This window comes from Dasypus novemcinctus, chromosome 12 (genome assembly GCF_030445035.2).
Source record: "Dasypus novemcinctus isolate mDasNov1 chromosome 12, mDasNov1.1.hap2, whole genome shotgun sequence".
In the NCBI taxonomy this organism is placed as follows: domain Eukaryota; kingdom Metazoa; phylum Chordata; class Mammalia; order Cingulata; family Dasypodidae; genus Dasypus; species Dasypus novemcinctus.
Genome location: NC_080684.1, coordinates 77,448,464 through 77,520,552, shown reverse-complemented (window position 1 = coordinate 77,520,552; position 72,089 = coordinate 77,448,464). Strand labels below are relative to the sequence as shown.

Genomic DNA, 72,089 nt, shown 5'->3' with positions numbered 1-72,089 from the left:
ATCACCCTAACTCCAAAGCTAGATAAAGCTACTACAAGAAAAGAAAATTACAGACCAGTTTCTCTAATGAACACAGATGCAAAAATTCTCAACAAAATGCTTGCATACAGAATCCAACAGGATATCAAAAGAACTATACATAACGATTAAGTGGGATTTATTCCTGGTATGCAAGGATGGTTCCACATAGGAAAGTCAATAAATGTAATACACCACATTAGCAAATTGAAGGAAGAAAACCACATGGCCAGCCATCATAATTGATGCAGAAAAGGCATTTGACAAAATCTAACATCCTTTCTTGATAAAAACACTTCAGAAGATAGGAATGGAATGAAAATTCCTCAATATGATAAAGGGCATATATGAAGAAACCACAGCCAATATTGTACTCAATGAGTAAAGGTTGAAAAGTTTCCCTCTAACATCAGGAACAAGACAAGGAGGCCCACTGTCACCATTGTTATTTAACATTGTGCTAGAAGTTTTCGCTAGAGCAATTAGGCAAGAAAAATAAATAAATAAAAGCCATCTAAATAGGAAAAAAAAAAGGAAGTAAAGGCTCACTATTCATGGATGACATGATTCTATATTTAGAAAGTTCTGAAATGTCTATGACAAAGGTACTTGAGCTAATAAATGAATTCAGCAAAGTGGCAGGATACAAGATCAATGTGGAAAAATCAGTAATGTTTCTGTCCACTAGTATTGAACAATCTAAGGGAGAAATCAAGGGGGAAATTCCATTTACAATAGCAACAAAAAGACTCGAGTACCTATGAATCAATTTAACCAAAGAAGTACAGGACTTATATTTAGAAAACTACAAAAAAAAAAAAAAAATGCTAAAAGAAATCAAAGAAGACCCTCGCAAATGGAAAGATATTCCATGTTCATGGATTGAAAGACCAATTATCATCAAGATGTCAATGTTACCAAACTGATTTATAGTTTTGATGCATTATCAATCAAAATTCCAACAGCCTGCTTTACAGAAATGGAAAAGGCAATTTATTTGGAAAGGAAAGTGCATCTGAATACCCAAAAACAGTCTAAAAGTGGAGCAATGTGGGAGGCTTTCACTGCCTGACTTTGAAAAATACAACAAAGCTACAGTGGTAAGAGTTTGGTATTGGCATAAAGATAGACACATTGATCAGTAGAATAGACTTGAGAGTCCAGAAATAGACCCTCACCTCTATGGCCAACTTGTACTGATGAACCTATCAAATCCACATTAACAGGACAAATAGTGTCTTCAACAAATGGTGCTTGGAGAACTGGATATCCACAACTAAAAAAATGAAAGAAGACCTCTATCTCACTCCCTGTACAAGAATCGATTTAAAATGGATCAAAGACTTAAATATAAGGTCTAGGGCCATAAAATTCCTAGAAGAAAATATAGGGAAACATCTTCAAGATCTCATGATAGGTAGTGGTTTCTTGGCTCTTACACCCAAAGCATGAACAAAAAAAGGAAAAATAGATAACTGGGACCTCCTCAAAATTAAAAACTTTTGCAACTCAAAGGACTTTGTCAAAAAGGTGAAAAGCAACTGACTCAATAGGAAGAAATATTTGGAAATCACATTTCAGATAAGGGTTTAAGATCTATGATATATAAAGAGATGCTACAACTCAACAATAAAAAGACAAACAACCCAATTAAAAAATGGGCAAAAGACTTGAATAGATATTTGTCTGAAGAAGAAATACAAATGGCAAAAAAACACATGAAAAATGTTCAACATCACTAGCAATTAGGGAAATGCAAATCAAAGCTACAATCAGATATCATTTCACACCTATTAGAATGGCCACTATTAAAAAGATAGAAAAATACAAGTGTTGGAAAGGATGAGAAGAAATGGGAACGATTCACTGTTAGTGAGAATGAAAAATGGTACAACTACTGTGGAGGATTGCTAGCAGATCCTAAAGAAGTTGAACATAGATTTGCTATCATGAACTGGCAATACCACTACTAAGTATATATCCAGAAGTACTGAAAACAGTGACATGAATAGATATCTGCACACTGATGCTCATAGTGGCATTTCACAATTGCTAAAAGATGAAAACAACCCAGATATTCATCAACTGATTAATGGATAAACAAAATTGTGGTGTATACACATGATGAAATATTATGCAGCTTTAAGAAGAAATGAAGTTGCATATGACAGCATTAACAAAAATGGAGGATGTTATGTTGAGTGAAGCAAGCCAGATACAAAGAGATAAATACTGTTTGATTGCTCTATTATAAACTAAATCTATTGTGTAAACTCATAGACTAAATAACTTAGAATATGGGTCACCAGAAAAGAGTATGAGGTTAGAGAATGGAAAACTGAGGGTTATCCAGTGGAGAATTGGTAAAAATTTGTTTGTTAGTCTTTAGAAATGAATATAAAAGGTGAAAACACATTATAGTGTTTGTAACTAGCAGTGCTATTATATGGGTATGACAATGATTGAAAGGGAAAATCTAAGGTCATGTTTGCTACTAGAAGGAAAGGTAAAAAGTTTAACAGGGAAGTGTATAGCACAGTAAAACGTTATGTGAAATGTGAATATGGATAATATTGCATTTATAAGACCATCTTTCTTTGAAACTGAAGAAATATATGTTAATGTTATAATATTTTAATATCAGGCAAAAATATTTATATATGAGAAATTAAAACCAGACTTATTTGAGATCATTCTATAAGTAAGGTCTTTCTCTTTTGGCAAAAGGCAGGGCAAACTAGCTTTGGAAAAAGGACTCTGTCTTGGAAGGCATATATAATTGAGAGATGGTAGGAACACATCTGAACCTCAGAGACAAGAAATCAGAGATTCAAAGGCCACCTGGAGTCCTCTCTTTTCTTCTCCAATCTCTGCTTCTCTTGCACTGGCTTTCTTTCTAGGAATTATGAAACAAACAGATCTAATGTCCCACCTCTCTCAGGTTTGTCTTAGAGAGGAAATGAGCCTTTCCCCCAGCTCTAGTTCTTCAAATCCTGAGGATGAACTTTGGCCTGCCTTAGATTATGTGCTCACTAGAGACCAAAAGACTTATACCTTCACTCATCCCTACCTCATGTGATTCCTCATCCCTATTTGAATCAATTACGGCCAGTAGGTGGGAGTCCCCATAAGATGTGTTTGTGGTAGGAAAATGAGCATTTTCAGAAGAAAGGGGGTTGGAATACTGAGTCAATAAAACTAGATGTGTCTACACTACTCATCCAATTATTTTTTAATAACAAAGAATATTGTCAATAATATTTTAATAAGTAGAGACTTATAATTGCAATGCTAAAGCTCACACCCTAGGATAAAATGCTTAGCACGGACAACCCAAACACTTGACTGGTGATCTCAGTCTTAGTGTGGTGCCCAGCCTCTCTAGGCCACCTCTCTCCCCTGCTAAGATCACTTAATGCCTATTGAGAGGCAGAGTTCCACATCAATTCCTCAAATGAATACTAACTTTAGGGAGACTTGCAGAACTCTATGTGATTCTGACTTTATGCCTTAGTTTTGGTAAACAGAGCTCTGCTCTGCTCATCTTTATCTAAACCAAGCTCTCCTCCCTGTCTTTCTATTTCCCTATGTGACCACCAGAGAGCCAAATATCTTTACAAAGCTTCTGAAAAGGATTAGTACACCCAGATCGTAGTTTCTAAATACCATTTTCCAATAAAAGGGAACAAGACTCCTTGGAGAAATGGCTGACTTCAAGGGCTAGGGCAGGGAAGTATAAGAGGAACCTAAAACATCTTATAGTGTCAGAAAGTAAAGAAGAGCTCAAAAAATAATGGGGACATGTTAAATAGCTTGAAGTGTTCCTTATCTTAGCTGCCTTATTAGCAGCATATAAAACTACTGATCAACCAGCCCATGGGGACATCAACAGACAAATCCCTCAGAAGAGCTCACAATTAAAGTTTTATGACCATTGTATTAATTAGGGTTCTCTAGGGAAACAGAATCAACAAGAGATATCTGTCAATAGTAAGAGATTTTATCAGAGTCTCTCACACAGCCATGGGGATGCACAAGTCCAGGTTCCACAGGCAGGCCACAACCAGGGGCTGCTATGATAGTCCAATGAAGGTTCTTGATGATTTCTGGGGGATGTTGGCTATTCAAGGTCAAGCTGGGAAATTCTCAATGCTGAAATCACTTCCCCTTTTAAGGCATTCAACTGATTGGGTTAAGTGTCACTCATTGCTGATGGCAATCTCCCGGATTGATGTAATTATAACCAATTATCTATGATTTACCACTGCAGTAAAGTCAATTGTGACTAAAGTCCATAAATGCCCTTGTATTACAGTTAGCCCAGTGCTTGCTTGACCAAACACTGGACACAGTTACCTGACTGAGTTCCCAAATAGCCTAATCATCACAGTCCACCCCTTGTTAACTTGGCAACCACACACATTACCTTCAACCATACTTAGTCTTTTAAGTAAAAACAATAACAGACATGCATAAATATATATATTTCCGCCTAACAATGTTCAACTCTCCTGTGTACAACTGGAAATGCATTAATTCCACACAGAATAAGGTGTAAGTTCTTGGATAATATTCAGTCTCAAATTTGACATCCTCAGTATTATGACATGAAATGGATACAACTTGTTATATGATAAGGGAAAAGCTTGGGGAAGAAGATGAAGAAATTCATTTTGTGTACATATACAATCATCATCATAATGAAACAAGGAAGAAAGATTCACGACTATTATAGTCTTTGTTTCTGTAACTGGTCATTCGGTCGAAGTTCATATTTATCACTACTTTCTTTCACTACCCATTCCATGTTTCCATTACCCTCAGCAAGTACTTCAGCTGGCCATGATTCTTTGCCTGGTGGGGTGACTCAAACTTTCATTCTTGAAGATAACGGGCTATTGTCAGTCCTGCTTGGATTGGGTTGTTGCAACTTTCCATTGACTTTAATCATAGGACATGGTAGTACTAAGAGATGCCCTTAGAGGATCTCCTGTATTCCAGGCAAACTCTTCTTTATCCCCATTATGTAGATGCAGTCCTATTTCCCCTTGATAGTTAGGATCAATCACCCCAGCCAGTACAGTAATTCCCTTCTTTGACTATTGATTCAGAGATAAGAGAAGCCCAAAGTGGCCAGGTGGCTGTTTTAACTTCCAGGTCAATGGAATCATTGCTGTGTTCCCTGGTGTCAGCACTCCTCCTTTTGGTACTAACACCTATAGACCAGCAGAGTTTGAGGTCGCAGGGATGGGAAGCAAAATTTTTCCTAGTTGGTCACTAGGGGTAACAGTGAGTGATGCCACTCCCATTTCCACCCCTTGATTCCTGGACCCATGGATCCTGGTTATGGGAGAAAGAGCACCATAGAGTGGATGCTGATTTAGAGCATACACAGCCTCTCGAAGAACATTGCCCAGCTCTGAAAGGTATTGCTACCTAGTTGGCAGCATAATTGAGTCTTCAAAAGGCCATTCCACTGTTCTATCAATCCAGCTGCTTCAGGGTGATGGGGAACATGATAAGACCAGTGAATTCCATGGGCATATGCCCATTCCCGCACATCATTTGCTGTGAAGTGGGTTCCTTGATCGGAGTCAATGTTGTGTCGAATGCCATGGCAGTAGATAAGACATTCAGTAAGTCCACGGATGGCGGTTTTGGAAGAAGCATTGCATGCAGGAAATGCAAACTCATATCCAGAGTATGTGTCTATTCCATTTAAAACAAATTGCTACCCCTTCCATGGTGGAAGTGGTCCAATGTAGTCAGCCTGCCCCAGGTAGCAGGCTGGTCACCTCGAGGAATGGTGTCATATCGGGGGCTGAGTGTGGGTCTTTGCTGCTGGCAAATTGAGCACTCAGCAGTGGCTGTAACCAAGTCAGCCTTGGTAAGGGGAAGTTCGTGTTGCTGAGCCCATGCATAATTTCCATCCCTACCTCCATGGCCACTTTGTTCATGATCCTACTGAGCAATGACAGGAGTGGCTGGGGAAAGAGGCTGAGCATTAGCCACAGAGTGGGTCATCTTACCCACTTGATTACTAAACTCTTCCTCTGCTGAAGTTACCCTCTGGTGAGCATTCATGTGGGACAGAAAAATTTTCATGTTTTTTGCCCACTCAGAAAGGTCAATCCACATACCTCTTCCCTAGACCTCTTCATCACCAATTTTCCAATCATGTTCTTTCCAAGTCCCTGACTAGCCAGCCAAGCCATTGGTAATAGCCCATGAATCAAGGTAGAAGTGCACCTCTGGCCACTTCTTCTTCCAAACAAAATGAACAACCAGGGGAAGCAGATGTGGCTCAATTGATTGGGCTACTGTCTACCATAAGGGAGGCCCTAGGTTCACTTCCCAGGGCCTTCTTGTGAAGAAAAGCTGGCCCATTCCTGTGAAGAGCTGACAGCCCACACCTGCAGAGAGCTGGTGCAGCAAGATGACACAACAAAGGGAGACAAGCAGACACAAAAGAACATGCAGAGAGTGGACACAGAAAGTAGACAGTAAGCAAAGTGGCAAGGGGGGGATAAATAAATACAAAATAAAAAAGATATATTAAAAAAATGAACAACCAGGTGCATCACTCAAAGTTATGCCCATGGGAGGATTTGCCCTCACCACTGTCCTTCAGGGATGTCCCAGAAAGGGGCTGCAGTGCTGCAGTTGTCCACTTTTGGGTGGTACCTGCATATCATGCAGAACCGTCTCTAAATCAGGCCCAAGTTTTCTCTTCCTCAGTAAACTGATTGTAAGGGACTCCCCAAGAGGTCAAAGCTGTGGTCTGGGAAAGGGAAGGTAACATGGCATGGGTGGTGACCATGGGCAATTTGGGCTACTTCTCCATGTAACTTACTTCAGGACCCGCTTGAGCCCTATCTCGTATATACCACTTCCACTCTGTTATGGAGTACTTCTGTGTATGCCCAGCTTTATGGTTTGGTGGGTCAGACAATACCCAGTTCATGATAGACAACTTAGGTCTCATGGTAACTTGATGGCCATGGTTAGGCGTTCAGTCTCCACTAAGTCCCAGTAGCAGGTCAAAAGCTGTTTCTCAGAAGGGGAGTAGTTATCTGCAGAGGATGACAAGGCTTTGCTCCAAAACCCTAAGGGTCTGCGTTGTGATTCTCCTATAGGAGCCTGCCAAAGGCTCCAGACAGCATCTCTATTTGCCACTGAAACTCCCAGCACTATTGGATCTGCTGGATCATATGGCCCCAGTGGTAGAGCAGCTTGCACAGCAGCCTGGACCTGATGCAGAGCCTCTTCTTGTTCCGGTCCCCAAACAAAACTAGCAGCTTTTCTGGTCACCTGGTAAATGGGCTAGAGTAGCACACCCACGTGAGGAATGTCTTGTCTCCAAAATCCAAAGAGACCAACTAATTGTTGTGCCTCTTTCTTGGTCGTAGGAGGAGTCAGATGCAACAGCTTATCCTTCACTTTAGAAGGGGTATCTTGACATGTCCCACACCACTGGACACCTAGAAATTTCACTGAGGTGGAAAGACCTTGTATTTTAGTTGGATTTATCTTCCATCCTCTTTCACACAAATACCTTACTAACAAGTCTAGAGTCTTTGTTACTTCTTGTTCACTAGGTCCTATCAACATATATCATCAATATCATGGACCAGTGTGATGTACTGTGGGAGGGAGAGATGATCAAGATCCCTGCAGACAATATTATGGCAGAAGGCTGGAGAGTTGATATACCCCTGAGGCAGGATGGTGAAGGTAAACTGCTGGCCTTGCCAGCTGAAAGCAAACTGTTTCTTGTGGTCTTTACTAATAGCAATTGAGAAAAAAGCATTTGCCAAATCAACAGCTGCATACCAGGTACCAGGGGATGTGTTGATTTGCTCAAGCAATGATACCACATCTGGGACAGCAGCTACAATTGGAGTCACCACTTGGTTAAATTTATGATAATCTACTGTCATCCTCCAAGATCCATCTGTTTTCTGTACCAGCCAAATAGGAGAGTTGAATGGGGACATGGTGGGAATTACCACCCCTGCATCCTTCAAATCCTTGATGACGGCACTAATTTCTGCAATCCCTTCAGGGATCCAATATTGCTTTTGGTTTACTATTTACTAAGTAGGGGCAGTTCTAGTGTCTTCCACTTGGCCTTTCCAACCATTATAGCCCTCACTTCACAAGTCAGGGATCCAGTGTGGGGATTCTGCCAGTTACTGAGTATGTCTATTCCAATTATGCATTCTGGAACTGGTGAAATAACCACAGAATGGGTCTGGGGACCCACTGGACCAACTGTGGGACAGAACTAAAACTCCATTAATCACCTGACCTCCATAAGCCCTACTCTGACTGGTGGACCATAGTGACATTTTGGATCTCCTGGAATTAATGTCACTTCTGAGGCAGTGTCTAATAATCCCTGAAATGTCTGATCATTTCTTTTTCACCAATGCACAGTTACTCTGGTAAAAGACCATAGGTCTCCTTGGGGAAAGGTGGAAGGAAGATTAACAGTATAGACTTTGGGCAGTTTAACAGGATCCTTCCCCAAGGAGACCTGGCCTCCTCCTCATTCGAGGGGCTCTGGATCTGTAAACTATCTCAAGTCTGGGAATTAATTAAGGGGCCATGATTCTCTGCATCTGTAATTTGAATTAGGGTTTCATTCACTCGACCTAGAACTCTTCTGTTTATACAGATCCAGAAGAAATTTAGTAGACTGCCCATCTAGTTCACTGCTAGGTACCCCATGATGGATTAGCCAATGCCATAACTACATGACTCAGACTATTTTGAGTGCTTTTCTGAATCTGCCTTTCATTGTGGTACCCACGCCCACATTGACTTTGGTGATTAACTGCCAGATACTTGACTTTTACCAGACCGACATCCAATCATCCCCATAATGTTTAAGGATCCTAATTCCATCACAGCCCTCCCTACAGTAATACCTGGACCACGGAGAAGAGCAACCACAGAGTTCTTCAGGGAAGATGGAGTTAGTCTTATAAATTTATTCCTCACAGTCCTGGCTAAAGGTGTGTCCTCTGGACATTCCTGGGGTGGGTGGGCAGCTCTCAAATGATAAATCCATTCTAGCATTCCAATCTCCCTAAGTCTTTGAATTCTCTCTTCTACTGTGTACCAGGGCAAATCAGGCATCTCAACCTCAGACTTGCTAGGCCATCTTTTGGTCCATGTTTCAGTCAGCCACCTGAACAAACTGTTAGAGCCCTTTCTAACTCCTTGAGCTACAGCACAGAATCCAGAATTTCTGCTTAGTGGGCCCATATCAATAAATTCAAGCTGATCCAACTTTATATTCCTACCATTATCCCATATCCTTATTATCCATTCTCACACATATTCCCCTGATTTCTGTCTATATAAGCTGGAAAACTCATTCAGTTCTTTCTGAGTATACCTTGCTTCCTCATGGGTTACACTTTGTATTTCACCTTTGGGGGCTTGTTATGATTTTAGTCTATTAATAGGTCTCAAAGACAAGAGAGGTGGTGGGGGCAGTAAGGAGGATTAGAAATGCCTTGCAAGCTACTGACCTCAGGGCATTCCCTTGCATTTTCTTCTGGTGAGACAGGCTTGGCAGTGCATGTTGGAGTTTGGCTGATACATGCCTCAGGGCTGGGAGGAGGTCCAGACTCCCTGGGGCAGGCTGGAGGCTGGGCAAGGCAGGCTTCAGCTTGGCTCCTACCCACCTCAGGACTGGAAGTTGTTTTAGACTCCCTGGGGAAGGCTGGAGGCTGGATGATACAAGGTTGACAAGGCCATGGCAGGCTTATCTGGGAAAGTCTCAGCAGAATTCAGGGTTCCAATGTCTCCATCAATATCCTCATCATCCCATATATCTCCATCTCAGTTCTCTGGATTCCACTCTTTTCCAATCAGTGCTTTCACTTTAACAGCAGAAACCCTGCAGGGTTGAGATTTTAGTTTCCTTTGTAACTCCACTACTAGGACCATGAGAGTCTGAGTTTGGTTCTCAGATATTTTGGGCCTGAGGCTACAGGAGACAAGATTTTCTTTCAGAGCACACATAGAAACTTTCACATCCTTTCAGTGTTTAATTTTCTAGTTTGAAGATTTTAAGTCATCTCTTTCTTTTGTAACAGTATCCAGAGTATCTAGGAGGAGTCAGTCAACATCATTTTACCATTTGACTCCACAAAACTGTTAAGGTGTTGATCACACTCTCACCCAGATCCTTCCTTCTTATAAGTATGGAAGTAGGGGAATCCAGTGATGCTATTTTGTGTATCTCAATTGCCAACTCATGCTATGGGACTGTTAGCAGCCTCTTCGTTATTGGAAAGGGAGTTGAATCCAATTAGAGTAGAGAGACAATTGCAAAACTCCCAGAACCACCTCAGACACCCCATGTTTAAGACTCTGTTCTTCAAGAACCACTCCTGGTACCAAGCTGTATTAGTCAGGGTTCTCTAGGAAAACAGAATAAACAAGAGGTGTCTGTCAATAGTATGCAATTCTATAAGAGTCTCTCATGCACCAATGTGGATGCACAAGTCCAGGTTCTGCAGGCAGGCTGCAACCAGGGGCTACAATGAAAGTCCAGTGAAGGTTCTTGATGAGTTCTAGGAGATGTTGGTTGTCCAAAGATGAGCTGGAAAATTCTCTCTTAATGCTGGAATCACTTCCACTCTGAAGGCATTCAATTAATTGTGTTAAGCATCACTCATTGCTGATGACAACCTCTCTGATTGATGTAATTATAACCAGCTATCTATGATTTACCACTGTGGTAAAGTCAATTGAGACTCAAGTCCACAAATGCCCTTGTATTACAGTTAACCCAATGCTTGCTTGACCAAACAACTGGGCACAATTACCTGGATGAATTGACACAATAACCTAACCATCACAACCATCAAAGTATAAATCAGGAAAGATAGTCAGCAAAAACAAAAATAGCAGGATTGGATTGCCAAGAATTTGATATAAAACTCTTGTATAATAACTGTAAAACTGTGTTTTTTAATAAAGGCAGAAAAGAATACTTGAAACATTTTTTAAAAACTACTACTCTCACCTCCTTCTTGAAATGCTCTCCTCTTCTGACTTTAAGTCTTTTCCTGTTTGATTCTCTTCTTTCATAAATGACAGCTTCTCTAAGAATCTTTTCTGGGTACCTCATTTTCCACCTCTTAACTATAGCTATTTCTCAGGGTTTTGCCCTCAGCTCTTTCTCTTCTTATTCTGCTCCCTTCTTGGGCTTCTCATTGGGTTAGCCAATTGTGATGGTGTCAGTTTGGCTGTGTTATGGTGTTTACTTGTTTAGTCAAGCAAGTACTGACCTGAATGCTATTGTGAGAGTATTTCATAGATAGATCTAAATTATTATTCAGTTTATGGTTATTATTCAGTTGAATGTATCGAAGGCTGATTACATCTACAATCAACAAAGGAGATTGTCATCAGCAATGAGAGGAGTCTCCTTTTCCAATCAGTTGGAGCCTTTAAAGCAAGAACTGAGGAGTTCAGCAGTCAGAAAGAATTTCTGTTTCAGTCAGCCACCTTTCTTAAGGAATTCATCATCACCTTCAGAATTCCCAAGTTGTGATTTCTGAGAAATTCAAGATCACCTTCATCTAGTTTCCAATTGTGGCCTGCCCTCTGGAATTAGAGCTTGCCAATCCCCACAGTTGTTTGAGCCAATTTCTATAATAAATCTCTTAATATTTACATACATTTACACACACACACACACACACACACACACATATATATATAAATTCTGTTTCTCTGTAGTTCCCTAACCAGTACACCAAACCCTTGGCTTCAACTATTATATAAACAGTGGCTCTTAAATATTTATTTCTGCGTGTATTTATATGTGGGTAGAGATGATAGATGATGATAGATGGCTTAGATAGATACAGATATAGATAATTAGATTCAGAGCAGACATCTTTCCAAACCTCCAGAAACATGTATGCAATTGCCTCATGGATATGTGGCTTAATTCACTTATATCTCAGAGGCAATATGTTAAAAACCAAAGACTTTTCCTTCCTCTCCTCTGGAATTCTTTATTTCTATTACCAGCACTACTAACACCTAATTGCCCAAGTAAGAAACAATAGAATAATTCTTAATGTCAATGTCCTTCAGCCAAAGACCACCAGGAACACACTTGCAGTTGAAAGAGCTGACTTTATAACTTGGTGCAGCACAAGAAAACAGCACCATAGGGAATCATGGGGCATCTCAGTAAGAGCATGTTAGAAAGCACTTAAAGGATTTGGTCTTTGGTTGGATGATTTGGGAAAGGGCCTAAGGAAGCAGGGGTTCAATCTAGTTTGAATGCTGTTAACAGGGGGATTTTATTATTGGTTATCTCAATAAATCTTATCTACAGAGAAGGCAGATGAGAACCAGGGTAAATCTGTAATTGGTAAAGAGGTAGCTGTCAGTCATTTTAGCCAATACAGTGAGATGTTTGATATTTTAAGATGGCTCAGTGACCCTACTTTTGTCTGTGCATAGAGAAATTTATGACATAGACTTGTTTTGTCTCACTTTATCACAGTCTCAAAGTAACCTTATCTGATGTTGGTATGTTGTGAGATTTATATTTCTAGCAGAATAACATAGTCTAGCTGTGAATGCCAGCTCAGCTTCCAGATGTCAAGGGTTGCTTTTCTTCCCTTTCTTGTTAATCACTCAGTCACCCACATAAATTAATCACCAAGTCCTATTAATTTTACTTCCTAAGTGTCTCTCTTATCTGTCCCTTCTCTCAATCCACTTTCTACTTCGCCAATCCAGACCATCATTGTCTGTCCTCTGAATTACTACATCCATCACTTAACAGTTCACCCTGCATTCCTTCTTGCTCCCATTGCAGTCCACCCTCCAGCCTCTATCTTCTAGCCAGAACAAACTTTCTAAATACGTCATTCTCTGCTTCAAATCTTCTTTGGTCACATTTTCCACTGGGTTGCTGATGTTTAAATGGTAAAAATTAAATCAGTGATGTTAGGAATGAGAATAAATTTTTTTCCCCTTTTCTCCATAAACGGAATCAAGAAAGGTGGAAGAGGGAAATGGATGTGGCTCAAGTGATAGGGCTTCCACCTACTGTATGGGAGGACCCAGGTTCAATCCCTCAGGCCTCCTGTTGAGAAAGAAAAAGAGAAAGCGTGCCTGTGTGGTGAGGCAGTGCCTGCGTGGAGAACTGAGTGTCTGCGCAGTGAGCTGAGTGCCCATGCGGTGAGCCAAGTGCCCACGCAAGTGCCCATGTAGTGAGCCAAGTGCCTATGGCTCTAACAAACTGCTTGTTATAGACTGAATTGTATCCCCCAAAAAGATATTTTGAAGGCCTAATCCCCAGTACCCCAGAAGGCGACCTTATTTGCACATAGGGTATTACAGATGGAATTAGGCAAGTTAAAGAGAGGTCATACTAGAGTAGGGTAGGTCCTTAATCCAATATGACTGCTGTGCTTATTAGAAGAGGAGACACAGAGAGCCGGGGAGAAAGCACATGTGACAACAGAGGCAGAGACTGATTATGCCACAGCCCAAGGACAGCCAAGGATTGATGGCTTCCACCAGAAGCCTAGTGACAGGCATGGAATAGATTCTTCCTACAGACTTCAGAGGGAGTATGATTTTCACTACCTTGGTTTCAGACTCCTAACCTGTAGAACTGTGAGACAATCAGTTTTTGTTGTTTTAAGCCACCCAGTTTGTGGTATTTTGTTATGGCAGCCCCAGGAAACTAAGACACTGCTAAAAATTTTAACCCATTATGGGGATGATTAGTACAAGTATTATTGTTCAGAATGAGAAAATTATGTTCAGTTTTGGGTAATACATTTTAAGAAAGACATTATTAATAGAATATGCCCAGAGGAAGGCCATCAGGATGGGAAGGGTTTTTGGAAACTACGTTATACAGATAATCAGAAAAAGTAGAACTTACTAAGGATATGACAAGTGTTTTCAAATATTTGAAAAGCTGTCCTATATAAGAGGGAATCAATTTATTTTGTATAGTTCCAGGGACAAGATGAAGTCTAAGGATTGCAAACAATAGGAAGGCTGCTTTCAACTCAAAATAAGGAAACATTTTCTAATAATGATAACTGCAATAACACAGATTTCTGGAAAGGTAGTCGACTATTAGTTACTACAAGGATTCAAGCTGAATAATCATCTGGAAGGAAGGCTGTACAACAGGGCTTATCAAACTATCTGTGGTGAAGAAATAGTTCTTCAATCCATCGTGGACCAGTATTTTTGTAAATTATAATAAAAATAAATTAGTGGAAATGAAAAGGAGAAAAAGGCATAAAAATGCAAACCCCAATTTTTAAAATCTAACTTAATGGGCAAAAAATTAAATTTCAATAAATAGAACAAACAAAAAGGAAAGAAGAATGATAAATTGTTTTTCACTGAAAATGTGCATTTAAGATTAATGTAAGGAATTTCTGACTCACAATTTTTGTAGTTTTTCAACTGTAACTGAACAAAATTATGAGTGAAACAGTGATTCCCTAAATCAGACCATTACATACATACTTTAAACACCATGAATATCAATATTTTAAATAATTTAATATGACAAATGAACTTGTTTCTTGCTTGTTAAACTATCTAATCCAGGTTGGATTGATAACAATGCTATGCTTGGGGAATGATGCGTATCTAAATGGTTTCTATTTTTGCTTAAAGATCATTCATAAAACAAAGACAGACTTGTAAAGGGACAATGATGGGAATGGAAAAAATAAGTCTTAAAGTAATTTCAGCATGCTCACAATATTCATTTTTAACTTTTTCCCCAACTGAAGCATTGATGCTGTTTTCAAAATTCATTTTAAATCATCAGTTGCCAGTTTCAACAATGCATCCTGTAAATTTATAAATTTAAATCATGTTCTGATGATGATCTAAAAACTTGCTGTTTGTGGACTTTTTTTTAACAAATCAATTTTATTGATACATATTAATAAAGCTTACAATCTATCCAAAGTGTACAATCAATGGTATATGGTATAATCACATAGTTGTGCATTCATCATTTCATTTTTAGAGCATTTTCATTATTCCATTTATAATAATAAAACAAACATGGACTTATTTAGATAGAAACTAAAATTCAAAACATTCTATCGAATTCTTAATGGTTCAATGAATATTTTGCAGATGTGCAACAAGATAAATCAAAAACTTCATTGACAATTGTTAAATTATGGAACATGTAATAATAATCTTTAGGAATTCGTTCTTCCAACCTCCTAACTTTTGTTTTTATCCTTTGATTTTGTCTGTCATTGAAAAACACAGTGCACTCTTGTCTTGCATGGAACAATTGATATATTTTAAAATTCTGAAGACAGACAAAAAAGCAAGTCTAGATGTTCAGTTTGAGCTACCTTCTTTGCCACTGATTCATGATATTTATTTTTTAAGATTTTATTTATTCCCCACCACCATCCCTTGCAGCTTGTGCTTGCTGTGTGCTATGTTTCCATTTGCTGCACATTCTTCTGTGTCTGCATATCTTCTCTTCTCATCTTCTCTATAGGAGGCACTGGGAACAGATCCTGGGAACTTTCAACATGGGAGAGAGGCACCCAATCACTCAAGCCACCTCAGCTCCCTGGTTTGTTGTGTCTCTCATTGTCTTTTCTCTGTGTCTCTATTTTGTTGCATCCTCTTGTTGCATCAGCTCTCCACATGGGCCAGCTCACCTTCACCAGGAGGCCCCAGGAACTGAACCTGGGTCCTCCCATATGGTAAACTGGAGCCCAATCGCTGGAGCCACATCCACTTCCCCAAAGATATTTTTATTACACCAATATAATGGCTATACAGCATATTACACCATGTTGCTTTTTTAAGAGTAAACAATAGGTGACAAACTAGAATTTTTAGGAATACATCCAATTTATTATAAAATTGGGAATTTTACAGATAAATGAAAGTACATGAAAAAGCTAAAAAGGTGGAAATATTAACAGTAATAGACTTTGTTCTGTGATTGTATGATATTGCTATTTTCTGTGCAATTTTATGTATGTTTTAAATCAAAGGAATAATTAATTTATATGTCCAGGATACATCATAGTATGTTTAATCTTTGTCTCATTGCTGGATACTGAGGTAGTTTTCAGTCCCCAATTTCAACCTTCACAGTAGGGAAAAACTCGTTTTTATAAATGCATGATTATGACAGTTTGAAATTACTTCATGAATCCAAAAAGAAAAAGATGTTTTTGAGCTAATATTCCTGTGGGTGTGGGGCCCTTTTAATTAGACTACATCAGTAAGGTGTGACTCAAGTTGGATCTCTGCCCTCTAACTGGAGATTTATATAAACGGACACACAGAAAGAGACACAGAGAAAGGAAACCGCTATATTGATCCTGCCATGTGAAAGAGAGTACTTCAGGAAAACAGAGAAGCCCCAGAGGCTGAGAGAGTTCCTAGAGAATGGCATCAGCAGATTTTGTGGTGATGAATGCACAACACTTGTGAACATACCAAAAGCCACTGATTACACACTTTGGACAGACCCCACGGCATGTGAATATATCTCAATAAAACTGCTTTTAAAAAATAAATGTTCAAGAATGGCCAGAAATAGCAGCTATGTACAGTAGGGGAAGGAAAGAGAGATTGAGAGAGAGGTGATGAACTTTTTTGTTTGTCCATTTTTTGTTTACCACTATTATCACTATTGAAAAAATGAAAATGTTCCAACAATGACCAAAGTGATAAATGCACAACTATGTAACCACACCAAACATCAGTGATTGCACACTTTGGATGAACCACAGGGTCAATTAAAATGTATTAATATATGTAATTTTTTTAAAAAGCCATCCCATTTCTCCTACTTTGCCTCAGCCGCCCTTTAGCAAACTAAGACACACATCATCAGGAAATATAGCATGCCCTCATTTTCTACACATCAACCTCATTGCAACTTTGACTTTCCTCTGGTCAAAAGGGAAGATATGCAGGGAAACCTTTTCTCCTACTATAAGTTCATTTACAGTTTGTTTCACTACCATTTTGACAATGTATGTTTTATTTTTTGTTTTAGCAATCTGAAGTGCTACTTTATAAGCAAACCACAAACACTAATGTTTATTTGTGAAACACTGAACATGTGCCTTTTCAGCTTTTTAATTCACATCCCATTCTTTCAAAGAGTTCTTTAGGTTTTGAACTTATTTCTTTATGTTCTCTGTAAATACTGCTTTAGTTTTGATAGTTACTGCTTCATTAGTCAGCACTTTTCAGAAAAAAACACACTATGATTTAGCATTTAGCCATTGTGTTTGGCTACAAAACTGAACTCAGTATTTAAGGAATCATATTTATGAGTAAAACTAGTACAAACTCTTCTGGTTTTCACTTATTCAGAATTACTATCAGCAGAAGAAGCAGTAACCTATAAACATGAAGTATTATTGCATTCAGAATACAAAAATCCAGTGAAGCTTATTTTGTCATCAATAATTTCGGTTTAATGATGAATTAATTTACTTCAAACCTTCACATCTATTGCATCCTCTACCTGGAACGTTCTCTCCCTCTTTCTCAATAACCAGAACTAAATTTTAAAAGTGGTCCTCCATAAAGATATAATCAATACATATGCCTAACAAAAGACTCATATCCAAAATACTTAAAAACTCTTATAATTCTTTAATAATAATATTAAAAAACTATTTAAAAATGGGTAAGTGATTTGAATAGGCACTTCACCAAAGAATATATATGAGGGGCCAAACAGTACATGATCATTAATATTATTAGTCATTATAGAAATACAAATGAAAACCACAGTGAGATAGTACTATATATCCATTAGAATGGCTAAAAATAAAAAAAGACTGACAATAACTCACATGGGCAAAGATATGGAACAAATGAAATTTTCATTCATTGATGATGAGAATTCAAAATGGTACAACCACTTTGGAAAACAGTTTGGCAATTAAACATATACTTGCCATATGACCCAACAATTCCACTCCTACCCAAGAGAAATCAAAACATATATCTACACAAATACTTGTATACAAATATTCATAGCAGCTTTATTCATAGTAGTCTCAAACTGAAAATAATCCCCAAAAGTCCATTAACAGGTGAAAGGATAAACTGTCAGATATCTATACAATGATATACTACTTAGCAATAAAAAACAAAGAACTACTAATACATGCAACAATATGGATGAACCAGAAACATTATGCTAAGTGAAAAAAGCCAAACACAAAAGAGTACATAATCTATAATAATTTTTATATAAAATTCTAGGGGAAAAAAATCAAACCTGTAATGACAAGAAAGCAGATTGGTGGTTTCCTAGTTCTGGGAGCTGGGTGGCAGTGACCTCAAAGGAGCATGAGGGAACTTTAGGGGTGATAAAAGTATTCTATATCCTGATCGAGGGGGTGATTACATGGGTGTATATATTTGTCAAATATCAAACTATATATTTAAAATCTGTACATTTTATTGTATATAAACTATACCTCAACAAGGTAAATTTAAAAATTGGTTTTCCAATAATACATCCTAAGGTAAACTATGCACTACAGTTAATAGTAAAATTAAAATATTCTTTCATCGACTCTAACATACTAAGTTTTTATAATTGGGGGGGTATATAGGAATGCTTTATGTTTTACATGATTTTTCTGTAAACCTACTTTTTTTATTAAAAATTTTTTTTAATTTAGCGAAAGAGCTAAATAGACATTCACCAAAGAATATATACAGATGGCAAATAAGCATATGAAAAGATGTTCAGCATCACTTATCATTAAGGAATTTCAGAATACAATAACAATGAGGCAGCACTACAGAACGATTCTATTTAAAAGGCTAAAACCCAAAACACTAACACCTCCAAATGCTGATGAAAATGTGGAGCAACAGCAGCTCTCATTCATTGCTGGTCAGAATGCAAAATGGTGCAGCCACTTTGGAAGACATTTTGGCAGTTCCTTCCAAAGCTAATCATATGCTTAATACAATCCAGCAGTTGTGCTTCTAGGTATTTATCTAAAGGAGCTAAAAAATTATGTCCACACAGGAGCTAAAAAATTATATGAATGTTTGTGAATTTCCAAAATGGAAGCAATCAATATTCTCTTCCAGGGAAGTGAATGTGGTCCAATGGATAGGGCATCCGCCTACCACATCAGAGGTCCAAGGTTCAAACTCAGGGCCTCCTGACCCATGTGATGAGCTGGCCCATGCGCATTGCTGATGTGTGCAAGGAGTGCCCTGCCATGCAGGGGTGTCCCCCCGCATAGGGGAGCCCCACGCGCAAGGAGTGCGCCCCATAAGGAGAGCCGCCCAGTGCAAAAGAAAGTGCAGCCTGCCTAAGAATGGTGCTGCCCACACGAAGAGCTGACACAACAAGATGACGCAACAAAAAGAAACACAGATTCCCGTGCCATTGACAACAACAGAAGCGGACAAAAGAAGACAACGTAGCAAAAAGACACAGAGGACAGACAACTGGGGGGGGGAGGGGAGAGAAATAAATAAATAAATCTTTAAAAAAAACAAAATCCAATTGTTACGTTTTCAGAAATTTTGAGCCATTCGTTAAACTGTCAGTAGTTTGAAATCAGTCATAATGGGAGTTATGCCATGAAAATGAGCAAACATCACAGATCAGGGCCTTATTTAACATGTACTAGTACACCACCAAGTGTGTATTAGTATAGGTTTAACAAGGCTCTACTGGAGGCAGATTTCATCAGTATGTGCACGCAAAAATATGCATATAAAAATATCCTTAATGTTTGCTAAAATGAAGGCAACATTGGTTGATTCTGCCACCAACTATCTGTGTGATCTTGGGAGAGTCACTTAGTCTCTGTGATCTTAGTTCCCACATCTGTAAAATCAAAGCCTGCACCTAAAATCATTTGGGGGGGTGTACTTTTAAGGAGTACCAGAGATTGAACCTGGGACCTCATACATGGGAAGCAGGCATGCAACTGAGCCACACCTGCTCCCCTGGACAATGTATTTTGTAAATCAACAATGATTCACCAGTAGTTTGAATTCACTAGTAGTCTGAATGCTTAATAAAGTTAGAATCCACCCGTAGTTTGAAAGCTTAATAAAGTTTGCTAAAATGATTAGATTCTTGGAGGGAACTATAGAAAGAGCATATATTCTTACTGATTTAAGGACCCAGAAGAAATCAGAAGGATTCTATTTGATTCCCAGATGTAATTGTGAGATTCTGCCTTGATTTATCCATCTGAAATGATCAATTGAAAAGTACATTAGTAGAAAACAGCCAATGGTGACTCTGAATGAAACAATGTTTCCTGCAGGAGGATGCCATATTAAAAATATGAGATATTACTAAACCAAAATGAATGCCTTTGTGCAAAATTAGAAAGCATATTAGATATCATTCTTGCTAATTTCTTTCCAGAGTATTCAAAAGTCTCATTTTCAGAAGGTTAAATGGTACATTAGAAAATAGTAGGGGGCTAATGGCTGAGCTGTAATTGGAACTTTTCACTGGCATTAAAATATTTTCAAATTATTTTGTTAAAAATATTAGCAAGTTATTTTGGATTTCTGAGAAAAACTATCTAAGGAATCATTCCCTTTGACTAAAAGCAATGGAGACATTTATTTATTCAGCAAATAAAATAGTTTACTAATTTTTAGTATTTGTGGGTTGATACTCTTTTTGGCTCATTTTCTGAAAAGTAAAAAATATTCATCTGAAACTGGAACAACATTCCTTGAGTGGAGGTTTGCCTGAAGTGCCCAGAGACATCTAAGCAAAGGAACAGGGAAGCAGATTTGGCTCAACAGATAGAGCGTCCGCCTACCACATGGGAGGTCCAGATTCAAACCCAGGGCCTCCTGGCCCATGTGGTGAGCTGGCCCATGCGCTGTGCTGATGCACACAAGGAGTGCTGGCCCATGCAGTGGTGTCCCCTGCACAGGGGAGCCCCTGTGTAAGGAGTGCCATCCCACATGAAAAAAAGTGCAGCCTGCCCAAGAGTGGTGACACACATATGGAGAGCTGATGCAGCAAGATGACACAGCAAAAAGAGACAGAGATTCCCGGTGCCACTTACAAGAGTACAAGTGGACACAGAAGAACACACAGCAAATGGACAGAGAGAGCAGACAACTGCGGGGGGGAGAGGGGAAGGGAGAGAAATTTAAATAATAATAATAAAGGAACATGATGTCTTGCTTTCTTAAAAATGCTTGGTATCTAATCAAAAATATCTCCTAGTAGTAATCCCTCAGCACCAGAGAGGCTCAGCCCCAGGAGTCATGTCCCATGCTGGGGGGGAAGGTAATGCATTTACGTGCTGAGTTTGGCTTAGAGAGTGGCCACATTTGAGCAACATGGAGGTTCTCAGGAGGTAACTCTTAGGCATCCTGCAGCTCTAGGCCTAGTTGAAATTCTAAGCACACAGGCTTGTAAGCATAAGACATCAGTATCAAGAGCACATCATTGGACCATTCTTCTTCACTGGTCTTTAACCTTCACCAGCTGATGATGCAACTAGAAAAAGACCTGGAAAAAAAGGAGGAAATGGTAAAGACAAATGAGTTTATACGGCTAAGAGACTTCAAATATGAGTTGGTAGGTCATCAGAGGGGTCACACTTATGCACATCTCAGCAGGGTCTCAGAGACAGCCAAAGTAGATATAACCCGAGGTAGGGGTACTCCTGAGGGCTATGGAGACACCCAGGTCCTACGATCATGACAGATGGCTCTGGAGTTCAGTGCCTTGTCAGTGGGCCCAACTTTGGAATTTGTGCTCCTGAGCGTAATGGAGTTGGACTCAGATGTGACCCCTCTATGCATACTTCTTCTGTCACTTTTACTGAACCTGTGGTTGGCACTGGGATTGGTGTATGCTCTGGAGACTTGAATCTCTGGACTGTCTATGTGCCAGCTGGGCCCTGAACCTCAGCATAGTTGCAACACCTACTCTCCAGTTCATTGGACTTACCCAGGTCAGCTAATAGGGAGGTGAAGGTGGTCAACCACCAAACGAGGGAACCAAGTCTATAGCTGCAGGCAGATTTCCATCCATCAGCCATGTGGGATCTAAGCCCCCTCTTGATTTAGAGGTGGCATGGACATCACCATCCCAGGGTCCTCAGGATGGAGGAATAAAATATGGATTAGAATGGACTTACTGGTATTCTACTATAGAATTATTGTGACTCTAACAATGGAATAAATTATATCATTGATGTGGAGACAGTGGCCATAGGAGTTGCTGAAGGCAGGGAGAGGGAAAAAGAGGTGTGATATTGGGGCATTTCTAGGACTTGGAGTTGTCTTCAGTGATACTGAAGGGACAGATGCAAGTCACTATATATCCTGCCATAACCCACTGAATGGACTGGGAGTGTAAATTACAACATAAACTATAAACCATGCTGTGTAGCAATGCTCCAAAATGTACTCATCAAATGCAAAGGATGTACCACACTAATGAAAGAAGTTGTCAATGTGGGAGGAGTGGGGGGTGAGAGGAGTGGGGTATATGGGAACCTCCTATATTTTTTAATGAACATTTTGTGTGATCTATGTATCTTTAAAAAAATAATCTTAAAAATGTAAGGAAAAAATATCTCTTAGAGGGAAAACATACTTGCTATCATGCTTATCAGTATCATTCCAGTTCTGATGATACAGCCTTAAATGAGCTGCTGAGAAACTACAAAACTCCATCCCCAGAAAAACCCCACACACATATTCTCCAAGTTTTGCACATTTTCAGGAGTTTCAAAGATATCTCCCACTCAAAACCCATTCATGGAACGTTGGGTTAAAATTCTTTGCACTGGAGGAGCAATTTATTTTTCAAAATCATATTCAAATCTTGTGGTGTAACAAATGTGCCAGGCAGTTAGGTTCCGGGAACACAAAATCAGACAGGGTTCTTGCAAGCCATGAGGTTAGTTTAGTAGGGGAGACACAGTTCATCAAATAACCACAAACTTTGATCAAGTGCTATGGAGAGACACATACTATTATAAGTATATAATAGCAGACCCTGACCTAGTTCCTTTCAAGAAGTGAAATTTTAACTGAGATGTGAGGGATGTTATTGGGGAAAAGGCAAAAGAATCATATTAGGGTCAAGTGCTACAAAGGAAATAAAGGGGCAATAATAGCCTTCTGAAGTAACATTTAAGATAGGACTTCTAACTTGTTGTAATTTTTAAATGGGGTTAGATACCAAATTTAAAGTGACCAAAAGTAAAACATTTCCTTGCCTATTAGACTGATAAAAGATTTTACTACTACTCAGTTTTCACAAGTGTAGAGGTAATGTTTTCATATACTGTTGTAATAAGTATAACGTTTAATCCACAACCCTTAAAAATATACGTAATTATGCATCCATTCCTATGATCCAGTTATTACATTTACATAAAATAACCTAAAGAAATAATCAGGAATGATCACCAAAAAAAAAAAAAAAAAAAAATCCACAGTGTTATCTGTAATAGTGAAAAAAGATAAATAAATAAATCTAAACAGTATGGAGTTAAATTATGACAATCCAGATTCCAGAATAATAATCAGTCATTAAATCACAGAGCACTTATTGATACAGCAAAAAATTCATAAAGTGAAAAAGCAAGTTTTAATGAAAATGCTCTAATAATGATTGAAGTGATTAATGCACAACTATGTGATTATACTAAATACCACTGATTGTACACTTTGGATGGGGCTGTATGCTTTATTAATATGTATCAATAAAATTTTTTTTAAAAAACAGCATGCACAGTAAACTTTTTAAAAAATGTTTATATAGGGAAGCGAATTTGGCTCAACAGACAGAGCATTTGCTTACCACACAGGCGGTCCAGGGTTCAAACCCACGGCCTCCTGACCCGTGTGGTGAGCTGACCCAAGTACAATGCTGATGTGTGCAAGAAGTGCCCTGAGCGCAGGGATGTCCCCCGTGTAGGTGAGCCCCATGTGGAAGGAGTGAGCCCCTGCAAGGAGAGCCGCCCCACGTGAAGAAAGTGCAGCCTGCCCAGGAGTGGTACCGCACACATGGAGAGATGACAAAGCAAGATGACGCCACAGGAAGAGACACAGATTTCTGGTGCTGCTGACAAGAATACAAGCGGACATGGAAAACACACAGTGAATGGACACAGAGAGCAGACAACGGGGGGGCGGTGGGGAGGAGAAGGGGAGAGAAATGAAAAATAAATAAACCTTTAAAATAAATGTTTATGTGTAACAATGTATTTCTGGATGGGGGAATTGTGGGTACTTTTTCATTTGCTATGAATTTAGTCTCAATTTTTAAAAAATGATGCATTGCTTTTGTAGTTAGAAAACAATGTCATTAGAAAAATTAAGTAGCTCAGTATATACCAATTCGGTAGATACTAGGTCCTTAAAAGAAGGGGTCATTTTTTGCTACTGGCAGAGCAAAAAAGTTCAAGGCATCCTTACAGTTAGTAGTGGTTTAATAGTTGTTTAATGAATGGATCAATAGAATGAATAATGGACTTAGAATATTGACACTTAGATTTCTTTTTTTTTTTTTTAAAGATTTATTTATTTAATCCCCCCCCCCCCCCCCGGTTGTCTGTTCTCTGTGTCTATTTGCTGCGTCTTGTTTCTTTGTCCGCTTCTGTTGTCGTCAGTGGCACGGGAAGTGTGGCCGGCGCCATTCCTGGGCAGGCTGCACTTTCTTTCGCGCTGGGCGGCTCTCCTTACGGGGCGCACTCCTTGCAAGTGGGGCTCCCCTACGCGGGGGACACCCCTGCATGGCAGGGCACTCCTTGCGTGCATTAGCACTGCACATGGGCCAGCTCCACACGGGTCAAGGAGGCCCGGGTTTTGAACCGCGGACCTCCCATGTGGTAGACGGATGCCCTAACCACTGGGCCAAGTCCGTTTTCCGACATTTAGATTTCTGTAATTCACTACTGCCATTTACTCCACTCATCACCCTCACCTAAAAAAAAAATCCACATTTTCTGCTAATTAAACCGTTTAAAAGTCACTACCAGGAAGCGGATGTAGCTCAAGTGATTGGGTTTCCACCTATGACATGGGAAGTCCGTGTTTGTTCCTGATGCCTCCTGGAGAAGGTGAGCTGGCACGGTGGGCAGATGTGGCAAGCTGATGCAATAAGATGACCCAACAAAAGAGATACAAAGAGAAAAGACAATGAGACCCAACAAACCAGGGCACCGAGGTGGCTCAGGTGATTGAGGGCCTTTCTCCCACATGGGGATTCTGGGTTTGGTTTCTGGTGTCTCCTGAAGAGATGAGTAGACACAGAGAGCACATAGCAAATGGACACAAGGCACAGACAGCAAGCACAAACGAAGTGGGTGTGTGTGGGAATAAGTAAAATAAATCTTAAAAAAAAAGTCAATACTTTTGGGTGGGGGATATTTAAATTGAATCCTATATGAGAGTGCCCTCTGGTGGTTTCACCAACAATGCTTTTTATTAACTATGTTCTAGAGATGTTAATCCAGAATTCCCAAATACTGAATTCTCACCAATGCAAATATAAGGAAAAGACTACATAACGAGCTTTTCGTGAAGCTAAATTTATTCAATTTAAAGAACTCTCACCTTAAGTAATTTTTAAAATTCTGCATTACCACCCCCCACCATTGTTTGCACTTGCTGTGTCTGTTTTGTGTGCTCATCTTCTTTTTGGAGGCTCCATAACGAACCCGGGATCTCCCATGTGGGAGGGAGGTGCCTAATCGCTTAAGCCACCTCCGCTCCCTGCTTTGTTGTGTCTCATTGTGTTTTCTTCCTTGTGTCTCTTTGTTGCATCATCTTGTTGCAGCAAGATGTCTTGCTCTTCCTCCTTAGGAGTCACTGGGAACTGAACCCAGGATCTCCCACGTGGTAGGCAGGAGCTCAACTGCTTGAACCATGTCTGCTTACCCAAACCTTTTTTTCTTTTTCTTACTTTCATAAAATGTTGGTGATGGTGGATAAGAGCTCCCACCCATGCTAGGGGTGGGGTGGGAAGGAAGGGTTGGTAAGGAGGAAATGCTGGTGATGGAATATGTACTTTACAAAGTTAAAAATTTAGCAACCCACAAAAATCAAAAGTCTAGGAATTAGAGATATGCAATACAATTAAAGTTAATTCCCCAAAGCACTAACAGGAATGTGGGGTGTGGGCATTTCAAAGTTGAAGATTATTTTTCTTTTTTTAATTTTTAAAAATTTCTCTTCCCCCTCAGTTGTCTGCTCTGTGTCCACTGGCTGTGTGTTCTTCTGTGTCCACTTCTATTTTTGTCAGTGGCCTGGAAATCTGTGTCTCTCTTGTTGCATCAGCTCTCCATGTGTGCGGCACCTCTCCCAGGCAGGCTGGACTTTCTTTCGCGCTGGACGGCTCTCCTTATGGGGCGCACTCCTTGCACGTGTGGCTCCCCTATGCGGGGGACACCCCTGCGGGACACAGCACTCCTTGCACGCATCAGCACTGCGCATGGGTCAGCTCCACACAGGTCAAGGAGGTCCTGGGTTTGAACTACGGACCTCCCATGTGGTAGGCGGACGCTCTATCCGTTGAGCCAAGTCCTCTTCCCTGAAGATTCTTTATCCAGTAGATATTTATACTTAGAAAAAAAGAAAATATGGTACCTTATTTTGTTTTGTTTTTTAGGAGGTACGGGGGACTGAACCCAGGACCTTGTACTTGTGAAGCAGGCTTGAGCTATATCCACTCCCCTTTGTTTTGGTATTTTACTTTCCTAACATTTACAATAAGAAATATCTGAATCTTTGAAAACTTCTGGATATAAATCAACCTGAAAAAAAAAAAAACTAACCATTTTTCAAGGCTATGCCATCAACATGGCTTGCAATCTATTTCTGATTTTTATAAACTTGTTTTTAATATGATCTTTCAAAAAAATCAACTTATTAATGAAAAAAGTAAACCATTTTAAAACATTTCCTTCAAGTAATAAAGAATGGCTGTTTTTAATTACTTCCTTTACTATTTTTCCTATTCAAAACTGTGCACATTTTATTGGGCACTTGAATCTTTAAAAGTTCTTCTACTAAAAGAACTAGGTTAAACATTAGACTTTGAATGAGAAATGATTCATGTCAATTTCACAAATATCACAAATATTTTATAATCCAAATTTGAATAAAGTACCTTTTCTACCTTATTAAGATTTCTCATACCTAAAAAGAAATCACAGAAGAAAGCCTATCATGGATCATATATAAACTGATGGTTAACTATCAACAGAATATTCTATTAATATTCTAGTAACACTAGTTTAGTAAAATTTTTAAAAATATTTATGACAGAAGTTGTAGGTATACAGAAAAATCATGAATAGAGTTCTCATATACCACTGCCCCATTAACACTTTGCATTAATGTAGTACCTTTGTTATAACTGATGAAACAATATTATAATTGTACTATTAAATATATAGTTTACATAAGGGTTCACTGTTAATGTTGTACAGTACTATAGTTGTTTTTTAATTTTTATTCTAGTAATAAATATGCAACCTAAAATTTCCCTTTAACCATATCAAATATGTAATTCAGTAGTATTAATTATATTCACAATTTTGTCATACCATCATTATCATTTGCTACCAAAACTTTTCCATCACCCAAACAGAAATTCAGTACCAATCATGCATTAACTCCCCATATCCTGCCCCTATTCCAGCGTCTGGAAACCTGTATTCTTGTTTCTGACTCTATGAATTTGCTTATTCTTTCATTATTGGTGGTATCATATGGTATCTGTCCTTTCGTGTCTGGCTTATTTAGTGATATTAACATTTTAAATAGAGTTGCAGTTGTTTGCATGTGTTCTGAAACTAGGATAATTTTTTAACAGCCAGAAAAATAAAATCCTAAAAATGAATCACTTAATATACTATAATCTTTAAAAACAATTTTAATACCACACACACAAAAATAAATATACTAAATTCCTTCCAGAAAAATCTCTGAAAAACATTCTTCAGTGAAAGAAAACAACTTCTCTGTCATTGTAATACACTGAAAAAAGTGTATTAAAGCCTGACAGTGTGAATTCTTGCTCTTCTACTTATTAATTAGAGTCTAAGTCACATAACCTTATCTGTAAAATGGGGATGCTGCTTCCCTCTTCAAAGGTTTGAGAATAATGAATGTAAAAGATAGAAACTGATAAAAATTTAATAATTTATTTAACTATTTCCTAGAAGTCAATGGAAATGAAAGACTGTTTAACATCTACTTTCTGGGTAGTCCTCATACATTTATTTTCAAATTCGAGAAAAAAATCTCTTTCAGAAGAAAGAGAACCATGCACATGTTTTTTATTAACCATATTTATATTACTAATAACGTTTGGCTGATAATGTAAAAATACTTGAATTCATACTTAGAGTGAATTAAAATAAAATAATGGCTTTTTGCACTCTCATGGTGCCTCAGTGTCTTATAAGACCCTATCATTAGGTCACTCAGGAACCACCCTGATGCTTGCTTATACAAGATAAACAACTTCTCCCTTTCCTCCCCACTCCTATCTGGGCTGGTATCCCAAAGAAAGTCAAGTACAAATTTCCAATTCCCACTCTTATTTGGCCAACTGTTACAACTTTACCTACATAATACTATAGGCACAGGCCCTAGTCCACTATACCCTTTTGCTCCCTGCCTGCTTGGTTGAGCCTAGACTCCTATATGTTTCACCAAGTAACCCTGTGAGGCATGCCACTCCTCTCTGCTTTAGGAACTGTGAGTACCAATAAACTTTTCCTTCATATATCTCTGGAGTCACTCATCCTCACTGCACCTGGCAATCTATATAAAGAGCCTTACAATACAATAAAGATACATAAATAAACTACAGACTTTAGTATCTCAGAAGAAATAAAAGATGAAATAGGTTTCTCTAAATAAGAAAATCAAATACGAAATTACCTAATATATATAAAGAAATACAAGTAATATATGGAGTTATTTTATTATTATTTTACTACATATTAGTAAATATACCAGATTACAGTTTCCAAATGGCAAATGAGGCAAACAATAACATTTCTCTTTGAATCCTAAGAACTTGAAAATCATCTGTCTTTCGGAGGATTCATGTTTCTGCGACGTCTGTGATACCTTAGAAAAGAAGAAAATATTTCAGATGAAATTATTTTAATAAAAACTTCTTGATAGAAATCTTAAATTTCTACTATTAGGTTTGCTAACAGAACTACTGTTTTAAAAAATCAACAAAATCTAATATTTTTATACTTTTGTACATATCTTAGATAGGTATTTCTTTAAAACAAGCCATTTCCCCACTGTGAAAATTACTTTGTTAATTAAGCATTTTGGAAAATCTCTCAGATCCTAAAAATTATTTCAATCTGCTAATTTGGATGACTGTTATTAAGTCGAATAAACAGAGAAAAGTAACAGAAAACTCAGAAACAACCATCAGGAACTCTAATGTATTCTGGAAAGAAGTTCTGCAAAGAATTATATTGGAAGGAGTGCTCCATCAATTCTGATATTTTTCATGCCTACTGAGTAGACTGAAGAAATGAAGAAGAGCTTGTACGCAGATGCCAGCAGCTGAGGGCCCTGGCTTTCAAACATGCCCTGCTTCTTGAGTAACAGCAACACTAAGGTCAACAAGAGGCACATCAGTGGCAGGTATGTAGGGCAACATTAACTTGGAATTGTGTCAACTACTATGTACAGAGAGGTTACGGAATGCAAATTCCTGTAAGGAGTACAAAACAAGTATATTTGTACAAAGGGCACCTTTCAAGAATATGGTTGAAACCCCATGACCTCAAGTAAAGATAATGGTTAAAATATTTTAATGTGTTGTCATCACTGGTGATATCATCAAACAGGAAATAGCAAAAGACTCATGGTTATACATGCTATTTTGAAGAACCTTTGTAATACTGAATATTAAAACTGTCATTCAGGCCAGGGCAAAGGATAGGGAACTAAAATTCAGACTAATCCCAAACCCATGTCCAGAATTTCATCACCCCTCTCCCACACTAAGATCGCAAATAGTTCAACACAAAGATTCTTTGAATTGCCATTCTAAAGCAAAGAGGATTTCCAGGAAGAGGGAAGGGCAAAATCCAATTCACAAATTTAGTAGTAACATTTTTAACTTTAGATTTTCAGACTGAGATAATCTAATCATCAATGTTTATTAGCCGCTGGACTATTTCAAAATCAATTCTGTATAGTCATACTGCCTACACTCCCAGTCCATACACCTTAGGTGAGGCCAGTAATTTGATGCAGGTAGGTTCAGGACTTAACGAGGTGGGGAAACACCCTTGGACCAAAATGCCTTTACTGACCTTGATAAAAATCTGATCATTAGGAACACTTGTGACCTACCTAGATAAAATGTTAACTAGATAAACCCACATAACCTGATAGCTGAACTCTGGGAATCAAACTTCTAAGAATCACTGGGAAATTTACCAACCTAAATTTACCATCCTAAAGACAACCAAAAATAAAGCACCACTTAAAAGAAGGAAGTGAAGATCTTCAAGAAGCTATTAAGATATGAAGTTGAGACATTTCATCAATGACTCAGCACCCATACACTATGTTAAGAATACTACAAAACAGAAGGTGCATTCCTGACTGAGAGAATGACCTAAAGAAGATGTAACCAAAAATTACCTAACAGTATATGACATTAACATAATTTAGGGCAGCAGACTTGGCCCAGTGGTTAGGGCGTCCGTCTACCACATGGGAGGTTTGCGGTTCAAACCGTGGGCCTCCTTGACCCATGTGGAGCTGGTCTATGCGCAGTGCTGATGCGCACAAGGAGTGCCGTGACACACAGGGGTGTCCCCCGCGTAGGGGAGCCCCCCGCACAAGGAGTGTGCCCCATAAGGAGAGCCGCCCAGCGCAAAAGAAAGTGCAGCCTGCCCAGGAATGGTGCCGCACACACAGAGAGCTGACACAACAAGATGACGCAACAAAAAGAAACACAGATTCCCGTGCTGCTGACAACAACAGAAGCAGGCAAAGAAGATGCAGCAAACAGACACAGAGTACAGACAACCGGGGTGGGGGGTAAGGGGAAAGAAATAAATAAATCTTAAAAAAAAAACAACAATCTAATAAAACTATAGTTATATATAGTTGTGCTAACACCAGTAGTAGCTATTCAAAGTGCCTATAATTAAATGAAGTTACATGAATGAAGCAAACTAAGAGCAAATGACAGAAAAAGAATGAAAGTACTAAAATTGAAGGAAAAAGCATTTAAAATAGCTTAACAAAAAATAAAATGAAATAAAATAGCTTAACAATGAAATGAGTGGGGGCAGTTTCAGTCAGGGTAAAAAAGCAAGACCCAATTAACTAAATAAATGCTGCCTACTAGAAACCCACTTTAAATATAAAGACTACAGGTTAAAAGTAAAAGAATGGAAAAAAGATAAATCATGCAAACACTAATCAAAAGAGGGCTGGATAGGCTATCTTAACACCAGACAAAATATATTTCAAAATAAAAAACATTAGCAGCTAAAGAAAACATTTCATACAAACGAAAAGTCAATTCATCAAAAGGACATAACAATAATAAATGTATAAACACCTAAGAACAGAGCTTCAAAATATGTGAAAACAAAATAGGTGGAACTACAGGAGAAACAGTGAAATCTAGACAGCTGGGAATTTTGACATTCCCCTCATAATAACCAATTTAGACATAAAATTAGAACACAGAAAACTTGATGGATATTAACCAACCGGATCTACTTGATATTTTCAGAAGTCTGCCAAACAATGACAGAATATACATACATTCTTTAAAAAGTAGTCTATAAGCTGGGCTATAAAACAAGTATCAATCAATTTAAAAGGACTGAAATCATAAAAAAGCAGGTTTTCTAGTCATAACATAATTAAACCAGAAGTCAATAACAGGTTATCTAGAAAATTTCAAAATAGTTGAAAATTAAACAACACACTGCTAAATAACCAATGAGTCCAAGAAGAAATCCCAAGGGAAGTTAGAAAATGTTTTGAACTGAATGAAAATGAAAACAAAACATATCAAAATCTGTGATATGCATTTAAAGCGGTGCTGAGAGGGAAATTTATAAAATGAAATGCTTATATTCACTGCACCAGCAACTTGCCTGTCCAGCACTTGCATGCATCATGGCCTCTATCTCTGAGCCAACCTGAATCTATTTCGCCCACATACTCCACAACGATGAAGTCACCCATCAGGGTAGATAAGATCAAAGCCCTCATTAAAGCAGGTGGTGTAAATGGTGGGAACCTTTCTGGTGTGACTTGTTTGCTAAGGCCCTGGCCAACATCAACATCAGAAGCCTCATCTGCAATGTGGAGTAGCAGGAGCTGCATCAACAGGAGGTCCTGCCGCCTCTACCACTGCTACCCCAGCTGAGAAGAAAGTGGAAACAAAGGAAAGAGAATCTGGGGAAGCCAATGTGGCTCAAGCAGTTGAGGACCTGCTTCCCACACAGGAGGTCCCAGAATCAGCTCCTGGGGCCTCCTAAATACAAAACAAGCAAACAAACGAGAAAACCAACTCAGAGGAGCCAATGTGGCTCAGTGGTTGAGCGCCGGCTTCCCACACATGAGGTCTGAGTTCAATCCCCAGCCTCAGTATCTCAAAAAAAAAAAAAAGGAATCTGAGGAGTCTGACAACATGGGTTTTAGTCTCTTTGACTAAACCCTTTTTGTAACATGCTCAATAAAAACCTGAACTCTTATGAAAAAAGACAGTTTTCAAAAAAATGAACCTTAAGAACTAGAAAAAGAACAAATTACATCCAAAGAGGAAGAAAATCTTTGTAGAAAATCCTAAAGGATATGTAAAAATGTTACTAGAATTAGTCAGTGAAGTTGTCAACATCACAGCATACAAAGTCAATATACAAAAGTCAACTGTATTTCTATATTATGGACAATAAGCCAGTGAAAATTGAAATAAAAAATCCAAAAGTTAATAGAACAATTATAATAATACTCTTTCATCAAGTATCACAAATACTAATGCAAGATGTTAATAATAGGGGAGTATATGGGAAGCCTGTATTTTCTGCATGACACTTCTGTAAAACTAAAACTTTGCTTATAAATTTAAAATGTTTAAAAAAAAATACCATTTACAATAGCTTAAAATATATGAAATATTTGGGATAAATTTAACAAAAAATATACAATACCCATACATTACAAACCACAAAACCTGCCAAGAGAAATTTTTACAAACCTAAATGGAGATATTTATCATTTTCACGAATAGGAAGATTTAATATTGTTAAGACAGCAATTCTCCTGAAATTGATCTACAGACTAAATGAATCCCTCTCAGAATTTCAGCAGGCTTTATGGCTGATTTTTAAATTTATACAGAAATGTAAAAAACCTAGGATTGCCAAGACAACTTTGAAAAATAAGAACAAAGTTGGAAGACTTAGTCTACCTGATTTCACAACTTACTTACAGCTACAGTAGCCAAAAAGAATGTGGTACTGTAAAGACAGACATAATATTAATGGAACAAAATAGTGAGTCCTGGATTCGCATATATGGTCAACTGATTTTCAACAAAGATGCTAAATCAATTCAGTGGGAAAAGGCTAATATTTTCAACCAATGATATTGTAAAAACTGGATATGCATATGCATTTAAAAAATGAACCTCAATCTATGCCTCATACTTTAGAATTGACCAAAGATCAATAAGATTTTCTCCTAAGTTTTCTTCTAGAAGTTTTGTGATTTTAGCTTTAACATCTAGGCCTACGGTCAATTTAGGGTTAATATTCCTTTTTGCCTTGGGTTAGGAAAGATTTTTAAAATAGGACCCAAAAAGTTCAAACTATAAAAGAAAAAAATGTATAAATAAGACTTCATCAAAATTTTAAAAATATTTCTTCATCAAAAGATACTGTTAAAGAGGAACAGATATAGCTCAAATGATTGAGTGTCTGCTTCCTATGTATGAGGTCCCAGGTTTGATCCCCACTACCTCTTAAAAACAAAATAAATGAAAAAAGCAACAACTCTCATTGGGGAGCAATATAGCTCAGTGGGTAAGTGTCTGCTTCCCGGCACCTCCAAAAAAAAAAAAAAAAGATACTGTTAAGGCAATGAAAAGGCAAGCCACGGCCCTGGAGAAAATATAAAATATTTGCAAACCATTAATCATAAAAAACTTGGATCCGGAATATACAAAGAAGTTTTACACCTTAATGAAACAATCAATCTGCCTTTTAAAAAACAGATGAGACAACCAACAAGATGGCAGCAGAGCAAATAGCTCTAGAGTCAGCTCCTGCTACAGGGCAGTTAATAATCACCCAGAGCTATCTCAGCCATCTGTGTAGGGGTTCAAGGAGACCAGAAAAGCATCCTGCAACATCCTTGAGAGAATGGAAGGAGAAGACTGCTCATCTGCAGAAAAGATTCGTAAGTAGAGGACTCCATGTCCTGGAGGCCAGTGCCCATCCTCCACTGGTGGCACAAGCCAACTCAGGAGCTATTCTGCGGTTGGAATTGGAAGTTTCATTTCCCAAAAACGGGGGAGGAAGAGATGGTTGGGCACCACCTTCAGTTACTGATTAGTAAATTTGGCAGGCTAAAGTATAATCCTAGGAACAGCTGAAGTTTGAGCCTTTCCAAGTCAGAAAGAGGCTAGTAGCTGCCACCTTAACTCCACACCTGGCACAAGGGGAAGTGGGGTGGACTGAAAATCATAGTGCTGGTGGGGATCGGCTTCTTTCCATCTAGATCAGAATGCAGTTTTAGCATAAGCCCTGGCCCCTCCTCTGGCAGAGAGGAAGCTGGAGGGACCTGCACCAGCCTCTCCGGGAAACTACTGGCCATGCAGGGGAGGCCTGTGATCGTCCTACTTTGGCAGTACAAGTGGCCCCAAGAGCTATTTTGTGGCTGGAAGTGAAAGCTGCATTTTCCAAAAACAGGAGAGGAAGAGATGGTTGGCCACCATTTCAGCTACTGATCAGTAAATTCGGCTAGCTAAAGTATAACCCTAAGAACAGCTAAAATTTGAACCTGTCCAAGTCGGCCTGGACAGGTTTTTTACTCCACCCCCAGCATGAGGGGAAGCTGGGCTGACTGAAAATCAGTGTCAGCAGAGACCACTTTCAACCAGAATGGCCTACAGCCCTAGCCTAAGATTCAGCCTTACCTCTGGCAGGGAGGAAGCTGATGAGCCCTGCAACGCCCTATCCAAGTAACTGCAGGTACATCTGGCTGGCATAGTCTGAATAATTGTAAATCTACCAGAGCAACTGCGGTCATCTTGGAGCCACACTGCATAAACTGCTGCCCACAACTGCAGCTCCATACCTGCTGCAGGCAGGGGAGAAAGAGGCCAGAAGCGTCATCAGAGCCACGAAGCAGTGGCTCTGTCCCTACCCCAGCAAAGGAGAAAGTTGGGAGAACCTTCATCAGTCCCTGGGGCAATGAAAAGTAGCTTAAGCCTCCACAGCTTAAAGCACCAACTACATCCTTGGCTCCTACAATACAACCAGCCAGGAAGAAAGGGCAGGAAGCCCTAAACTAAAGAGAAACACTATACCCTGAATAAATAATCTAATAAACCAGATGCCAAGACACCAGCAAAAAATTACAATCCACATCAAGAAACAGGAAGACACGGCCCAGTTAAAGGAACAAGATAAGCTTCCAGATGCCATAAAAGAGTTGAGACAACTAATCTTGGCTATGCAAACAAATCTCCTTAATAAATTCAATGAGATGGCTAAAGAGATTAAGGATATTAAGAAGACATTGGATGAGCACAAAGAAGAATTGGAAAGCATACACAGAAAAACAGCAGATCTTATGGGAATGAAAAGTACAATAAATGAAATTTTAAAAACTTGGGAATCATGTAATAGGTTTGAGAAGGCAGAAGAAAGGATTGGTGAGTTTGAAGAAATGGCCTCTGAAAGTGAACATACAAAAGAACATAAAGAAAAGAATGGAAAAAATTGAACAAGTTCTCAGGGAACTAAATGACAGCAAGAGACATGCAAACATACGTGTCATGCTGTCCCAGAAGGAAAAGATAAGGGAAAATGGGCAGAAGGAATATTTGAAGAAATAATGGCAGAAAATTTCCCAACCCTATTAAAGGACACAGATATCCATGTCCAAGAAGCAAAACGTACTCCCATCCGAAAAAGTCTGAACAGACCAACTCCAAGACACCTACTACTCAGAATGTCAAATGCCAAAGACAAAAAGAGAATTCTGAGAGCAGCAAGAGAAAAGCAATGCATAACATATAAGGGATACCCAGTAAGAGTAGTGCTGATTTCTCACCAGAAACAATGGAGGCAAGAAGACAGTGTATGATATATTTAAGATACTGCAAGAGAAAAATTTCCAGCCAAGAATCTTATATCCAGCAGGACTGCCTTTCAAATGAGAGTAAGTTTAGAATATTCACAGATTAACAGAAACAGAGTATTTGTAACCAAGAGACAAGCTCTGCAGGAAATACTAAGGGGTGTGCTAGAGCCTGAAAAGATAGGAGACAGAGGCCTGGAAGAGAGTCTAGAAATGAAGATTATATTAGTAAAAGTAACTAAAAGTATCAAAAGAGTGTTAAAAATATGACAGATAAGACCCAAATATTCAGGAATAAACTTAAGCAACAATGTAAAGCACTTGTATTCAGTGCTAAAAAATAAATCAAAAAAGGCCTAAATAATTGGAAGAACATTCCATGCTCATGGATTGGAAGACTAGGTATCATTAAGATGTCAATTCTACTCAAATTGATACACAGATTCAATGCAATTCTGATAAAAATTCCACCAGCATTTTTTAAATAAATGGAAAACACAATATTATCAAATTTATTTGGAAGGGTAGGGCATCCTGAATAGCTGGAAACATCTTAGAAAGGTAAAGCAAAGTTGGAGGACTCTCATTTCCGAACTCTAAATCATATTACCTAGCTACAGTGGTAAAAACAGCATAGTACAGGCATAAAGACAGACATATAGACAACAGAACCAAACTGATGGTTCAGAAACAGACCCTCATATGTATGGTCAAATGATTTTTGACTAGCCTGTCAAACCCACACAGCTCGGGCAGGACACTCCATTCAACAAATGGTGCTGAGAGAACTGGATATCCATAGCCAAAAGAAGGAAAGAGGGCCCTTTCTTACACCTTATACAAAAGTTAACTCAAAATGTATAAAAAACCTAAATATAAAAGCAAGAACCATAAAGCCTCTAGAAGAAAATGTAGGAAACTAGCTTCAAGACCTGGTGGTAGGTGATGGATTCGTAAAGGAGATAAGAGAAGAAATGAGATGGACTACTGATGTCTAATGTATGTAGAAGTTAAAGTGTGGAAATGTACAGAGCTGATGGTAACACATTATAGAGGGTAACAGCTGTTTTATAAACAGGGATATGGCTGAAAATGGCAGTCTAGGGATGCAAACGCCAATTGACAGAATGCTAGAGAATAATTTAAGGACTGAAAAGGACAGTTACTGTGGCTGATGGTACAGATGCAAGAGTGTCCTTTGTGAGCTAGAGCAGATGTATATCACTACTGCAGGGTAGTGGGAATATGAGGAAGCACAGGAAAAAAATACAACTGGAGTGACCTATGGACTGTGATTAACAGTAATAATATAATACCCTTGCATCTATGCCAAAGATGTACTGTGTTGATAACAGCAGAGTATGGAAAATATGTGTCAAATGTACACTATGGACATGGTAATAATCAGATGATATTATCTCATAATCTGTAACAAATGTTCCACCACAATGTGGTGTGTTCATGGAGAAGTGTAGTTTGTAAATTTTTCATATGCACATGATTGTTTATAAGTTTACAATTTGTCATAAAAATATATTTAAAAAGTAATAATAGGGTGGTCTGGGGGAAAAACACACCAAATGTAAGATAAGAACTTAATTAGTAGTAAGATTTTGACAAAATTCTTTCATAATTTCTAATAAATGTCTCATGGCAATGCAAGGTGTTGGTGGAGTATTGACATATGGGTCCCCTATATAACATCATGCATGTCTGCTTTGTAAGTTCACAACTTTTACTATACACTTATTGTTTATGTATATTCATATATAAATGATATAAAAATAATGGGGTGGGTTGGGGAAAAATACTTTGGTTAGTAATAATATTTTGAGGATGCTCCTTAACCATTAGTTAAAAATGTTTAACAACAATGCAAGGTATTGGTGGTAGGGTGAGGTATAAGAGCCCTGTATGATGTTATATATGTTTGTTTTGTAAGTTCAAAACTCTTCCTATACCCTAATTGTTTATGTATGTTCATGTATGAGTAATATAATTCAATGAAGTTTTAAAAATACAAAAATCCAGACCAGGACTTTCAGGAAAATGGCAGAGTAAAGAGACACAGGACTCACTTCTCTCCCAGAAAAATAGCTAGATGACATGCAGAAATGGCCTGGAAAAGAATTTCTAGGGTTTAGGAACCTGGGGAAGGCTGGACACCACCCAGAAGAGAGAGGAGCAAAAGAAAAGAGTCTTGACACGAAAACTGTGACTAAAAGCTGCAGCTGCATCTGCTAGTGGCCATCCCCTGAGCCTTGGGCTTCTGGTCAGCAGCTACAGAGAGAGGGGGCCACAAGGGTCCACTTCCCCAGGAAAGGGGAGAAAGAAGGACACAGCCTAAGGCTAATACAGCTTTTGGCCAACAAATTTGGTGGGCTGTGTCCCACACACCCTTCCAGGCTAGGTGGAGCCATGCCCTGAGAGCCAGCACATGACTAAAGAGATTCAACCCTTCAAACACCATCCCTCTGGCTTGACTGAATAGACATTTGTCCAAAGAAGTAATACAAATGGTGATAAAACACATGAAAAATGTTCAACATCAAAAGCAATTAGGGAAATACAAATCAAACTACAATGAGATATAATTTCATACCTATTAAAATAGCCACATTAAAAAACCAGAAAACTACAAGTGTTCAAGAGGATGTGGGGAAGCGGACATAGCTCAATTGATAGAGCATCCGTCTACCATATGGAGGGTCCAGGATTCGATCGCCAGGGCCTCCTGACCCATGTAGTAAGCTGGCCCACGTGCAGTTCTACCACACACAAGGAGTGCCATGCCACACAGGGGTGTCCCCCATGTAGGGGTGCCCCATGTGCAAGGAGTGCACCCCACAAGGAGAGCCACCCTGCATGAAAAAAGCGCAGCCCACCCAGGAGTGGTGCTGCATACACAGAGAGCTGACGCAGCAAGATGACGCAACAAAAAAAGAGACGCAATTTCCCAGTGCTGCCGGATAATGCAAGTGGACGCAGAAGAACACACAGTGAATGGACACCAAGAGCAGACAACAGGGGGGATGGGAGAGAAATAAATAAAAATAAATCTTAAAAAAAAAAGAGGATGTGGAAAGATAGGAACACTTATTGACTGCTGGTAGAAATGTAGAATGGTACAGCCACTGTGGAGGACTATTTGTCAGTTCCTAAGGAGGCTGAATATAGATTTGCCATGTGATTCTCAGTGAACTGAGAGCAGTGATACAAACAGACATCTACGCACCAATGTTCATAGCAGGGTTATTCACGATTACCATAAGGTAGAAATAACCCACATGTCCATCAATCAATGAATGGATAAGCAAACAGTGGGATAGTCACACAATGGAATATTACACAGCTATAAGAAGAAATGAAATCATAAGGCATATGCCAACATAGATGAACCTGGAAGACATTATGTAGAGTGAAGCACAAACACAAGAGGACAGATACTGTATGAATGTGCTACCATGAACTAAATATATTGTGTAATCTCAAGGAGTTAATAACTTGAATATGGGTCACCAGAAAATAGAATGAGGCTAGAGAACAGAAAGCTGAGGGTTAACTTATACAGAACTGGTAAAAAGGACATGCAGTAATCTTTAGAAATGAATAGAAAAGGTAAAACCCACCATGGTGCTAGTAACTAGCAGTACTATTACACAAGTATGAAAGTAGTTTAAAGAGTCTAAAGTCGGGAAGCGGACTTGGCCCAGTGGTTAGGGTGTCCGCCTACCACATGGGAGGTCTGCGGTTGAAACCCCAGGCCTCCTTGACCCGTGTGGAGCTGGCCCATGCACAGTGCTGATGCACACAAGGAGTGCCCTGCCACGCAGGGGTGTCCCCGCGTAGGGGAGCCCCACTTGCAAGGAGTGCACCCCGTAAGGAGAGCCGCCCAGTGTGAAAGAAAGTTCAGCCTGCCCAGGAGTGGCGCCGCACACATATAGAGCTGACACAATGAGATGACGCAACAAAAAAAGAAACATAGATTCCCGGTGCCGCTGACAACAACAGAAGCAGACAAAGAACATGCAGCAAATAGACACAGAGAACAGACAACTGGGGTGGGGGGGGAGGGAAGAGAAATAAATAAACAAATTTTTTTAAAAAGTATTTTTTAAAAAAGTCTAAAGTCACACTTATTACTAAAAAGGAAAGCTAAAATATTTAGCATGGCACTAGTAAAACTGCATGTGAAATATGAATATGGGTAAAATTGCATATATAAGACAATCTTTCTTTGAAACTGAACAAATAGTTAATACTATTAGATGTTAGTATCAGACCAAAAATAAGCATTATGCTAAGTGAAAGAAACCAGACACAAAGTACTACATATATGATTCCATTTACATAAAATCAATTTATAAAAATGAAATTAGATTAGTGGTTATATAGCGGTGGGGAAGGACTGCTAATTGGTGTGGAGTTTTTCCTTTTGGAGTAATGAAATTTTTCTAAAATTTTTTGTGGTGCTGAATGCACAACATTATGATTATACTAATAGCCACTGACTACACACTTTGGAAAGATCATACGATATGTGAATATATCTCAATAAAAATGCTTAATAAATAATTGCGCAAGAATAGCCAGAAATAGTAGATATGTACAGCAGGTGAAACACAGAGATTGAGAAGTAAAGAAGTTTCTTATTATTATTGAAATAATGAAAATGCTCTAATAATGATTGAAGTGATGAATGCACAACTATGTGATTATACCAAACACCACTGACTGTACACTTTGGGTGAAGTATATGTTTAAAAAAAACAAAACATCATGGTATTGGCATAAAGACAGACACATTGATCACTGTAACAGAACTGAGAGTCCAGAAATAAAACCCTCACCCCCTATGACCAACTGGTTTTTGACGAAACTACCAACTCCACATTACTGGGACAAAACAGTCTCGTCAACAAATGGTGCTGGGAAAACTGGATATCCATAACCAAAAGAATGGAAGAGGACCCCTATCTCACTCCATATATAAGAATCAACTAAAAATGGACCAAAGACTAAATATAAAAGCCAGGACCATAAAACTACTAAAAGAAAATGTAGGGAAACCATCTTCAAGATCTTGTGGTAGGTGGTGGCTTCTTGGATCTTACACTCAAACACAAACAAAAAAAGAAAAAATAGATAAATGCGGCCACCTCAAAATTAAACACTTTTGGACCCCAAAGGACTTCTCCCAAAAAGGTGAAATGGCAGCCAACTTAATGGGAGAAAATACTTGGAAATCACTATCTCCAATAAGGGTTTAATATCCATGATGTATAAAGATATGCTATAACTCAGTAATAAAGACTAATGCCCCAATTAAAAAATGGGAAAATGACTTGAATAGACATTTGTCCAAAGAAATACAAATGCGACAAAACACATGAAAAAACATTCAACATTGCTAGCAATTCAGGAAATGTGAATCAAAACTACAATGAGATTTCATCTCATACCCATTGAATGGTTACTCTTAAAAAGATAGAAAATCACAAATGTTGGAAAAGATACGGAGAGATAGGAACATTTATTGACTATGGGTGGGAATGTAGAATGGTACAGCCATTATGGACTGTTTGGCAGTTCCTGAGGAAGTTGAGCAGAATTTTGCCATGTGACCCGGCAATACGATTACTAGGTCAGAAGAACTGAGAGTAGTGACACAAACAGATATCTGCACATCGATGTTCATAGTGCCTTACTCACAAATGCCAAATCTGGAAACAACACAGGTATTCATCAACCAATGAATGGATAAACAAACTGTGGTATATACACATGATGGATTATGCAGAATAAGAAGAAATGAAGTTATAAAACATATGACAACATGGATGAATCTGGAGGAAATTATGTTGAGTGAAGCAAGCCAAACACAAAAGGACAAATACCATACGATTGCTCTATTATGAACTAAATATATTGTATAAACTCACAGAGTTAATAACTAGAATATGGGACATCAGAAAATAGAAGAATGAGGTTAGAGAATGAATACCTGAGGGTTAACCGGTGCAGAATTGGTAAAAAGGTTGTTAATCTTTAGAAATGAATATAAAAAGTGAAAGCACATTATAGTGTTTGTAATTAGCAGTGCTATTATATGGGTATGACAGTGGTTGAAAAGGGAAAGTCTGAGGACATGTATATTACTATAAGAAAAACTAAAACATGTAACATGGGACTGTAAAACATAATGAAACCTCTTGTGAAATATCAATGTGGGTAATGTTCATATTTAAGACTTTTTACTAAATATAAATACAAATAAACTAGAAAGACTGAAACAGAATGAATAGCCGCTATGTACAGCAGGGGAAGCATAGAGAGATTGAAAGGTGATAAGGTTTTCTCTGTTCTGTTTTGAATTTTTTATTATTATTAGAATAAGAAAAAGCTCTAATAATGATTTAAGTGAAGAATGTACAACTATGTGATTATACCAACTACTACTGACAGTACGCTTTGGATTTTGACTTGTTTTAAAACACACACACATACAATGAGATACTATTACTTACCCACCAGAATGGCTAACATTAAAAAGACTGTTACAAAGGATGTGGAAAACTGGAACCCCCATACACTGCTGGTGGGAATGTAAAATGATTCAGTGGCTTTGACAGTTTCTTACGAATTTAAATAAATAGGCCCTTACCATAAGACTCAGTAATCCTACTCTTGGGTATTACCCAAGAGAAATGAAATCACGAACACAATCTGTACTTCAACATTTATTGCAGCTTTATTCACAGTAGCCAAAACCTGGAAAAACCCAAAATGTTCTTTGGTGAACTGATAAAACAAACTGATGCCTATCCATAGAATGGAATATTATTCAGCAATAAAAATAAACAAGGTACTTATATATACAACATGGATGAATCTCAAACAGGTGAAAGAAGCCAGATAAAAAAGGTTACAGGGAAACGGACTTGGCCCAGTGGTTAGGGCGTCCGTCTACCACATGGGAGGTCCGCGGTTCAAACCCCGGGCCTCCTTGACCGGTGTGGAGCTGGCCCACGCGCAGTGCTGATGCCCGCAAGGAGTGCCATGCCACGCAGGGGTGTCCCCGCGTAAGGGAGCCCCACACGCAAGGAGTGCCTCCCGTAAGGAGAGCCGCCCAGCGCAAAAGAAAGTGCAGCCTGCCCAGGAATGGTGCCGTACACACGGAGAGCTGACACAACAAGATGACGCAACAAAAAGAGACACAGATTCCCATGCCGCTGACAACAACAGAAGCGGACAAAGAAACAAGACGCAGCAAAAAGACACAGAGAACAGACAACTGGGGTGGGGGGGAAGGGGCGAGAAATAAAAAAAGGTTACAAACTATAAAATTCCATTTACATGAAATTCTAGAAAGGGCAAAATGATATAATAGGAAGCAGATCAGTGATTGCCAGGGGCTAGGAGGTGAATGGGGGGGGACTGACTGCAATGGGATATAAGGGAACTTTTGGGGGTGATGGAAGCATTCTGTATGATGATTGTGTGATTATATAACTATATACATTTGGCAATACTCATCGAATTTGTATACTTAAAATTAGTGAATTTTTCTGCATGTAAATTATATATCAAAAGAGCCTAATTAAGAAAAGAGGTTTAAAAAAAAGCGAGTTAAAGGGAGAACTATGAGAAAATATTAATAATTACCATTATATTATTAACAAGTATATACCATATACCTATATGATTATATTTTATCTCAAAATGCCTCATGAAAATTAGACACCATTATTTATTTCTTTTTACTGGGGGCTATGGATTAAACCCGGGTCTGCATAAGTATAAAGCTGGTGCTCAACCACTGAGCCACATCAGCTTCCCTGAGTTGGTTTTTTAAATTGTTTTGCTTGTTGTTTTTGTTTTTTCAGAAGGGACTGGGAACCCAATCTGGGACCGCCCATGTGGGAGGCAGGCACTCAACAGCTTGAGCCACATCTCTTCCCCTATTATTTCTATTTTCTTAAATAGATAATGAGATTGAATAACTAGTTTGTAAGTGGCAGAGGTGAGATGGAGTCAGCCCAGGGTGCTCTGACAAAATTTTTCTCTCAGAAAAGCATTTATTTTATTGGAGCTCAAAAAGCACAAGACTGAGTATAATGTGAGGTCAAGCTATTTATACAGGTAGAGGTTAATTGTGTTTATCTATGGAGAATCAGGCATAGAAGTATAGAATAGGGACAGAGATTTCCATTCTATACTTCAATACGTTTGCATTGCTTTTTAAACAAGGACTTTATACCTTACAATAAAATTTATTTAAAAAGATGCTATATATTCCTAGTAATTAAATTTATAATGGGTCCCTTTCTTTTGACTGTTTTAACTTAATTGTGAAATACGGGTATTTATGAAAACATCTCTGAGGTTTCTGACATACAGAAACAAACCCGTGCAAATTGCTCACTATAATACAAAATACATAAGTAGATACCAAATAAATACTTGTACGATTAGTCATCACATACATGCTTATTTAAAATGCTGAAAAACAGGAAACGGACTTGGCCCAGTGGTTAGGGCGTCCGTCTACCACATAGGAGGTCCGCGGTTCAAACCCCGGGCCTCCTTGACCCGTGTGGAGCTGGCCCATGCGCAGTGCTGATGCGCGCAAAGGAGTGCCCTGCCACGCAGGGGTGTCCCCCGCATAGGGGTGTCCCCTGCGTAGGGGAGCCCCACGCGCAAGGAGTGCACCCGTAAGGAGATCCACCCAGCGCGAAAGAAAGTGCAGCCTGCCCAGGAATGGTGCCGCCCACAATTTCTGTGCCGCTGACGACAACAGAAGCGGACAAAGAAACAAGACACAGCAAACAGACACTAAGAGAACAGACAACCAGGGGAGGGGGTAAATTAAATAAATAAATAAATATTTTAAAAATGAATAAATAAATAAAATGCTGAAAAACGTATTCACAAGACAATGTGTACTGGTAAACATTTTTATATCTATAAATTAGCTAGTAATTGGAGATTTTCTATTGAATTTTTATTAGGACAGATAATGCAACAGTCAATTCTATCTAATTAAAGCCCGCTTACAAGTGAAAATGCCTAGTAATCCTAATGGGATTAAATTAATTAGCAGTCAAAAGCTAATTAGCAGTAATAAGATTAAATAAGCAAATAAGATTAAATATAGGTAAAGTCTAGACTAGACATACATGTCTAAAAAAGACAGCATGCTTGGTTTTAAGACTCCTAATAATCTTGACTTGTCCCCTCCAAACTACACATCTTTAGAGCATTTTCATAATTTCAGTGATTTGGTTATGAACAATCTTTATATAAGATTGCAGCAATACTTCCAGAAGATGACGGATTAGAAAGACACCATACTCTCTACTCTCACAGAAAAATAGCTAGAGGACAGGCAGAAATGGCCTGGGGAAAAAAAGTTCTAGGGTGTAGGGCACCAGGAGAAGGCTGGATGCTGCCCAGAAGAGAAAGAGGCACAGGAAGGGAATCTCAACATTAAGACCATGAGTAGACTACAGACAGGGCTGCCGGCACCCATCCCCTACACCTTAAGAAAAGAAAGCATGGAATTCTCTGGCCTCAGGCCTGCTGCTACAGATGAAAAGGGCCACAGGGATCTATCTCCCCAGAGGGAGCCAGCTTAAGGCTGATTCAGCTTCTGACCCACAAGTTTGGTCTGCTGTGTCCCAGGAGCCCTTCCAGGCAGGGTGGGGCTGCACCACTGCCATGGGAGCCAGCACAGGACTACAGAGATCCCAGCTACTCAAACACCCTCTCCACTGACCAGGACTCTACTGCTCAGGCTGCAGAGAGAGATGGAAGTATTTCCTACCCTGGAAAAGAGAAGGGGCTGATAGCAAAGACTGGAGAACTGTCTTTGAGAACGTTTAATTTGTGAGGCTCTTAGCCCCAGGCAGGAGCTGGTCCAAGTTGCAGAGGACACCCTCTGACCAGGCTTTGAATGGAGAGGACTGTTGAAGAGCACCATCTGCTAGCTGGCCAAGGAAAATGCATGTGAGAGAACTAAAGTAAGGGAGACTTTTCCAGTCATTATAGTGTCCTTCCCCAATGCCTCTGAAAGTGGGTCTGCAGCCCATTATTGGGTCCAGGGCCCAGATTTGAGCAACTAACAGGGACAATCCTAAAGACCTAGAACAGGTTGACCCGAGAATCAAAGAATGGAATAATAGCCTCCTGCCACAAAAACCCTATAAAAGAGAAAGAAATTGAGCAACAGAGTAAACTCACCATCATAATCAGATTTCTAGACATAAATAAGCCAAAAATTACAAGCCATACTAAGAAAATGGAAGACATGGCCCAAGCAAAGTAATATATCAAAGGCCCAGCTAAGACACAGGATTTGAGACAACTAATCAATGAGATTCAAACAGATTTCCAAAATCAAATTAATGAGTTAAAAGACAATATGGCTAATGACACCAAGGGGAGAGGATATAGCTCAAGTGGTTGAGCACTTGCTTTCCATGTATGAGGTCCCAGGTTCAATCCCTGATAATTCCAAAAAAAACAAAGAAACAAGCAAATGAATAAAACTCATATTAGGGAACAGATATAGCTCAGTGGTTGAACACCTGCTTCCCACGTATGAGGTCCTGGGTTCAATCCCCTGTACCTTCTTAAAAAAAAATTAGAGACACACAATAGCAGACTTGAAATGACAGAAGACAAAACAGCTGAAATTGAAGAATAAGAACAGAGAAGAAAAGAATGGAAAAAAAGAAAAAGCAAGGGCTCAGGGAGTTGAATGGTAATATGAAATACAAAAATATACAGGACATAGGAGTTCCAGAGGGGGAAAACAGGCAGAAAGATATGTGAGGAAATAATGGATGAAAATTTCCCAACACTCATGAAAGAAACGAATTTTTAAGTCTAAGAAGCGCAGCACACCTCAATCAGAATAAATCCAATAGACCTACTCCAAGATACATACTACACAGGATTGCCAAACGTCAAAGAGAAAATTCTGAGAGTAGCAAGGGAGAAACAAACCGTCATATGCAAGGGACACCAGTAAGCCTTCTGCAGATTTCTCATCAGAAACCATGGGGGCAAGACAGTGGTATGATACAAATAGGATACTGAAAGAGAAAAATTGCCAGCCAAGAATTCTTTATCCAGCACAACTGTCCTTCAAATATGAAGGCGAGTTTAAAATATTCACAAACAGAAACTTGGGGAGTTTGTAAAAGAGAATCCACCTTTGCAGGAAATATTAAAGGGAGCCCTACAGCCCAAAAGAAAAAGACAGGAGAGAGAAGCTTTCAAGAGAGTATAGAAGGCAAAAATAGCAAAAAAAGATAACCAAAAGAGTAAAAAGACAGACCAAAATAAGATATGACATATGAAAACCAAAGAATAAATGGTGGGCGTAAATAATGTATTTATAGTAATAACATCAAATGTGAATGGATTAAACTCCGCAACCAAAAGATACAGGCTGGGAAGCAAATGTGGCTCAAGCAATTGGGCTCCCATTTACCATATAGGAAGTCCAGGGTTCTATGTCCAGGGCCTCCAGGTGAAGGCAAGCTGGCCCGCATGGCAAGCTGGCCCATGTGGAGTGCTGGCCTGTGCAGAGTACTGCCCCTGTGGAAGACTGCTGCCCTGCACAGGAGTGCTGCTCTGTGCAGCGGAGGGCTGGTGCAGCAAGATGACGCAACAAAAAATACACAGAGGAGAGATAATAAGAGAAGCAGCAGATCAAGGAGCTGAGGTACAAGAGAAGGACCACCTCTCTCCCACTCCAGAAGATCCCAGGATTGGTTCCTGGAGCTGCTCAATGAGAATACAAGCAGACACAGAACAATAAGCGAATGAACAGAGAGAGCAGACCAGGTGGGGGGGGGGGAGGGAGTAGGATAAATAAATAAATCTTTAAAAAAAAGATACAGGCCTATGCAAACAGTAACCAAAAAAGGCAAGGGCAGCTATACTAATATCCGACAAAACAGACTTTAAATGCAAAAAAAGTTACAAGAGATACAGAAGAGTATTACATATTAATAACAGGGACAATCCACCAGGAGGAAATAAAGGTTATAAATGTCTATGTACCCAACCACGGTGCCCAAAAATACTTGAGGTAAACTGAAGTGAGAAATAGACACCTCTACAATAATAGTTGGAGACTTCAACAGACCACTCACATTAACTAGACAGAAGGTTTATCAATAAGGAAACAGAGAAATTGAACAATAAGATAAACCAGTTAAACTATTTAATAGACATATAGAACGTCGCAAACCAAATCAGTGGGTTATATATTCTTCTCAAGTGCTCACATATCTTCAACAAGGAAAGACCACATGTTAGGTCACAGTGCAGGTCTTAAGAAATATAAAAAGACTGAAATTATACAAAGCACCTTCACAGATAATAATGGATGAAACTGGAAATTAATAATGGAAGGGAAAGGGAAAAATTTGCAAATGTATGAAGGCTAAACCACAACACCATTAAATAATGAGTGGGTCAAAGAAGAAATTGTAAGTGAAATTAGTAAATATATTGAGATGAATGAAAATGAGAACACAACATTTCAAAACTTAGGGAATTCAGCGAAGATCGTGTTGAGAGAAAAATTTATAGTCCTACACACCCATATTAAAAATGAAGAAAGAGCTAAATTCAAAGATCTAAGTGAATATCTGGAGAAACTTGGAACTAATAAATGAGTTCAGCAAAGTGGCAGGATACAAGATCAACATGCAAAAATCAAACATGTTTTGTACACTAATTTTTTTTTTTTTTTAAAGATTTATTTTTATTTCTTTAATTTCCCTCCCCTCCCCCAGTTGTCTGTTTTCTGTGTCTTTTTGCTGCGTCTTTGTTTCTTTGTCCGCTTCTGTTGTCGTCAGCGGCACGGGAAGTGTGGGCGGCGCCATTCCTCGGCAGGCTGCTCCCTCCTTCGTGCTGGGCGGCTCTCCTTATGGGTGCACTCCTTGCACGTGGGGCTCCCCTACGCGGGGGACACTCCTGTGTAGCACGGCACTCCTTGCGCGCATCAGCACTGCGCATGGGCCAGCTCCACACGGGTCAAGGAGGCCCGGGGCTTGAACCGCGGACCTCCCATGTGGTAGACGGATGCCCTAACCACTGGGCCAAAGTCCGTTTCCCTGTACACTAATACTGAACAATCTGACGAGGAAATCAGGAAAAAATTCCACTTGCAAAAGCAAAAAAAAAAAAAAAAGAATCAAATATCTAGGAATCACTTTAACCAAGGAAATTCAGAACCTGTATGAAGAAAACTACAAAGCAATGCTAAAGAACAAATGGAAAGACATTCCATGTTCATGGATTGTAAGACTAAATATCCTGAAAATGTTAACCCTTATCAAACTGACTTAGAGATTAAATGCAATATTAATCAAAATCCTAACAGCCTAATTACAAAAATAGAAAAGGCAATTACCAAATTTATTTGGAAGGGAAAGCACACCTGATAGCCAAAAGCATTCGAAAAAGGAAGAGCAATATAGGAGGACTTTCACTGCCTGACCTTGAAACATATTGGTGGGCTGATACAAATGGACACTCACTTGAGAAGATACAAGTGGAAGTGAGAGAGCGCCACAGACATGGCAGAGGAGAGAACGTTGATCCTGCAGCCCCAGGAAGAGAGATGAGCCACTCGAATGATAGTTTGCAGTGCTGAGAAACCCCAGAAAGAAACAAGCCCTATGCCAGTCTGGAGCTAAGGGAGAGGAAAGCTGAATCCTCACAGAGATCAGCAAACATCTTGCTTCAACACATGGCAACTAACTTTGGTGAAAAATCAACCCTGAGTTGGACTCTTTAGGGCCTCATAACTGTAAGCTTTTACCCCCAAATAAATACCCTTTATAAAAGTCAACAGATTTCTAGTACTTTGCATCAGCTCCCCTTTGGCTGACTATACGTTATCTATAATAATAACTACAATTAAAGACCTCAGGGTGAATTTTATCAGGACAGTTTATAAGGCAGAGTCCTTAGAAATTCCTATTATAATTCAGAATAAGGGAGAAAGTACCTTCTAAATAGACACTAAAAAAGTAAACTGAGGTCCATATCTACATTCCACATGACTTCAGAATTGCTCCCCACCAGATGATCCAGAGACCGTGCAGACTCAACATACCCAATAATGGGATCATCCTCCTCATTCCCAAACCTGTTTTCCCCACATGCATGAGTGGCACCATCATTCCTCCAAACACCTAGTCAGACACTTGGGAGGTCTTCTATACTCATCCCTTTCCCTCTCCACCCACATCCACTCAGTCACCTACTGATTAATTACAGTTCTTAAATACTAGTCCTCTCTTTCACTCTCCCCCTCTCTATTCCCATTGCTGGACCTTTCATTTAGGTCTTCAGTGTTTTTCACCTGGACTACTGTAATAGTTTCCAAAAGTTGCCCTGACTCCAAACTGTCCATACATTACCTTATCCCAAACACAGAACCTCCTTAACGGTTTTCTAAACTTCGGGCTGTCAATTCACTTCTTAAAATTTGACAATGTAAATTAAATCTAAACTCCTTGGCACACCCTTTTTTAAGACCCTTCCTACATTCCCTCCTCTTATTCCGGATTCCAACCAATCTGAATTACTTATAAATTCCCTCCATGCATGATATGATATTCTGTTCCCTCTGCCTGTGGAACCTTTCCCCCATTCTCCATTAACTTCTAACCATCATTTAAAGTACAATCACACTTAATTATAATTGTTTGCTATCTTCCCCTATCCTATAAACAACCTGCAAATAGGAATTGTATTTTTGATCACTGTATTCCCAGCACCTAATAGGGAAGCTCAATGAATGTTTAATCATTAATTCCATAGACAGGTACTGAACACCTAAATGCCAGCCCAGTGCTAGGTACTGGGTTACACATATGAATAAGAACAAAGTTTGCTCAAATAAACAAACAAACAACAAAACCCATCTCTCAGTTTGGTAAGGTAAAAGAAAGATATGAAAGAAAGAAGAATCAAGAGAAAAATTAAGTCAGAGTCAGAGATGGGGAAGAATCAATATAATAAAATATGAGTTGCCACACTGATAAAGAGGTTGTTGATGTAGGAGGAGTGGGGGTGGGTAGGGAGTGGAGATATATGGGAACCTCTTACATTTTTTAATGTAACAGTTTGTGTGATCTATGAATCTTTAAAAAAAAAAAAAGATGGAAAAAAAAAGTGAGTACTTGCAAACGGAAGGGCAATTGCAGTTGCCAAAGGAACTGAGAGTAACATATCTTGCCCTATCATTTGCTGTACTCAAATTTTTCTGCAATTCAAATCTGTGAAAGAAATGGAAAAGAGGTGAAGATAAATCAATTACTTAAGAGGAAGATAAATTAAAAACAAGTGGGGGAGCAGATGTAACTCAAGTGGTTAAACACCTGCTTCCCACGTATGAGGTCCTAGGTTCAATCTCCAATACCTCCTAAAAAATTTTTAAACAGTGACTACTATTACAGAATGTAAAAAAATTTCAAAAAGTCTTTCAAAATTCACTGAAAACTTTGGTTCAATTCCCCATTAAGATAAAGGAAATAAGAAGTACTATTTCATTGTAGGTATAGTATGTATAGACTTAAAAATATATTAAGTGATTATACTGCATATAACGTCCCCTTGCCAATACCACTTCAGACATTTGCTAATGCAAGAAAGTTAGGTGCTCCTTTACTGTCTAGTGGGAGATGAAGGGAAAAAAATAGAACTTACTGTCCATGAGGATACCAACGGTGTTTCGTAGTAAAGAAAATTTTGCTAAGTTGTTCTATCATGGGTCCTTGCTCAAGATGGTCATCTTTTCCTTCAAATCTGGTTTTCAGCACTTGGTCATGTGTTTCTTCATTATTATGCACAGGATCTGGTAGAGGGATAGGCTACAAAATAATCAGTAATGACCATCAAAATGTAGCAATGCTAGCCAGAATGTGACTGAATTTACAATAAAACAAGTACCATACTTAGGAGTTCAATACAGTACTTGAAGGTGAGTAAATAAGTTATCAGAACAGAGGTTCACTCAGTTACATTATTCATTAAAAATTCAGAAACATTTTTTCTCACACAAAATTCTGGGATTCTTTTTCCAATAACAAAAGTCCTTAATACTTTAGTTATTTTTTTTTCACATAGTATAGACATTATTTTAGTTTCTGGTTTTCTTTTTTTTTTAGAAACATCTTATTTTTTTCTCTCTCCCCTCCACCCCCCCCCCCAGTTGTCTGTTCTCTGTGTCCATTTGCTGTGTGTTCTTCTTTGTCTGCTTCTGTTGTTGTCAGTGGCACGGGAATCTGTGTCTCTTTTTGTTGCATCATCTTGCTATGTCACCTCTCTGTGTGTGCGGCACCATTCTTGAGCAGGCTGCACTTTCTTTTGAGCTGGGCAGCTCTCTCAACTGGGCGCACTCCTTGCGCGTTGGGCTCCCCTTCGTGCGGCAGGGCACTCCTTGTGCGCATCAGCACTGTGCATAGGCCAGCTCCACACAGGCAAAGAAGGCCTGGGGTTTGAACCGCAGACCTCCCATGTGGTAGATGGACGCCCTAACCACTGGGCCAAGACCGCTTCCCAGTTTCTCTTTTTCAAAAGTGTAAATTGTGCCATTGTTTTTTAACTTAAAAGTTAATCTCTTGGTAGAACCAGGAAGATGGTGGCAGAGTAAGGAGCTCCTATAGGCAGCTCCTGCTACAGATGAGTTAGTAAACACCCAGAGCTATCTGGAGCTAGCTGAAGCACATCCTGCAGCATCCATGAAGAAATGGGAAGAGACTGCCCATTTGTAGAGAAGATTTGTAAGTAGAGCGCTCCATGCCACGGAGGCCAGGATCCACCCTCCCCTGGAGGCACAAGCTGCCATGGGAGCTGTTCTGCAGCTGGAATTGAAAGCTCCACTTCCCAGAAACTAGGGAAGAAGATATAGTTGGGCACCAACTTCAGCTACTGAGGAGTAAATTCAGTGAGCTAAAGCATAATCTTGAGAACAGCTAAAAGTTTGAGCCTATTCAAGTCAGAAAGAGGCCGAGAGTCACCATCCTAACTCCATGCTTGGCATGAGGGGAAGCAGGGAGGACTGAAAATCACAGAGCTGGTAGGGACCAGCTTCTTCCCATCCAGATCAAATTGCAGGTCTAGTCTAAGCCCCAGCCCCACCTCTGCGAGGGAGGAAGCTGGGGTGACATGCACCAGCCTCTCCAGTAGATTATCAGTCAAGCCGCAGAGGCTGGTGATTGTCCTACTCTGGCAGCACAAGCCACCCCAGGAGCTATTCTACGGTTGGAATTGGAAGCTCCATTTCCCAAAAACACAAGAAGGATACAGCTGGTGACTAATTTGGCTACTGAATGGTAGACTTGTCTGGCTAAGGAATAACCCTAGGAACAGCTAGTGTATGAATCTGCCCAAGTCAGAAAGAAGCCGGTACCTGCCATTTTGACTCCACCCCCAGGCTGAGGGAAGGCAGAACCGAAAATCACAGTGATGGTAGGAACTTTCACCCAGATCGGCCTGCAGCCCTAGCCTAGGCTTCAGCCCCACCTCTGGCAGGGAGGAGGCTGAGGAGCCCTGCATCAGCCTATCCAGATAACTGCAGGTACCTTTGACTGGCACAGACTGAATAATCAGAAGTCTACCGGGGCAACTGCGGTCATTTTGGATTCGCACTATGTAGATTGCTACCCACACCTGCAGCTCCATCCCTGCCCCAGGGAAGGGAGAAAGGGGCACAAAACCTCATCAGTCTCTCTGGGCAACTACAGTCTAGGCCTGAACAACTTGGTTTATTCCACACAGCTGTGACTCTGTCCTACCCCTGGCAAAGGAGAAAGCTAGGAGAAGCTTCATCAGTCCCTGGGGCAATGAGGGCAGCTTGAGCCTCCACAACTTATAGCACCAACTACATCCTTGGCTCCTACTGTACAACCAGCAAGGAGAAAGGGCAGGAAGCCCTAAACTAAAGAGAGACCCTGTACCCAGAATAAATACTCTAATAAGCCAGATGCCAAGACACCAACAAAAAATTATAATCCACACCAAGAACAGGAAGATATGGCCCAGTTAAAGGAACAAGATGAACCTCCAGATGACATAAAGGAGTTGAGACAACTAATCATAGATTTTCAAACAAATTTCCTTAATAAATTCAATGAAATGGCTAAAGAGAGTAAGGATATTAAGAAGAAACTGGGGGAAGAGGACTTGGCCTGGTGGTTGGGGTGTCCGTCTACCACATGGGAGGTCCGCGGTTCAAACCCCGGGCCTCCTTGACCTGTGTGGAACTGGCCCATGTGCAGTGCTGACACGAACAGGGAGTGCCATGCCACACAGGGCTGTCCCCGCGCAGGGGAGCCCCACGCGCAGGGAGTGTGCCCTGTAGGGAGAGTCGCCCAGCGCGAAGGAAAGTGCAGCCTGCCCAGGAATGGTGCCGCACACACGGAGAGCAGACATAACAAGATGACGCAACAAAAAGCGACACAGATTCCCATGCCACTGACAACAACAGAAGCGGACAAAGAAGAACACACAGCAAATGGACACAGAGAACAGACAACTGTGGGGGGGGGAATAAATAAGTAAATCTTTAAAAAAAAAAAAGGAATTAGATGAGCACAAAGAAGAACTTGAAAACATACATAGAAAAATAGCAGATCTTCTGGGAAAGGCACAATAAATGAAATGTTAAGAACATTGGAAATAAGCGGATGTGGCTCAACTGACAGAGTGTCCGCCTACCATATAGGAGGTCCAGGGATCAAACCCAGGGCCTCCTGGAGCATGTGGTGAGCTTGCCCATGCACAGTGCTGCCATGCACAAGGAGTGCCATGCCACGCAACGGTGTCCCCCGTGTAGGGAAACCCCATGCACAAGGAGTGCACCCCGCAAGGAGAGCTGCCCCAGGCAAAAAAAAGCACATCCTGGCCAGGAGTGGCGCCACACACACGCAGAACTGACACAGCAAGATGACACATCAAAAAAGAGACACAGATTGCTGGTGCCACCAAGAATGCAAGCAGATACAGAATAACACACAGCGAATGAACATAAAAGAGAAGACAATGGGGGGGGAATAAATCTTTAACACAAACAAAACAAAAATATTGGAATCACATAATAGCAAATTTGAGGAGGCAGAAGAAAGAATTGGTGAGCTTGAAAAAATGGCCTCTGAAAGTGAACATACAAAAGAACAGATGAAGAAAAGAATGGAAAAAATTGAACAGGGTCTCAGGGAACTTAAAGGCAGCAAATGACGTGCAAACATACACGTCACGGGTATCCCAGAAAAAGAGAAGGGAAAAGGGGCAGAAGAAATATTTATTTGACGAAATAATGGTAGAAAAGTTCCCAACCCTATTAAAGGACACAGATATCCATGTCCAAGAAGCAAAACGTACTCCCATCCGAAAAAGTCTGAACAGACCAACTCCAAGACACCTACTAATCAGAATGTCAAATGCCAAAGACAAAGAGAGAATTCTGAGAGCAGCAAGAGAAAAGCAATGCATAACCTATAAGGGATACCCAATAAGATTAAGTGCTGATTTCTCACCAGAAACCATGGAGGTAAGAAGACAGTGGTATGATATTTTTAAGATACTACAAGAGAAAAATTTCCAGCCAAGGATCTTATATCCAGCAAGATTGTCTTTCAAAAATGAGGGCACGATTAGAATATTCACAGATAAACAGAGAATTTCTAATCAAAAGACCAGATTTTCCGGAAATGCTAAAGGGTGTGCTAGAGCCTGAAAAGAAAAGACAGGAGAGAAAGAGAGAGAGAAATGAGGGAAGAAAGTCTAGAAATGAAGATTATATTAATAAAAGTAACCAAAAGTGTCAAAAGAGTATGGAAAATAAAATATGACAGATAAATATTCAGGAATAAACTTAACCAAGGATGTAAAGCACTTGTATTCAGAAAACTGCAACTTCATGTTAAAAGAAATCCAAAAAGGCCTAATAACTGGAAGAAAATTCCATGCTGATGGATTGGAAGACTAAATATCAGAAAGATGTCAATTCTACTCAAATTGATATACAGATTCAATGCAATCCTGAAAAAAAATTCCACTAGCATTTACTTTAATTGAAAATATGATTATCAAATTTATTTGAAAGAGTAAGGGGTCCTGAATAGGCAGAAACATCTTAAAAAGGAAAACCGAACTCTCATATCCAGACTTTAAATTATATTTCCTAGCTATAGTGGTAAAAACAGCCTGTTACTGGCATAAAGACGAAAAACATAGCCCAATGGAACCAAACTGATGGTTAAGAAACAGGCCCTCACATGTATGATTAAGTGATTTTTGACTAGCCTGTCAAATCCACACAGGTCAGGCAGAACAGTCCATTCAACAAATGATGCTGAAAGAACTGGATATCCATAGCCAAAAGAAGGAAAGAAGATCCCAATCGCACACCTTATCAAAAAATTAACCCAAAATGGATCAAAAACCTAAAAATAAAAGAACCATAAAGCTTCTAGAAGAAATTGTAGGAAAATACTTCAAGCCCTGGTGGTAGGTGGTGGACTATTAAAGGAGATAAGAAGAGGACTGAGGTGGACTACTGATGTTTACTGTATGTGTAAGTTTTAATTATCTTTAATATAAAAGTGTGGAAATGTATAGAGTGGATGGTAACAAATAGTACATCTAGTTTATAAATGGGGATGTGGGGAAACGGACTTTGGCCCAGTGGTTAGGGCATCCGTCTACCATATGGGAGGTCCGCGGTTCAAACCCTGGGCCTCCCTGACGTGTGGAGCTGGCCATGTGCAGTGCTGATGCGCGCAAGGAGTGCCGTGCCACGCAAGGGTGTCCCCCGCGTGGGGGAGCCCCACGCGCAAGGAGTGCGCCCGTGAGGAAAGCCGCCCAAGCGTGAAAAGAAAGAGCAGCCTGCCCAGGAATGGCGCCGCCCACACTTCCCGTGCCGCTGACGACAACAGAAGCGGACAAAGAAACAAGACGCAGCAAACAGACACCAAGAACAGACAACCGGTGGGGGGGGGGGGGGGGAATTAAATAAATAAATAAATAAATCAAAAAAAAAAAAAATGGGGATGTGGCTGAAAATGGTAGTCTAGGGATGTAAATGCCAATTGACAGAATGCTATAGAATAATCTAGGAACTGAATAGCACAGTAAACCAAGAGGTGGATGAGAATTGTGGCTGATGGTACAGATCCAAGAATGTTCTGTGTGAGCTAGAGCAAATGAACATCATTACTGCAGGGCAGTGTGAATGTGGAGAAGCATGGGAAAAATATACCTGGAGTGACCTATGAACTGTGGTTAACAGTAATAACGTAATATGCTTGCATCTATGCCAAAGATGTAGTGTGCTGAAAATGGGGCAGTATGGAGAATGTGTGTCAAATGTACACTATGGATATGGTAACAATCAGATGATATTATTTTATCTGGAACAAATGTTCCACACAGTGTGATGTGTTCCTTCCCTTCTCAACCCATCTCTTCCCTTCCCTTTCCTCATGCTCATAAATGGGTGTTGTTTGGGAATTCTGCACATATGCATGATTGTTTTTTAAATTTACAACTTCTGTCATAAAAAATGTGTTTAAAAAATAATAGGGAGGGCTGGGGGAAAATACACCAAATATAAGATAAGGACTATAATTTAGTAGTAAGATTTTGACAATATTCTTTTATAATCTGTAACAAATGTCTCATGACAATGCAAGGTGTTGGTGGAGGGTTGATGTATGGGACCCCTGTATAATGTTATGCATGTTTACTTTATAAGTCCAGAACTTTTACTATACACTTATTGTTTATGTATGTTCATATATAAATGATATAAAAATAATAATAATTGGGTGGGTTGGGGAAAATACTTTGGTTGGTAGTAGTATTTTGACAATGCTCTTTAATCATTAGTTTAAAATGTTTAAAACAATGCAAGGTATTGGTGGTAGGATGAGTTATGAGAGTCCTGTATGATGCTTTGTGTGTTTGTTTCATAAGTTCACAACTATTACTATATACTTATTGCATATGTTTATGTGTGAATGATATACTTCAATAAACTTAAATCTTCAATTCTAGGAAAACATTTTTAGAATATTTGTACTTTTAATAAATATATCTGGCAGAAGTAGAAAGACTATATGGAAAATAATCAACATGTTTTAGATTCAAATATGAGTGGATACCAAAAGAAAAAGAAAAATTAAAAAAAAAAAATATATATATATATATATATGTAGATTCCCAGAAAACCAAAGATGCAAATCATCTTAACTTTCTTACAGTTAGTCACAGCTGGTATTTCTGGGATATGACCAGGACCTTTCTATGTATACAACACGGTTTTCAGGGCCCAGACAATCAAAGAGCCCATTAGATTTGTAGTCTGCTTTCCTGAAAGAAGAAGACTATCAGATCTAAATCTGAAGTCATGTTTTAGGATATTTATATAATCTTATGTACTATCTTCATGAGCTGTGTAAAGCTAGATTCAGAAAGAACAGACCATATTTTAAAGGTAATGTGCTTTCAAGAATGTTTCTTACTGTGCAACCCAATCTATAACTTATTTTGCTTAAGAGACAAAAATATTCCATACTTCCCCATATGAATGTCTCAACCCTAAAACAGAAAACCCTTACGCATGAAGAGGGAGGAACAAATTTTTACATTTAGTCAATAAATATTTACTGTTTACCTGCCTAGTGGAAGGTGTTATTCTAGGGGCGAAGAATATGGCAGAAAACAAAATGGACAAAGCCCTTTCCTCAGGAAGCTTATATTTTAGTGATGGAGACAGGAAAAAAACAATAAAATATACAGTATGCAGAAATGATAAGTGCTATTGAAAATAGTAAAAAAATTAAATTAAATTGAAAAAAGAACAGGTAGAGCAGGGGTAAGGTACTACTTTAAATGGAGTGGTCATGGAAGGCCTCACTAAGTAGAAAATGAGGAAAATCCTAAAGGAGAAAAGGGACTAAAGTATGGGGACTTCTGGGGGGAAAGCATTCCAGGCAGAGGAAGCAAGACATACAAAGGTCCTAAGGTAGGACCTTGCCTAATACATTTGAAGAACAGCACAGAGGCCAGTGTATGGCAGCAGAGTGCTTGTTTGTCTGGTGACAGGAACGATCTGTTTGGTGAAAGGAATAGACTACAGAGAAGAATGCTGATGGTGCATAAGGGGGAATTTGCTACAACAAAGCGAGTGCAACAACAACAACAAAAAGGATATGGAGAGTTGGGAATGTATGCAAGAAAGTATTTACAATATTGGACCATGGAATCTATGCTGGATAAGGAGAGTGGTGAGAATGCATGAGATGGATAAGGGAATGTGAAAAAGTGGTTGGATCAATGGATATAGGTCCTAATGAGGGGATGAATAATTCTTGGAGTTGGGAAACTAGAAGGAACTGGTAATTAACTAGTAAAATTCTTGAAATTTAGATTGGTAGAAAGGAAGAGCAGTTATTGGTTATGACAACATCTCTAGGATATTACCATTGAGTGGGTGACTTAAGTATGGAGGGAAGACCAAAAAGTGAGGCCAGGATGCCAGTTCATCTATACTGATACTGAAATAACAAAGAATTAAAACAGAAACAGTATTAGAAAGTATGACAGTAAGCTGAAAATCTTCAAGGAAGAATGGAGGGGTGGCGAAGAAATAGCCTGAAGGTTGGTAGATGATAGCAACAAAAAACAGAGTAGATGGTATAGTCTGATGATACAAACTAAAAAGTAAGAAATTGTTAGAGAAGACGTAATATGGTCTGGAGGTGACAAAGAGGAGGTATGGAAATGCCTACCCCCTCTAGGCCCACTGGTAAGAAAACAGCAACTACTTAATAGGTCTGCTGGAGAAATTATGTCGCCAGAGATAGCCAGGTTTCTGTTAGAACCAGAAGGTAAAGTAAACATTCTGGAAGAAATTAAGGTTGTAAGAGATTTTACCAATAATTATAGTTAAGTTTTAAAAGGCAGAAGGAAAAATTTTTAAGAGTTGGGGAATGGCAGGACAAGAATCAGATTCAAGGACACAAAAAACCAGATGGGGATAAGAGTGTGGATGCTGAGAAATGACCTGGCATCCTTGGGCAGGGATAAAGCATGCATCAGGAGATACATCACAAAGAAGAAGATACAATATAGTTATGAGCTGGACAGTTTACAGGCCAAAAGTCAATGACTTAGGCCTATTTTTCTATACATTACCCAAAGAAATGAAATAAAACAGGGATCAGATTAGTGCCTATGATATCTGGCTAGAATACAAACCAGAGTCAAACTGGGGAGGCTAAAAAAGGAAATGAAAATTAACAAACATTAATCTATTTTGCCAAATCAACCAGTACTCTGGTCCTAATGATGATTTTTAAAAATAGGTACCCCTAGGTGCATCAAGTGATGCCTTAAATTATCTAATTATTTTTTCCTGAAAAAGCAAATCAAACATTACCCATATAGTAGAAGGCTTAAAGAAATAGGAGAGAGCATTTAGTACTTAAAATGATAAAAAGACTTAGGTCACACTGAAATAAACTGTATTAAAAAAAAAAAAAAATCTGTTCTATCTAATAACCTACCTTTTGAAGAAATATGAAAAAAAATTAAACTAGTCCACTTAAAAAATTTACTCACATTAGCCCATTAGGAAAAACTAACTAAAAAAAAAAAAATACCAAACATTAAAAGGAGTATCATAATCAATAATATAAAAATTATGAAATGGCACTCTAAATTACAAATTTTTCATAATCTACCAGATTATGATATGGGGTAAAATGGGATAATGTGTTTTATAAGCTCGTATTGTGTGTTTGATATATAGCCAAGAAAATTACCATATATTTTAGATCAGAAAAATTTTGCTTATAACTGTGCTTAAATAGTTGACTTTACATACTGAGCAAAGCCTTTAAAGATGAAAAAGAACTTAGAGAAAAATGGAAAAAAAGAAAAGAAAAAAGCCAAATAAAGGATATCAAACAACGACCTTCTCTTTGGATACTGTAAGCATCTCATGAACATTCCTAAAAGCAAATTAATCTAATACATACTTTTGTGTGTTCATATGGTATATCCACAGAAGGGTGGTAGCATACTATCGTCTTGCCACTGGATGTCAAAGCAAGCTCCACTTTGCTAAAAAAAATTTTTTTGAAAAGTGTTTCAGAAACTGTTATACTGTATTCAAAGCACAATGATTATTTTAGAGCTAAAATTAATCACAAATTCCTAAAGACAAGATGCAAAGTCACTGGCCTGGCAATCCTGATACCCATGTCATGAGACGCAAATCAGACCATCACACTAATTATGTCAGCTTAACTACCACAATGAACCATTAACTGTACCACCCACTATTTTATCTAAATTATTTTTTTAATTATTTATGATTTTAATTTATCCAACCCCTTTGGAAGAGACTTTTAAGACAACTAATCCTACTAATCACTACTGTTAGAATTTCTCTTCCTTGTCTAAAAACTACCCTCAAGAAAGTTGCGAGAAGGACATAACTTCATTGAGTTACTATTACTCTTTTTTTTAGGAGGTACCAGGGATTGAACCCAGGACCTCATACAGGGGAAGGAGGCGCTCAACCACTTGAGCTACATCCGTTCCCCTAAATAAATTATTAAAGCTGAAGATCAGCAAAGCACATACTCTTCCAGGTAAAGAATCATCTGGGGGGAAAAATCATCTGAATTTCCATTCATAAAGACTGACAATGAGCACTTTTTAATTAGCATTTCAAGTGCCTTTGGTAGAACAGTAGAACTGTGAGAAGCCTCCCATAAAAGGGTTCTGTGATCAAAAAATCTGCAAACTGTTGAATGTTACCCCTTCCTTTGATTAATATCTCCCAGAAGAATACATTTACACAACAGTCCTCTAAATACTTCGTCCAGAAATGCTCTGGCTGTATCCCATTCCTTCAGGTGCCAACTTACCAAGTCTGTTTTTCAAAGACCTTCAAATACAACTGCACTTGGACTCATATACATTCCAAGGAGCATAACCTTTAGCTTTTACTGAAATTATGTGTTCTCTAGTTGCCTGTAAAATTTAAGTTTCTAGGAGTTCAACACCAACTGAAGCAGACTGGCAATAAAATTAAACTACAGAGGGAAGCGGCTGTGGCTCAAGCAATTGGGTTCCTGTCTACCATATGGGAGATCCTGGCTTTGCATCCCAGGGCCTCCTTGTGAAGGCAAGCTGGCCCACGCAGTGCGGAGAGCTGACGCAGCAAGATGACACAACAAAGGGAGGCAAGCAGACACAGAAGAACTCGCAGCGAATGGAAACAGAGAGCAGACAGCAAACAAGCCGCAAGGGGGGAGAATAAATAAATCTTTAAAAAAAAAAATTAAACTACAGAAGGTATTTGAGTTAAGTGAGTGAGGTGTGGGAAACAGATGTGGCTCAACTGATGGAGTGCCCGCCTATTATATAGGAGGTCCAGGGTTCGGAACCCAGGGCCTCCTGGCTGTGTGGTGAGCTGGCCCATGTGCAGTGCTGCGACGCACAAGGAGCGCCATGCCATGCACGGGTGCCCCCCGCACAAGAGGTATGCCCCACAAGGAGAGCTGCCCCGTGCAAAAAAAAAGTGCAGCTCGCCCAGGAGTGGCACTGCACACATGGAGAGCTGATGCAGCAAGATGACGTAACAGAAAGAGACACAGATTCCTGGTGCGGCCTGACAAGAATGCAGAGGGGAAGGGGAGAGAAATAAGTAAAAATAAATCTTTAAAAAAAAAAAAGAGTGAGGCGTTAGGTTGTTTCACCATGATTTTAAGACTGAATACCATAACCTGGCTACAATGAACATTTAATTGATCAAATGACCTTTGGTAAAGATGGAGTTTTACATAATGCAAAATGACTACAGGACTCAATCTTATCAGGCTCAAAAAGTATTGCCTAGTCCAATTCCATCACTATGTATCTTATTATCTACCCCAAGTGCAATGAAAACTCAAAACTAGTATCAAGAGGGAAGAAAATATTTCACTAACATGCAATAAAAAGAACATAGCTTCAGAAAATACGTTGCAGTTTCTGAATATCAGATTTTGCTATAGAATGTCTTATTCATGTTACTCTCAGCTCTAAGCATAATGACTGGCATTGAATAAGTACCAAATACATGGTAGTTGAATTAAACATCTGTAATTTAGGATTATTCAATGTCAAACAAAGGATAAGCTAAATGACTGTTTACTCTAATAGATATGAACCCTATGACAAAACAATAAAAACTAATTAACTTTTCCGAAAAGCTAAAGCACATTTCAGGAAGAAAAGATAGCACTTCTAACAGCATGTCTGTCTTACAACAAATTAAGTATTCACTGAAACACAATGACAATGATTTTTATTTAAGATGTTTAGAAACGCAGGGTAAATAAGATCATTGAAATTATTTTTAAAAACAAAATTGAAAAAGGAATAATCAGAAAAGAAAGCAGAAATCATCAAAACAAGAATTAAATAATTTTGGATTCAGCTAACAGACTTATTTTTTTCAAATGAATTTTAATACATACCAATTATAGTCATCGGGAAGAGGAGAATACGTAGATCTGTGACAAACACAATATAAAGCTCCGTCTGCAAAGACCCCAAACAGTAAAATGGATTTAGTAAACTTCACCACATGTTCTCACATAAATGTAAAGCTAGTTTCACTCATTCAACCAATATTTACTGTGTTTACTGTGAGCCATGCCTGTACTAGGGGTCAGGAATTCAACAACAAATTAAGACGCAGTTCCTGACCTCAAAGAACACACAGTATGGTACAAGAGACAAACAAGTAAACAACCAATTTCAGTACAGAGGATAAGCATTGTTAAACACGATGGGCAAGCACTGAGCATAAGAGGAGCACAAAGACGGGCAAATACAACTGGGGAGGACTGAGAAAGCCTTTCTACAGGAGATGCTGTCTAAGCTGTTCTGAAGGATGAGGAAATAAGTAGGAATTGACAAAGGGTGAGTAAAATGTTCCTTGCAGAGGGAGTTAAGAGTTACCCAGGACCAGAGAGGTTAAGAAAAAAACATGAAATTTTGGGGTATTCTAAAAAATTTAGTGTGGTTGGAGTACATAATTCATAGAGGAGGAGTGTTCAGTGATGAAATAAAAAATAATTTGTTCACAACTAATTTTTCTTAATCCAACTGTTAATATTTCAAAATAGATTTTCCTTTTTTAGACTATCTGAAAATTCAAGAGCCATAATTAGTTTTTTTTAAAGTTTGTGAGAGGGACGCGGACTTGGCCCAATGGATGGGGCATCCACCTATCACATGGGAGGTCAGCGGTTCAAACCCCGGGCCTCCTTGACCCGTGTGGAGCTGGCCCATGCGCAGTGCTGATGCGCGCAAGGAGTGCCCTGCTATGCAGGGTTGTCCCCCGCGTAGCGGAGCCCCATGCACAAGGGATGCATCCCGTAAGGAGAGCCGCCCAGCGTGAAAGAAAGTAGAGCCTGCCAAAGAATGGCACCACACACAAGGAGTGATGACACAACAAGATGACACAACAACAAAAAAAACACAGATTCCCAGTGCTGCTGCTAAGGACAGAAGCGGTCACAGAAGAAAACACAGCGAATGGACACAGAGAGCAGACAACTGGGGGGGCGGAGAGAAAGGGGAAATAAATAAAAAATAATTATAATAAAGTTTGTGAAAGGTTCTCCTATATTTAGACAGTGTTCTTTTAAATATGAAGAAAAAATTCAAATGTAGCTCAGTACAGATATTTTAAAAAGCAAGTTCTGAATATATCTTGGCTAAAGCCAAAGATGAACTTCTCTCCACAAAACCTCTTCTGCTGCATGGAACTATAACATAGTCTGCCCTTTCCTACCTTCATGTCCTTAGTATGGAATGTCACCCCCACTTTGTTCAATTACCACTCACCTTTCAAGTCAAATGCTACTATTTCATGCAATCTTTATTTTATTTTATTTTTTTTACTCTCTCCACCTCTAAGCCTCATCACAGGGGAAAGAGTTACCGTTTTTTTTCTTAAGGAGATATTAGGGATTGAAACCAGGACCTCATTCATGGGAAACAGGCACTCAACAACTGAGCTACATCTGCTCCCCAATGACAGCTGAGTTTTTCATTTATTTGTTTGTTTCCTTGTTTAGTCCAACCCAGGACTCATACATGGGAAGCAGGTGCTCAACCACTTGAACTAGATCCACTCCCCAAGTGTTACCTATTTTATATGTTACGCAACCAACACTTGGTATGACATTGCTATACTTTCTTTATAGTCCTTATCTTTTTTCTGCATTAGTTATTTATGTATGTCTTTTCCATCTTTATACATCTTTCCTCTCCTACAACTGCATATATTTAGGAGTCTCAATATAAATTAAGCATAAAAAATGCCCTAACAAAATCACTTATCATGCAAAAGACTGTTCAGCAAAAGTCAGCCCCAAAATTCTACTGACATAAGAAAAGAATTAGAAATTTAATGTCATCTTCCAAAAGATTTATTAATTTTCAATTACCTGTGCTAATACAGAGGAGAATTCAGGAAGACAAATTAGGATGCTGTAAAGACATTAGTAAATATTTTTTATTTTCTTGTTTGACGTTGCTTGGGATCTTCCTATTTATGCATGGATTAGGTTAATATCAAAAGAAGTTTGTACTCTCTGAACATAATCAGCTAGGTGAGGTACATGTTCACTGAAAGAAAGAGAGCTGGGTGGCAGAAACGAGATAGAATCAAGTGTTTTATAAATAGGAAGGGGGGAAAAGTCAAGAGAACTATCAGTTTGAAAAGAAACAGCAGTATTTTTACTCTGCAATTACACACATATTTGTTTGTACCCTCACGGCACATATCCCTTATTTCTATGTCTGCTACCCCTACAAGTCTAAATAAGGTTTCTTAAGGGTAGGAAGCATACTTTGTTCATTACAGTGCCCTCCACAGGGCCTACTAAAGAAAAAGTGACTGTCAAACTGATTCTACAATATGAATTTCTGCATAATACTGGATAAACTTGTTATCTGAAATTCTACCAAGAGGAAAATTCTAGGTATGGAAATTATCAGAAATCAGAAGTTCTAAACATATCATTGGAAAAGCTAGTATGAACCAACCCAAAGCAAAAAAAAAAAAAGAAGAAAAAAGAAACAAAAATTCAACAAGTTAGCTCTTCATAATTTATGACGTATTCTCGTTATGTAATTGCATTTTGATAAAATCTATAAATGCTGAAAGCAGTCCCAATTAATCTTCAGATGCCCAATATTTTGCATTACTACCAGAAAGCAAGTACAGCAGAAAGTGTGTTATACTAAGAAAGGGAATTTTGATAAAATCTATAAAAGCTGAAAGTAGTTCCTATTAATCTTCAAATGCCCAATATTTTACGTTACTACAAGAAAGGAAGTATGGCAGAAAGTGTGCTGTACTAAGACAGGGAGACCTAGGTTTGGTCACAGCTCTCATTTACCAGATATACAGCCCTGAATAAGTTTCTGAGTGCCTAAGAACTCACATTCCTTTCCCTTTATGAAGAGAACAATACCACAATGCCTACCAAATTCAAAATTGTTTTAAGGATCAAATGGTTTAATGTGCTTAAAGAACTGCATAATGCTCTACATTCTCATGTTGGCTGTATATTTGGGAAGGTTTTACATGTTCATTCTAGAATACAAGGAGGCCTTTTTATTTTTCTTTTTGAAATTCTCCCCTGAATCATGGTTTTGGTTCTCCTCCAATCTTAATATTCTTCGTTTTCTTATAAAATATCCTCTGATGATAACAGTAACAATAGGAATTATGCAGAACAAGGGGCTTTAAAATATAAGAAGTTAGGATGACCAATGAATAATAATGAAATTATTTACTGGAGTAACTAACTTAATCCTTATTTACTAAATATTTTGACAATTAATCTCATTCAGATCAGCTCAACAATCCCTTATCCCCTACCAAGTATGAGAGGCCTTGGGACACCAAAGTATTATAAATTAGACACAGTTACAAATTTACAATCTAGCACAAGGGTTCATAAAAAGGGGTCCATGAGTTTGAACTGAAATTCAAAAAAACATTATTCTGGGAAGGAGATGTGACTCAGGCGACTGGGCTCCCACCTACCACATGGGAGGTCACAAGTTCAGATCCTGATGCCTCCTAAAGAAGTCAGCGAGCTGGTGCGACGGGTAGGCGCAGCAAGCTGACAGTAAGAGACACAAGAAGAAAGAACACAATGAGACACAACAAAGCAGGGAGCAGAGGTTTCCAGTGCCTCCGAAAGATGACAGTGAGCTGACACGACCAGCAGGCGTGGTAAGCTGACGCAACAAGATGACCCAACAAAAGATGCAGGGAGGAAAAATGTGATGAGAGACACAACAATGCAGAGAGCAGAGGTGGCTCAAGTGATTAGGTCCCTCCCTCCCACAATCAGAGGTCCCTGGTTTGGTTCCCAGTATCTCCTAAAGAAACAAGGAAGAAGAGAACAGATACAGCAAGTGAAAGACAACAAGGGGGTGGGGAGAAATAAATAAGTAAAATAAATCTTTAAAAAACAAAAAAACAAAACACATGATTCTTGCGGGGACATGTTGGTACGGGTGTGACATATTTATTAAGTAATACACAGTGCAGTGTGGATTTAGTAAGGGGTCCATGGTTTTCAACTGACTGGCAAAGGGGTCCATGGAACAAAAAGTTTAAGAACCCCTGATCTAGCAGGAAAAGTACACACTGACAATGTTCAATTATCCAGGGGTAAATTAACCTGTTAGAGGACTATCTGCTCTTTCAGGGCATGGATTAGGTAAAAACTGATTAATCCTGACTTCCTATCCACCATGGGGCTGGGTTTCTGTCAAGGAAAAGAGAAGCCAAGTGACAGGGGTCTTTCCCAATTCTTAATGACAAAAAACCTTCTACAGAATCAAAACCTGACTGTAGTTTTGTTTTCACTCTGATTATTGTTTATATCTAAAATCTCTTAGCAATCTCCTCTTCCATTTACTTGGTTACATGTTGACTGCACTTTGAAACAGATGTGATAAATGTTATGCTCAGATCCCTAGAGAAAATAGGGGGTGGGGGGTATGGAGGAGGTGGAAGGTTTCCCATTAAAGTAAGGTGTAGCAAACTTCTGAACATTCTATTAAACAAAGGTTTTTACTGGGTATGTGAACTATCTTTCCTTACCTCAAATTCTCTACTTATTTGTTTTTTTACCCTAGTCCTTCAAATGGCTCTTTTCCCCATAACAGAGAAATCTTCAATAACAACTGATGGTAAGTAAGCAACAGATTAAGTTAAAGCAGAGATTAATAGAAAAGTTGGCTGACATAGCTAATTATGAAAAAACAAATTTATTATGGTCATCTAACCAGGTCTACTTTAGAACTGGAAGGATAGCGTTCAAAGAGGAAAAATAAAGTAAAAGCACAGTTGGTTGGGAAAGAAGGTTTCAATATTATATGTATTCACATGGATCAATGCTTTGACTATCAAACATGCATTAATAACCTTAAAACAAAATTTTAAACTATATGCAGTTCTTCAGGGAAAAAAGGGCAGAAGTCTTTTTTTTTTTTCAAATGGCTAGGTATATAAAAAAAACACAAAGAGAATTTACCAAAATGTTATGAGTTATTACCTTTGGAAGATGTGATTGTTAATTTGCTTATTTTAAGATCTACTAAAAAGTAATATGTGAAAACATACTACGTATAAATGACTCAAACAAAAAGATAAAGTTCTCCTTTCCCAATCCCTTACTCCTGCCCTCAGCTAAATCTCACTCATGGTCTACACAGATGACCACTGTTTGATCCAAAGATTTTATCCTGCATTTATACATATACATGCATATGGTAGATCATCTTTTAAACACACAAATGGGATCAGACAATAGATATTGTTCTGTGACAAACTTTTTTTTACTTTTCTACCTAGAGATCTTTCCATGTTAGTAACAGCTGCATGATATTCATAATAAAGATGTACCATAATTTCTCCATTCCCCTTTTGATATGTACTTAGGCTTTCTCCCATTTTTCATTATTATAAACACTCCTGTAATTAACAGGTATATCCAATAACAAGTTCTTCACATTTTCCAGAGTCAATCCATATTTCCGTAATATTTGAAAAAGTTCAAAACTCTTTTGAAACATTAAAAACTTACTTTGGTTTGGAAATAAATGTTTCAAGATAGTTCTGCTTGATGTTGCCCATCTTACTGCTGCAACTGCCATGGTGAATTATGATGCTTGTGAGATGGGATAAAAAGAGATGTTTTGAAGAGAAACTGCTTTTAAAATCTGCTTCTAGGCACACCTATTTTCATGCCTGATTAAGAGATAAAGAAAATTCAGTGCTACTTATGGTAAACTAAAGTGATATATTTAACACTACAAAAACAAGATAGGAACTACCTAGAACTACATATAATCACTTAGAAGCAAGACTTTTCACTCCCGTAAAATTTAGTAACAGGACAAAAAGCAACATCATCAAACTGTAAGATTAGAAACCCCCTAACTATGTCCATTACTATTTTCCTTAAACCCAGGGCAGTTCTTTCCACTTAATGAGTACTCAATAAATGTGTAATTGCTCTTAGACACAGTTCCTTAGACATGGTATATTAATCATTCTCTCATAGTGTTTGTGTGTGTGTGTACAACCTCCTTCGTACTATACACAAGATATTATTCATCACTTAAAGTGGTAATATGTTTAGGATTAAATTAGATATTAAACATGAAGGCCTATCCGTTGCATATTACTGAGTTAGAGGAACAAATATAAACCACTAAAGGCCCAAATAAAATTTCATATTATGTATGTGTAAGTTAATTTTCTACGGTGCTTTCACCACCATTTCATTTTACATGCCTATTAATCCTGTGAGGTATCTTTGATTCATAAAGAAACTAAAATATAAAAACTTAAATGACCTTGCTTCCAAGGATTTTAAACTGGGAAACTTTGGGCAAGTGATTAAGTGGATGACAATATAAATACTGCATTTCATTGGTCTCAATGCCTATTCGTTTCCTTCTCCCAGGTAGTAATTACATGGAATCAGGACATATGCCATGCACCCTTATTTGCTAGACTGAACTATGTAGGATGATTCCTTGCACTGTCAGTACATTAGCACTGCTAAAACTAAGTTCATATGGCGTGCTTTTTACAGTTTACAACCCGTTTTCATATACATCATGTGATTAACTTTCACAAATCTCTAAAGGAGGCATCTCCATTTTACAAATTAAGAACCGAGGCTCAAAGAGGTCCAGCGATTTACTTGCCCACTATTCTGCTAAGGGTGGCATGGGAAGGACACAAACTTGCATCTTCTGGCCACAAACCAAGGAACAAAACATTTAGGGGACATGAGGCTCCTCAATCCGATAACGAAAGACAAGCATACCCAGCTGAGATCAGATTATCCATTTTAGGGAGAGAATTTCAGAGAACAGGCCCCTTGGCCCAGAAAACAAACCCGAAGCAAAAGCTATGGGAAGTCGCGCGGGCGCTGAGGTTTGAGGAGCAGGATACCAGAAGCACGGGCCTAGTACCCACGGCATATCCGGAAGGCTTAGAGACGGAGAGGCGCCTGAAGCCACGAGCTCCGTCAGCTTCTAGGGGGCGGTCTGCTTGGGCACGTAGGGAGTCACATGCCAGCCCTTCTGCAGGACAGTCGGAGCCAGGGGATGCCGGTGGCCTCATCTTGCCGCGAACAACCGGCGGGAGACCTCGACACCTGCCGAAAAACATTCTGGGCTTGCCTTGTGCCCCTGGACTAAGAAAAGGAAGCGGTTACCTCTACAAATCCTCACCGCGAGTCCGCCATCTTGTCTCAATCCGGGTCCTACGAGACAGCGCTCCGCGCACCCTCCCGGCCCACGAGGACCTCTGGGAAATGTAGTTTTCGCAGGAAAGCGATCCTATGCCTTCCTGCGTTTGGGTGCAGAGGAGTGGTCGCAATTTTCCCAGTGCTGCCCAGAAAAACAAAATTACTGCTGGAGGTTCACATCCTTAGAAAGTTACAAACGCTGTTTAAAAGGGAAAAAATTATGCTAATGTTTAGAGGAACGAGAGATCTTTTGTGGGTAGGTTAAGATGTCCCGGGAGAGGAGGCATTCCAGGGAAGCACTGAATTTGGGGGTGGGCGGGGCCGAAGAGGGCACGCCTTCCGTGCCTAAAACCTAACAGTATGTTCGGAGAACTGTGCTGACTCTCCATTGTGGGAAAAAGCAGAGGTGTAGAATCCTAGACTTTATCTTCTATGGGGGGGATAAGTTCTGAAGGTCCCTGGGCAGTTGCACATTCCGTTCCCATTTCCAGCAATGCACTCCCCTCACCTCTTCTTCCTGTCATTTCCTCACTTAATTCAGGTCTTGCTCAAATACCGCAGAAAGGACCACACCATTAAAATAGCCTCCACCCACTCTTATCCCATTACCCTCGTTTCTTTTCGTCATAACATTTACGTTATTTGGCATCATATTATCATTGTTTGTTTACTAACTCTCTCTTACACTGGAATGCAAACTCCATGAAAGCGGGAGTATGTATCTGTCATGTTCCCCTCTATACAGTTTTTAAAAATCAT

At 39.0% G+C, this 72,089-nt stretch overlaps 1 protein-coding gene and 1 long non-coding RNA gene across 5 annotated transcripts; both read right to left on the bottom strand.

The window, feature by feature from the left end:
- Positions 1-17,686: 17,686 nt before the first annotated feature.
- On the bottom strand, positions 17,687-24,438 carry LOC139440168 (uncharacterized). The gene is made up of 2 exons (XR_011650279.1): positions 22,031-24,438; positions 17,687-21,586 (listed from the first exon to the last, which is right to left on the bottom strand). It is a non-coding gene; the product is annotated as an uncharacterized lncRNA (long non-coding RNA).
- A 4,578-nt stretch (positions 24,439-29,016) lies between these two features.
- On the bottom strand, positions 29,017-71,381 carry MRPL42 (mitochondrial ribosomal protein L42). Of its 4 annotated transcripts, none has more exons than XM_004446740.5 (6): positions 71,298-71,381; positions 69,651-69,814; positions 64,002-64,065; positions 61,509-61,593; positions 52,171-52,334; positions 29,017-29,184 (listed from the first exon to the last, which is right to left on the bottom strand). In XM_004446740.5, exons 2-6 carry the CDS (start codon positions 69,718-69,720, stop codon positions 29,139-29,141), a joined length of 429 nt encoding a protein of 142 aa, XP_004446797.1. In that variant the 5' UTR covers positions 69,721-69,814; positions 71,298-71,381; the 3' UTR covers positions 29,017-29,138. The 4 variants fall into 4 exon arrangements, with proteins under 4 accessions (XP_004446797.1, XP_004446799.1, XP_004446798.1 ...); XM_004446742.5 differs by having other exon boundaries at positions 71,314-71,372; XM_004446741.5 differs by lacking the exon at positions 71,298-71,381 and adding an exon at positions 70,905-71,237.
- Positions 71,382-72,089: the final 708 nt, after the last annotated feature.

Coding starts and splice junctions, on each gene's coding strand:
- MRPL42 (XM_004446740.5), bottom strand. CDS start 69,720: ATGGCAGTTGCAGCAGTAAGATGGGCAACATCAAGCAGAACTATCTTG. Junction 61,594..64,001: donor CTTCCCGATGACTATAATTG/GTATGTATTAAA, acceptor AATTTTTTTTAG/CAAAGTGGAGCTTGCTTTGA. Junction 52,335..61,508: donor TACCATATGAACACACAAAA/GTATGTATTAGA, acceptor ATTATTTTGTAG/CCTATCCCTCTACCAGATCC.